The sequence below is a fragment of the Oncorhynchus clarkii genome, chromosome 3, assembly GCF_045791955.1.
Source record: "Oncorhynchus clarkii lewisi isolate Uvic-CL-2024 chromosome 3, UVic_Ocla_1.0, whole genome shotgun sequence".
Lineage (NCBI taxonomy): Eukaryota > Metazoa > Chordata > Actinopteri > Salmoniformes > Salmonidae > Oncorhynchus > Oncorhynchus clarkii.
This window is the reverse complement of record NC_092149.1, coordinates 25748476-25806593: the sequence shown is the minus strand read 5'-3', so window position 1 is coordinate 25806593 and position 58118 is coordinate 25748476. Positions and strand designations below refer to the sequence as shown.

The 58118-nt window shown below is 44.5% G+C and overlaps 3 protein-coding genes across 6 annotated transcripts; 2 read left to right on the top strand and 1 right to left on the bottom strand.

Moving 5' to 3' along the window:
* Positions 1-436: 436 nt before the first annotated feature.
* On the bottom strand, positions 437-3936 carry LOC139391790 (thioredoxin-interacting protein-like). The gene is made up of 6 exons (XM_071139341.1): positions 3427-3936; positions 2961-3036; positions 2704-2851; positions 1849-2208; positions 1424-1738; positions 437-1270 (listed from the first exon to the last, which is right to left on the bottom strand). Exons 1-6 carry the CDS (start codon positions 3680-3682, stop codon positions 1211-1213), a joined length of 1215 nt encoding a protein of 404 aa, XP_070995442.1. The 5' UTR covers positions 3683-3936; the 3' UTR covers positions 437-1210.
* Positions 3937-26198: 22262 nt separating this feature from the next.
* On the top strand, positions 26199-36682 carry LOC139391756 (mothers against decapentaplegic homolog 4-like). Of its 4 annotated transcripts, none has more exons than XM_071139316.1 (11): positions 26199-26640; positions 27712-27952; positions 30825-30999; positions 31155-31178; positions 32150-32326; positions 32471-32674; positions 32776-32877; positions 32982-33038; positions 33198-33381; positions 33559-33866; positions 33976-36682. In XM_071139316.1, the coding sequence occupies exons 2-11, from the start codon at positions 27716-27718 to the stop codon at positions 34194-34196; spliced, it is 1689 nt and encodes a 562-aa protein (XP_070995417.1). In that variant the 5' UTR covers positions 26199-26640; positions 27712-27715; the 3' UTR covers positions 34197-36682. The 4 variants fall into 4 exon arrangements, with proteins under 4 accessions (XP_070995417.1, XP_070995408.1, XP_070995400.1 ...); XM_071139307.1 differs by having other exon boundaries at positions 26479-26640; positions 32141-32326; XM_071139299.1 differs by having other exon boundaries at positions 26479-26640; positions 31155-31226.
* A 191-nt stretch (positions 36683-36873) lies between these two features.
* On the top strand, positions 36874-48123 carry LOC139391779 (synaptotagmin-11-like). Its single transcript, XM_071139328.1, has 4 exons — positions 36874-37146; positions 41592-42505; positions 44172-44292; positions 44409-48123. Exons 1-4 carry the CDS (start codon positions 37113-37115, stop codon positions 44717-44719), a joined length of 1380 nt encoding a protein of 459 aa, XP_070995429.1. The 5' UTR covers positions 36874-37112; the 3' UTR covers positions 44720-48123.
* The last annotated feature ends 9995 nt before the right edge of the window (positions 48124-58118 follow it).

The window sequence follows — 58118 nt, the reverse complement described above, 5'->3', positions numbered from 1 at the left end:
CCCTATTGTTTCAATGACAGTGTCAATATGCAGCCCCTCTGCTGAGAGGTAATTTATGAAGGGCCATTGGTAAAATGCAGTGACAGGGTGAGGGTGGTTAGTGTCCACCCTGACATTGGAAGGTTGGGGGTTTGAGTCTTACTAAAGACGGCAAAAATGTGACCTGATGCCTCCCTGCTTGGCACTCAGCATTAAGGAGATGGATTTGGCGTAAGGCCCTGTTAACAGACTAGCGGCCTCTCCAATATGTAGTTGTACATCAAGCTGCCTCATGCTACAGAAACAAGAGATAGGCTCCTGCTGTTCAGGCTTGGACAAGGGTTACTTACTGTTCAAATGCATTGACAACCTTGCTTGAATAGAACCAGAACAGACAAATATTTGTCATTCCTTGAAAGGAAGCTAATATAATAAAGGCAAAGAGAGAGGGAAACACTTCAGAATGTAATATATTTATTTTCTTTGCATAGAAAACCAACCCGTAGGTTCTCCTCATATAAAATACTTCTCCCATTTTCACATACCCAAATTCAATACATAATGTAGATCTCTCATTTAGTCATTCCCATTCGACAAGAATGGTCGTTACCATGAAGTCACTCTCTTCTACCATAAACCACTGAGTTAAAATTCATGTAAAATGACCTAGTATAATCTGGAAGACTATTATGAATACAAAAATATGTCATTTTTCATTATCTAATTACAGAGCCATTTATATTAATATAAAGTGGAATAGAATGTAACATTAAAACACTTTCTATCCCTTCATTACTTTTGCATGGTCACAGCATCGTATCTGTCTGACCTAAAATGATAGCTGTGCACACTCAATGTATGGATGTGAATTCTAACATTGTTTCATTTCTCTGAGAGAATATGGCAACTGTCAAAATGCTCGAACACACTGAAGTACAGAACTACCGTGGAATGGCAAGAGGGTTACAGACAGACATAGGAACAATCAGTTTCTGAAGACTGCAATGGCGATAGTGACCGTGGACACCAACATCTACAATCCATATTCATTCAGCCTGAATAATTTCACTTAAACTTGACTCTCAAGTCCACATCTTAGTTCTGTTTCTTGAAAGAATCTTCAGAGCTAGGGTCCCCCACTCTTTCTGCTTCACAGCAGTGCTGCTCTTTAACCAGTCACCAGTCCGTTCCCTGACACTGCTTAGACTACAACGGGGATTCATTGCAACTCTTACTCGTGGTTCAGCAGACCTGAAGAACATGGCCCTTGCTGTTTGAGATCCTCGTCGACCTGAGAGAAAGTTGGAAAGAAAGAGAAACAGTTGGAAAGAAAATAATTAAGACTACATTTGCAACGGTGCAAATTCAGTGCTATCTGCTTCACCTTTCACTAGTAACTGACTATATCTGTTAAATCTCCATCTTCTATTCTCCATCTCCTTACCTCGGAGTAGGCAGGGGGAGGAGGGTACCAAAGCTCGGGGGCGCGCATGAACAGTCCTTCCTCCTCATCTGCGTCATAGTCGACCAGCAGTGGTGTGAGGGGGGAGTCGATACGACAGTCGCGGGAGATGTTACTGTAGCTGGGGGGTTGTGACGGGAGGCGCAGTGACCCAAAGCTACTGGAGGGGGTGTTCAGGGACTCTGCCTGACTGCTCATGCTGTTGGTGCGGCTGCTAAAGCCATTGAAGGGGATGTTCCCAATGACCAGGGGCAACTCTAGGACCACCTTGTCACTGCCGGGAACGTGGACATAGATCTGATGGATAGATAGATATATATAAGTCATTCCTAGGTCACAAGTCCATTTTCAATGTCAGGTTTATGGTATTAAATCAAGCAACAAGTTGTCTCAAGTTTGTGACTCACCCTAAGGGCATAGTCCACGTGAATGATGTCGCACCCCAGGAGTGAAGGCTTGAGCCTGGGCACTCGGATGGTCTTGCCCTGCCACATGTCACACATGCCCGAGATGATATGGTTGCCCCTCACGACTGACAGCTTCTGCCCTAGGACCTTGGTCCGGCCATTGGCCTGGTAGGTGTGCTTGACCATGATGGCTGCCTTGGGCACCACGATGCGTGAGCAGGTGTTTTCAAACTTGGCATTGATGCAGATGTCCTCGCCCTCGCAGAAGCCCTTGCGGTTGATCTTGGCACTGATGTACACATGTCCATCTGGGATGAACACGCAGGTGAGCTTCTTCTCCTTCGTACCTGCAGCTGGAGCCTGGATGAGAAACAATGAGAAACATTAACATGAGTTAAACATAAATCACCAAGTATGTTGATTCCAAGTCAACCATCATGCCTAACACCAACCACCCAGACCTCAAAATCTCTCATGTATAGCTAGTTATGGCAAAGTTATACAATATGTAATATGTAACCTTTATTTAACAAGGCAAGTCAGTTAAGAACAAATTCTTATTTACAATGACGGCCTAGGAACAGTGGGTTAACTGCCTTGTTCAGGGGCAGAACGACAGAGTTCTACCTGGTCAGTTCGGGGGATTCGATCTAGCAACATTTCAGTTACTGGCCCAACGCTCTAATCACTAGGCTACCTGCGCTCTAACCACTAGGCTACCTGCCACCATGCATTAAGCCATGCATCATCATTACATGGCTCATTCAGGAGAACAAGGTGTATAATGTAATAACTATCAAGTGGCATATATTCCTTGTGGTGATAATTATGATGATGTGATGAGCTGTTATGTACCAGGAGGTCAGGGGTGTTGACGTCCAAGGGCTCCTCCACCTCAAAGTGTTTCTCGCACTGCAAGGCAGGCTGGGAAGGCCTCTCCATCACTGCCCTGACATAATACTGGACACAGCCAAACTTCCCCTTGTAAGACGACACCAGTTGCCTGTGACAAAAGCAGGAGGAATATTTATTGTGGGAGGCTGTCAATACCACATAATGCTATGCCTTTATAGGTAACAAACAACAAGGTTTTTACAGTCCTTGATGCTTACCCAGCATGTGGCAGCTCAAAGCCAAACATGTACTCATATCTGTTCCCTGGTCTGAGAGTCACCAAGCCATTGGAATCTGAGGATTAGAGAAAAATACATTATGGTCCATTCATTAAACTATGAACAGGTTCATATATTTTAGGCTATTTGTGCAATCCACTGTAGACCACAGGGCACCCACCATTGGTCCATTTATAGTGCTAATGGGCCAATAAAAATCACCACTGGTGCATTTGATCACCCATAAACATAAACGTATGCAAATAAAACATATAGCGAGTCTATAAAGCATAATTTCTTATGCTCCATCTTTGAGTACTGTACTCGCAGAATTCAGTAGCCAACTAGTGGCAGTGCATACATCCTGAATGACACAGGGTGTAGCCTGCCGACTGCAGTGAATGGCTATATTCACATTCGATACAAAGACATTTACTTGTGTTTATATTTTAGTTTATAATATTACCTCTAGTCTGTTGGTCCAGATAAACGGTATCTTCGTATTTCAGATAGTCAATGTCTTCACGGCATCTGTGCTTTCCTTTCGCGTACTCTACTTTTGCGCATCCAATTCCAAACACTCTCATAGAGGACACCTTGGTCACCTCCGACACCTCAACCACAATATTCCCGGCTACCTTGTCACCACTGGAGTAGAAAGCCTTAGTAGGATCATGGAAAACGATCTCAAATATTTTCAATTTCTTTGTAATGATGACCATTTTAATATTCGTTTAGTGTGCCAGTGAGTAAGAAAATATAAGTGGAAAATAGCCGAACACTATTATTAGCTAGTTAAGCCTATCGAATTCCACGGATGAACAAATGTCCAACGTCTTGATTGCTATTCAAATAACTATACTGTCACAATGTTAGCTACTTATTGTCATCAACCGTACAATTGGGAGCTGACTGTAAACAGCAAGTCTCCGCTTTGGTTTTATATGGATGCCAATAGACATCCCAACCCAGTCTCGCCCGCTGCATACTCACTATCCCGTTTCGGGACTGTGCATGCTGTCGGTGAATGCACAGTCTGAACTGCTGCATGTACAGCGCTCTCATTGGTAAAAAAAATAGTGTTTGTGCCCCTCCTTGCCAATCAGCACACAGAAAGACCGCGTGGACACCTCATGGTAAAGTAACGAAGAAGAGTAGCTCTATCGCATGTATAGGCGTGGTTCAGGGGTTAGATCCATCTAGATCTTGTCCCCCAAAATGAGTCAACCAATCATTATACCCAACATACACGTGTTAACAGAAAATGTTCTCTCAATCTCTAATAATAAAATGTTGATTGAACGCAAGCATGAACAAGTTTGTTACTTCCAAAAAACACCTGTCATTTGGGTAGGTAGCCAAATGTGTCTCTGATGGTAGGCTATGCTTGCTGACTGTCAACGACACTCAAAAGGTAGCCAATAGGGTAGAGAGTCGGGTTCAAATCCCAAATCTGACAGGAAGAGCTGGTGTGATGTGAAAAGATGTTGCAACATGGTCTCAGAGCATTTTGTATTGTAGCGACCCGCACAGACAGCTGTGTGTTATGAGTTATGCTGTTTGTTTGTTGTGTTGTACTTACCAGTACCCCATATTCTGACATGCCAGTCAACCTGCTATCTGCCAGCCTGGAATGTTCCGGTGCGGGCATCCTTGTGGTTGGTGGAGCGGTGGGGGGGTTTGGAAGGGGGTGGAGCACCGCAAGTTTAAGACCATGCCTAGCCATTGTTCTCTCTCTTAAGTTTTGTCTTAAAACTTCTTCGGGATCGGTGTCAAGTTCACGGGATGGTTGAGCTAACGTAGGCTAATGCGATTAGTATGAGGTTGTAAGTAACAAGAAAATTTCCCAGGGAATCGACATATCTGATACTGACAGAAAGCTTAAATTCTTGTTTATCTAACTGCACATTCCAATGTACAGTAGCTATTACAGTGAAATAATACCATGCTATTGTTTGAGGAGAGTGCACAGTTTTGAACATGAAAAGTTATTAATAAACAAATTAGTCACATTTGGGCAGTTTTGGTACAACATTTTGAACAGATATGCAATGGTTCATTGGATCAGTCTAAAACGTTGCACGTACACTGCTGCCATCTAGTGGCCAAAATCTAAATTGCAGCTGTGCTGGAATAACACATTATGGCCTTTCTCTTGCATTTCACAGTTGGTACAAAACAAATACAAAAGAACGGTTGGTTTTTTCTTTGTATTATCTTTTACCAGATCTATTTTGTTATTTTCTCCTACATTCCTATCACATTTCCACAAACTTCAGTGTTTCCTTTCAAATGGTACCAAGAATATGCATATCCTGCTTCAGGACCTGAGTTACAGGCAGTTAGATTTGGGTATGTAATTTTGGGCGAATATTGAAAAAAAGGGATCCTGAAGAGGTTTTAACAAGAGATGATTCATTGTACTGTGATCCTTGATTTATTTGGCATGGGCTACGGCCAAACAGGAGCCTGTGTTGAGTTGGGTTAATAAACCGGGAATTTGGCCTCCCGGGTGGCGCAGTGGTTAAGGGCGCTGTACTGCAGTGCCAGCTGTGCCATCAGAGTCCCTGGGTTCGCGCCCAGGCTCTGTCGTAACCGGCCGCGACCGGGAGGTCCGTGGGGCGACGCACAATTGGCCTAGCGTCGCCCGGGTTAGGGAGGGCTTGGTCGGTCGGGGTGTCCTTGTCTCATCGCGCACCAGCGACTCCTGTGGCGGGCTGGGCGCAGTGTACGCTAGCCAAGGTGGCCAGGTGCACAGTGTTTCCTCCGGCGCATTGGTGCGGCTTGGAGGACGCATGACTTTCAACCTTCGTCTCTCCCGATCTGGGCCACAGCATTTCGGGCGAGCGGGCCTGTCTGCTCTGAGCCGCAGTCTGTCGCCGTGACTGAATGGGGGCAGCAGCAGGGACAGGACACAGACCTACAGCCAGTGCTACAGTGAGAAGAGGTGGCAGTGCCGTCACTCGTGACCAAAGGGTTGTGGTCAAAGTTTGAAAGACTGCGGCTGGCTGATGGTGTGCTACAGCGGGCATTGAAGGAGCCAGCTACGAGAGAGGAGAGGTGGCGGGTGGTGGTCCCAAAAGCACTGCGGTAGACTATGCTCCATGGCATTCATGGGGGGGTGGGGACTGGACAGTCTGGGGTCACAAAAACCTTCCACCGCCTCAGTCAGGGCTTTTACTAGAGGCAGCAGAAGAGGGGTGTGGAGGACTTTTGCCGTTCTCATGTTCGGCTCCAACAGTTCCCAATTGGGGCTCCCATGGAGAGGGTGGGAATGGATGTGGTTGGGCCATTCCCCACCACAGACAGTGGAAACCGCTGGGTGCTCACAGCCATGGACTATTAACAAAATGTCCTGAGGCCTATGCTCTGCCCGACCAGGAGGCAGAGACCGTCGTTGACGGGGAATAAAGGTGGCACTGCACCGGGACAGGTTAGCCCCATACAGAGGGGCCTCTTTTCCCCAAACCCCAGGGACCCCCACAATCCCCCTTCTGGCAATGACATTCCCCAAGCACCAGCACCCAGACAAGGCTCCAGACAGCCCACTCATCAAATCTTCCTCCCTGTGTCACTGAGTGGGTCCCCGGAGCCACGGACTGTATCCCCTGTTCCCTCATCCTTGTCCCCCATGTCCCTCCCTTCATCCCCTAAGCCCCAGAGGGGCTGCCCCCTACCATGGACTGAGCCCCCTGTTCCACATCTGGACACTCTGCTCCCATCACGGCCACGCAGGCAAAGGAGACATCCGGGTGGCTTCAGAGAGGGGGGGGGGGGGCTGTGTAGCAACCCGCAGACAGCTGTGTGTTATGAGTTATGCTGTTATTTTGTTGTGTTGTACTTACCAGTACCCAGTGTTCGCGGGGTCTGACATGCCAGTCAACCTGCTATCTGCCAGCCTGGAATGTTTCGGTGGTTGTTGGAGCGGAGGGGGGGGTTTGGCAGGGGGGTGGAGCACCACAAGTTTAAGACCATGCTTAGCCATTGTTCTCTCTCTTACGTTTTGTCTTAACAAGAGATGGTAACTGTTGTTTTATACGGTGATCCTTGATTTATTTGTTGTGGGCTACGGCCAAACAGTAACCTGTGTTGAGTTGTTTTAATAAACCCAGAATTCGTAAACTCAAGCCTCTGACTGGACATTTGTTCATTTATGATCTAGCCAGGTCATTACAGTATTATTCTGTTTATCTGAGACACTCCATTTTGTATGATATGGTATGTATCCATTTCTGGATGTCCATCATCCATTTCTTATGTTATGTTACAAATTACAATTCATATGATACTCTACGAATTTCAATTTGTACAATATGCTACATATTTGCAAAACATGTTAGGAATTGCAATTTGTTATGGCTAATGTTAGCTAGGTGGCTAACACTAACGTTTTCTAGCTCTAGGGGTAAGGGTTAGGAGTTAACCTTTTAACCTAAGGCTAGGGTTAGGGTTAGCAAAAAAGGTTTGGGTTAGGGGAAGGGTTAGCTAAAAGGGTTATGGGATAGCTAACATGCTAAGGAGTTGCAAAGTAGCAAAAAAGTTGAAAGTAGGTGCAAATTAGCTCAAATTGTCCGCAATGAGATTTCAACAAATAACCTTTAGGTTGCTAGACGTTCTTGTTATACGCCCACCCCGAACAACCACCCTCCTTTTAATTTTTTAACCATACCAAACCAAACGTATATCCTACTAATTTGAGTGTCCCGGATGTACATTTACTATGTTACGTCTAGTCTATAAGACCAGTCTGGATAATGAGGGGGATGTTGCTGGTTTAAATCTTTTAACTCGTTCATAAAGCACCTGTGGTTCCCTTTGCAAGGCATGGTCATAAAGCCTGGTTGCTATCTGGAACAGTGAAAGACTATCTTTCACGACACAATCAGAAGTTAAACATAGGCATAATCGTTTCACAGCGCTGAGGTAACAAGTAACAACCTTCAAAGGCATGGAAACACCTGTAGCGTTTGCCGGCAGAGTGTACTTGACAGAGAGTTGGCTACTTGGCACCTTTGGAACAGAGTGCAGGCTGTAATGTGCAAACCAAGAGCAAACCCATTGTGCATTTTAGAAACGGGCGAAAATGTTAGCAGTCAGAGACCTATATCTAGATTTGTTTAAGGAGAAAACACATCGCACTGAATGACGGTCTGCCTTGCCTTAGAATGTTGGTAAGCCTCTGACTACTGACATTTTCCCCTGAATCCCCTTGCAAAAAAGATTGCAGTCAGAGAGCAGTATAACTGCAGTATGCTGCAAATACTGCATCCAAAATAACACAGTTTTTAAAAACTGTAGTAATTTTGTAGTGTAACTGCAGTTAGAGTGCAGTTTAACTGTAGTTCACCTGCAGTACACTGCAGTTATTCTGCAAATACTAGGTCCAAAATACCACAGTTAAATCAAATATTGAATCAAATGTTATTTGTCACATGCGCCGAATACAACAGGGGTAGACCTTACTGTGAAATGCTTACTTACAAGCACTTAATCAACAATGCTTTAAGCATTTAAGAAGAAAAGATAGCTACGTTTTTTTTAAATTTGAAAACAAAAGTAACAAAGAATTAAACAGCAGCAGTAAAATAACAATAGCGAGGCTATATACAGGGGGTACCAGTACAGAGTCAATGCGCGGGGGCACCATTTACTCGAGGTAATTGAGGTAATATGTACATGTAGGTAGAGTTAAAGTGACCATGCATAGATAATAAACAGAGAGTAGCAGCAGCGTAAAACAGGGTCTGGGTAGCCCTTTGATTAGCTGTTCAGGAGTCTTATGGCTTGGGGTAGAAGCTGTTAAGAAGTCTTTTGGACCTTGACTTTACACTACGGTACCGGGTGGTAGCAAGGAGATTAGGGTAGCTGGAGTCTTTGACCATTTTTAGGGCCTTCCTCTGACACCGCCTGGTATAGAGGTCCTGGATGGTGGGAAGCTTGGCCCCAGTGATGTACTGGGCCGTACGCACTACCCTCTGTAGTGCCTTGCGGTCAGAGTTCAAGCATTTGCCATACCAGGCAGTGATGCAACCCGTCAGGATGGTGCAGCTCTAGAACCTTTTGAGGATCTGAGGACCCATGCCAAATCTTTTCAGTCTCCGGAGAGGGAATAGGCTTTGTTGTGCCCTCTTCATGACTGTCTTAGAGTGTTTGGACCATGATAGTTTGTTGGTGATGTGGACACCAAGGAACTTGACGTTCTTAACTTGCTCCACTGCAGCCTCGTCAATAAGAATGGGGGCGTGCTCGGTTCTCCTTTTCCTGTAGTCCACAATCATCTCCTTTGTCTTGATCACATTGAGGGAGAGGTTGTTGTCCTGTCACCACACGGCCAGGTCTCTGACCTCCTCCCTTTAGGCTGTCTAATCATTGTTGGTGATCAGGCCTAACACCGTTGTGTCATCGGCAAACTTGATGATGGTGTTGGAGGTGTGCCTGGCCATGCAGGCATGAGTGAACAGGGAGTACAGGAGGGGACTGAGCACGCACCCCTGAGGGGCCCCCGTGTTGAGGATCAGTGTGGCGGATGTGTTTTTACCTACCCTTACCACCTTGGGGCGGCCCATCAGGAAGTCCAGGATCCAGTTGCAGAGGGAGGTGTTTAGTCCCAGGGTCCTTAGCTTAGTGATGAGCTTTGAGGGCACTATGGTGTTGAACGCTGAGCTGTAGTCAATGAATAGCACTCTCACATAGGTGTTCATTTTGTCCAGGTGGGAAAGGGCAGTGTTGAGTGCAATAGAGATTGCATCATCTGTGGATCTGTTGGGGTGGTATGCAAATTGTAGTGGGTCTAGGATTTCTGGGATAATGGTGTTGATGTGAGCCATGACCAGCTTTTCAAAGCACTTCATGCCTACAGATGTAGCTACTGGTGTGTCCGTGCCTTTAGTATGGCCATCCCACTGGGCACAGACGTCAGTTCAGCGTGTAGTTTTGATTTACATCAGTTTCACGTTGATTCAATGTCATCACATGCATTTCTGGGGTTGAAATGGGGTGGAAACAACTTTAATTCAACCAGTTTTTGCCTAGTAGGATGGCTTCTGTTCAAATTCCTGCCAATTCAATCAAAACTTGCCAGTAGCTGTCTATGGCCCAGTCCTTTCTGTGGTTTTTGAGAGTAGACTAATGGAGAGTGGAGGTCTCTATGGATGTATAATGTTCTGAAACCACTTGTGTCTGCTGCATAAAATTAGTCAGACCAGGTAACTTTTGATGAGTGACTGCTGAGAGAGAGGAAATGGGCTTGTTACGTTATGGCGCCATCTAATGGTTAGAATAATTGGGGTTTGGTGTTCAGAATGAATGTTCAGAGCTCGACTTGTCAGTTAAAGCAGGCACACCATTACCACAACTGTCCGTCTGTGCACCTACTGCAGAAATTTTTAAAATTCAAATACTATTACTTCGGCTATCCGTTCTAAAAATATACCCCCTAGGGCAGGGCATCCTCATCATGAGCCTATAACCCCTTATTCATACCCACTACATTCACCCCCCTTGTACCTCCTCCCCCACGAGAGACTGCCCCACGTTGGGTGCCATTGTAACGGGCCGGATCTAAACCCTGGTCTCCCATGGGAGAAACTAACATCTTGACCATTAGACCAAGAGAAGATTGCCTTTGGGCTGAGGGTGACACTGATTTTGAAGTCGCAGGCAGGGCTACCTCATAACGAGACCATGAGCCTGACTCATGTCCACTACATAGACATTTTGTACACATAGATGTTGGTTGGTGTAATACCGGTAAAAAGCAATAAAGATTCGAACAAATTGGTTTGGTGACATCAGAGACTCTGACCATGAAGGGTATTGCCTGGGTCACATATCAGCTGGGCCAAAACATGTAATCCCCTCATGGAAGGCCCCAGTGATAATTGAACTTGCGAACCCTGATTAACAAGACCAGTGTTCATCTCCCAGGTGGCGCAGTGATATCTGTGCCACCAGAGATTCTGGGTTCGAGCCCAGGCTCTGCCACAGCCACAGCTGGTTTGGCAGGCAGGGATATCGTTGTCTCATTGTGCACTAGTGCACGCTGACCAGGTTGGTAGGTGTACTGTGTTTCCTCTGACACATTGGTGTGGCTGGCTTCTTGGTTGGATGTGCGTTGTGTCAAGAAGCAGTGCGGCTTGGTTGGGTTGTGTTTCGGAGGATGCATGGCTCTCGACCTTCGCCTCTCCGGAGTCCGTACGTGAGTTACAGCGACAAGACAGTAACTACTACTAATTGGGGAGAAAAAGGGGTAAAATAATAATTTAAAAGAAGACCAGTGTTCAAGACAAGACCTGATCCTCTTCTAGGCGCTGCCCGTCACAGTCGATGAGGTGACACAACAAAGGCGGATTAATGCAATGAAACACATTTAGTTGGGCAGTAATTAGACCTATGGGGGGTGATTTGTGCCAGAATTAAGCCTTGTGAAGCTACTGATACCTCTCACCAAGTCCACTAACATCTTCGTAGCGCCATTAAATACCGGCATGAATTAACATGCACTGTCAATGGAGACAAGTTTTTTTCTAAGGCGTCAAACTGCTGACGCGTTCCAGTCATGTTCATGTCACGTGACACATACACATTATGTAGACGTAGTGTTCACGTCACGTGACGTGGCACTGACACGTCAAGTGTCAGTTTGCTTGTAAGTTTACTATGAAAGATCTCACCATGAATTTCTTAAAAACGTCTACATGACATCTACGTGTACATCATGCTTTCACGTCGTGTACGTTAGTTTAAGTGTGTTTAGTTTATTATTAAAGATCTCACTATGATCTTTGCAACAACAACAAAAATAAATTGCCAGAGTAATCTAATCAATTTAATTTGTCCATTTAGCTAAAATAGGCATATCACTTCAATACAAATATTATTAGGCGAGTTGATTTGCAGCCAGCCACCATTACTGTGCACTGTAGATATGCATATTTCTCAAATCAAAGGGCTTCTTTGTTGGAGGTAGCCCTATTCAGAAATAAGAGGTAGCCTAGGTCTCAAGTGGCACATTCAAAACAACTCAAAACTTGTCAATCTCTGACTTCCGACATCAGCACAGTTCAGCACAGTCGTGGCCAAAAGTTGAGAATGACACAAAAATGTATTTTCAAAGTCTGCTGCCTCAGTTTGTATGATGGCAATTTGCATTTACTCCAGAATGTTATGAAGAGTGATCAGATGAATTGCAATTAATTGCAAAGTCCCTCTTTGCCATGCAAATGAACTGAATCCCCCAAAAACATTTCCACTGCATTTCAGCCCTGCCACAAAACACTCTGTCATGCTGATTGAGTTTGAATAACAGATTGGAAGCTTCAAAAGGATGTTGGTGCTTGGAATCATTGTTCTTCCTCTGTCAACCATGGTTACCTGCAAGGAAACACGTGCCGTCATCATTGCATCATTGCAAAAAAGGGCTTCACAGGCAAGGATATTGCTGCCAGTAAGATTGCACTTAAATCAACCATTTATCGGATCATCAAGAACTTCAAGGAGAGCGGTTCAATAGTTGTGAGGAGGACTTCAGGGCGCCCAAGAAAGTTCAGCAAGCGCCAGGACCGTCTCCTAAAGTTGATTCAGCCTCGGGATTGGGGAACCACCAGTACAGAGCTTGCTCAGGAATGGCAGCAGGCAGGTGTGAGTGCATCTGCATGCACAGTGAGGCCAAGACTTTTGGAGAATGGCCTGGTGTCAAGAAGGGCAGCAAAGAAGCCACTTCTCTCCAGGAAAAACATCAGGGACAGACTGATATTCTGCAAAAGGTACAGGGATTGGACTGCTGAGGACTGGGGTAAAGTCATTTTCTCTGATGAATCCCCTTTCCGATTGTTTGGGGCATCCGGAAAAAAGCTTGTCCAGAGAAGACGAGGTGAGCGCTACCATCAATCCTGTTGTCATGACAACAGTTAAGCATCCTGAGACCATTCATGTGTGGGGTTGCTTCTCAGCCATGGGAGTGGGCTCACTCACAATTTTGCCTAAGAACACAGCCATGAATAAAGAATGGTGCCAACACATCCTCCGAGAGCAACTTCTCCCAACCATCCAGGAACAGTTTGGTGACGAACAATGCCTTTTCCAGCATGATGGAACAACTTGCTATAAAGCAGAAGTGATAACTAAGTGGCTCGGGGAACAAAACATCAATATTTTGGGTCCATGGCCAGGAAACTCCCCAGACCTTAATCCCATTGAGAACTTGTGGTCAATCCTCAAGAGGCGGGTGGAGAAACAAAAACCGACAAATTCTGACAAACTCCAAGCATTGGTTATGCAAGAATGGGTCAACACTGCAAATATTGACTCTGCATCAACTTCATGTAATTGTCAATAAAAGCCTTTGACACTTATGAAATGCTTGTAATTATACGTCAGTATTCCAAAGTAACATCTGACAAAAATATCTAAAGACACTGAGGCAGCAGACTTTGTGAAAATTAATCTTTGTGTCATTCTCAAAACTATTGGCCACGACTGTACGTTCAAGACAACTGGGAACTCTGAAAAGAACGAAATGTTTGAACAGTCATCCAACTTGGAATTCCAACCTAAAAATCACTGATGAAATGATTCAACCTTGTTTTTCCCCCAGAGTTCCCAGTTTACCACAAATTTAACGATTTAACAGACACAATCACTGTCACCATGCAATCCTTAGGCTATACATTTCTGTGGAGATGTTTTATGGTTAAAAGCAGGGCTTGAATTGAGGATATAGGCCTAACCCTTATATGCTACCCCTTGTTTGCTTAGCCTTAGGAAAAACAACAGTCCAGATTATATAATGTGATCTAGGCTGTAACAATGATTAACTCCACTATTATTTCTGCATAGTCTACTAGCCTATCGTAGGTCTTGCTCAGCCTCAGCTTAACAGATAAACACCTTTCTCTTAAGGAGAATCGCATTGAATCAGGCTATTCATTTCAGTGCAATTGCATTCTTACGCATAACCTTAGCCTAAACGGAACCGAAAACACCCCATGCTGTTTTGATCACAGACCATTAAGCCTGAACATTTCAGCTGTTTGTCATTGATTTAGCCCAAAATTGCAGACATATTCGATACACATGAAGACCTATATTTAATCTGGATTTAACAAACAAAAGCTTGACTAGGATCCTGACTTTTCCCCACGTTATATTTGTTCCCAATTAGGCTAAATGTTGTCCTATTAATAAGCTTTTAATGTTTTCCTATTAATTTGCATAGGCTAACCATTGCGATGAATGTTATTTACCAACTTCCGCTTTTTATGAATAAACAGGCATCAGGGTAAAACATTTTTTATATAATTTCAATGCCACCCCCACACACATTGTTACTTGCCTTACAGATCACAAAGTCAGGTAATTTCCACTACATTCATATGCAAATACATTTGATACGTACACTGGCTGGTCTGGCTGACATGTTTTCATTTAAAACTGGCCTTCCCTTATTATTATTATTTTTTTAATTTTACCCCTTTTTCTCCCCAATTTCGTGGTATCCAATTGTTGTAGTAGCTACTATCTTGTCTCATCGCTACAACTCCCGTACGGGCTCGGGAGAGACGAAGGTTGAAAGTCATGCGTCCTCCGATACACAACCCAACCAAGCCGCACTGCTTCTTAACACAGCACGCATCCAACCCGGAAGCCAGCCGCACCAATGTGCCGGAGGAAACACCGTGCACCTGGCCACCGCACACCGCGCCCAGCCCGCCACAGGAGTCGCTGGTGCGCGATGAGACAAGGACACCCCTACCAACCAAGCCCTCCCTAACCCGGACGACGCTAGGGGCCTTCCCTTATCTTAGCCTTCCCTTATCTCTATTATGATTTAAATATTTTTTTAGTACACCCTTGTGGTTGAATATATATCTATCATAGGTCGTGGGATACACCAATGCATAATGTTGAACTAACAAATACCATCAACGGATACCTTACACCTTGTGAAACAGCTGTGAAAACCAATCTGTCAATATTTAAGGGATTTTTTTGGTACATGTGTGTCAATTGACTTTCACAGATTTTTTTTGTACATTCACATGGCAATCATAGACAAATACTGAATTATGGAGTGTGGAATAGAGAGGAGGTGCGTGCTCTGTGGGTGGGAGGTTCTGCCTGTCTCTTTTTCTCAACAGGCAGTCAGTCTTCGAAGGAGGACTCAAAAACAGAGACTGCAAAGTCCAGGCACTGCTGCTCTCTTTGTTCTTGTAGTATTGCATATTATGTGCCCAGTATGATAGTTTTCTTGCTCTTTCTTTCCTCCACATCTTTCTCAGCCCGTGTCTGAAGGTGGTCTTCGAAGGCGTTCTGATCTGGTTCGACAACTTCCACCACATCAGGTGGGATTTCTGTGATCTCAAAGCACGTTATACAAAAACAGCAATAGACAAACAACACTAAGTCAATCACACATTTTTTATACTACATTATATGCAATAATTGGCTATACAACTGCATTGTTTACATTAGTAAACAGCTGCGGCTCCCGTCCGTATATCAGGTGATAGAGTGAGTACTCTGGAGGCCTGGACGCTGCTGTTGTGTGCAAATATAATTACCTTCAGGTGCAAAGATAATTATCTTCAGGTTGTCTTCCCACAGTCTTCCCCAGGTTGTCTTACCAGCCTTGAGGGTCTGGTTGGTCTGCTCATCCAAACCTGGTAGGCCTATATATAACTCACAATACTATCAGTGTCATTTTCGAGAAAATAACTATACATTACTGGAGGCCTATGTGAAACAATGCTACAACCATTACATTATTAACGACTAACATGTAAGCTAACAATGACTGAAACCAACTAGCCTAGAGCTAAATAATGTTAGCATTTAGCCAAGCTAAATTTGGTTAGCATCAAGTTGCGAACTGTTATATGCTATTTTTGTACAAATATTAACACTAACATATTTTATCGTGACATAACATATTTACATATATAGTTGAAGTCGAAAGTTTACATACACTTGTTTTTCAACCACTCCACAAATTTCTTGTTAACAAACTATAGTTTTGGCAAGTCGGTTTTTATATGTACTTTGTGCATGACACAAGTCATTTTTCCAACAATTGTTTCCAGACACTTATAATTCACTGTATCACAATTCCAGTGGGTCAGAAGTTTACATACACTAAGTTGACTGTGCCTTTAAACAGCTTAGAAAATTCCAGAAAATTATGTCATGGCTTTAGAAGCTTCTGATAGGTTAATTGACATTATTTGAGTCATTTGGAGGTCTACGTGTGGATGTATTTCAAGGCCTACCTTCAAACTCAGTGCCTCTTTGCTTGACATCTGTCACGGCCGCAAAAAGAACTGGACCAAGATGCAGCGTGGTGGGCGTACATTTTCTCTTTTATTCGAAATGACGCCGACAAAACAATAAACAATACATAACAAACCGTGAAGCTTAAGGCTATGTGCAATCAAACAAAGTTAACTTCCCACAATCACAGGTGGGAAAAAGGGTACCTAAGTATGGATCCCAATCAGAGACAACGATAGACAGCTGTCCCTGATTGAGAACCATACCTGGCCAAAACATAAAAATGGAAAATCATAGAAACACAAAACATAGAATGCCCACCCCAACTCACGCCCTGACCAAACCAAAATAGAGACATAAAAAGGATCTCTAAGGTCAGGGTGTGACAGTACCCCCCCCCCCAAAAGGTGCGGACTCCGGCCGCAAAACCTAAACCTATAGGGGAGGGTCTGGGTGGGCATCTATCCGCGGTAGCGGCTCAGGTGCGGGACGCAGACACCGCTCCACCCAATTTGGTGGCACCTCTGGTGCGGGGACCCTCGCCACCGACCCCGGACTAGGGACCTTCCTAGCGGGCCCCGGACTGGGCGCCCTCGTTGGGGGCCCCGGACTGGCGGCCGTCGTCGCTGGAGGCTCCGGACTGGCGGCCGTCGTCCCTGGAGGCTCCGGACTAGAGGCCGTCGTCTCTCCGGACTGGCGGCCGTCGTCGCTGGAGGCTCCGGACTGGCGGCCGTCGTCGCTGGAGGCTCCGGACTGGCGGCCGTCGTCCCTGGAGGCTCCGGGCTGGAGAGCGTCTCTGGAGGCTCCGGGCTGGGCGCAGGCACAGGACTCACCAGGCTGGGGAGACATACAGGAAGCCTCTTCCTTGGCCGAGGCACCGGATACACTGGGCCGTGGAGGCGCACTGCCGGTCTTGAGCGCAGAGCTGGCACTACCCGTTCTGGCTGGATGCCCGCTTCCACCCAGCAAATGCGGGATTCCGAGCACACCGGCCTGTGAATGCTCAGCCTCGACACAGTGCGCATCACCCCATAGCACGGGGCCTGACCAGTCACATGCTCGCCACGGTAAGCACCGGGAGTTGGCTCAGGTCTCCAATCTGACTCAGCCACACTCCCCGTGTGCCTCCCCCAAAAAATATTTTGGGGCTGCCTCTCGGGCTTCCTTGCCAGCCGTGTTCCCTCATAATGTTGCCGCTCCGCCTTAGCTGCCTCCAGTTCTTCCCGTGGACGGCGATACTCCCCAGCCTGCCTCCAGGGTCCCTTACCATCCAGGATCTCCTCCCATGTCCAGGAGTCCTCTTTACCACGCTGCTTGGTCCTTTGGTGGTGGGAAGTTCTGTCACGGCCGCAAAAAGAACTGGACCAAGGTGCAGCGTGGTGAGCGTACATTTTCTCTTTTATTCGAAATGACGCCGACAAAACAATAAACAATACTAAACAAACCGTGAAGCTTAAGGCTATGTGCCATCAAACAAAGTTAACTTCCCACAAACACAGGTGGGAAAAAGGGTACCTAAGTATGGTTCCCAATCAGAGACAACGATAGACAGCTGTCCCTGATTGAGAACCATTCCCGGCCAAAACATAGAAATAGAAAATCATAGAAACACAAAACATAGAATTCCCACCCCAGCTCACGTCCTGACCAAACCAAAATAGAGACATAAAAAGGATCTCTAGGGTCAGGGCGTAACAACATCATGGGAAAATCAAAAGAAATCAGCCAAAACAATTGTAGACTTCCACAAGTCTGGTTCATCCTTGGGAGCAATTTCCAAAAGCCTGAAGGTACCACGTTCATCTGTACAAACAATAGTACACAAGTATAAACACCATGGGACCATGCAGCCGTCATGCCGCTCAGGAAGGAGATGCGTTCTGTCTCCTAGAGATGAACGTACTTTGGTGCGAAAAGTGCAAATCAATCCCAGAACAGCAGCAAAGGACCTTGTGAAGATGCTGGAGGAAACAGGTACAAAAGTATCTATATCTACAGTAAAACTAGCCCTATATCGACATAACCTGAAAGGCCGCTCAGCAAGGAAGAAGCCACTGCTCCAAAACCACTATAAAAAAAGCCAGACTACAGTTTGCAACTGCACATGGGGACAAAGATCATACTTTTTGGAGAAATGTTCTCTGGTCTGATGAAACAAAAATAAAACTGTTTGGCCATAATGACCATTGTTATGTTTGGAGGGAAAATGGGGAGGCAGCCTCCCGGGTGGCGCAGTGGTTAAGGGCGCTGTACTGCAGCGCCAGCTGTGCCACCAGAGACTCTGGGTTCGTGCCCAGGCTCTGTCGTAACCGTCCGCAACCGGGAGGTCCGTGGGGCGACGCACAATTGGCCTAGCGTCGTCCGGGTTAGGGAGGGTTTGGGCGCAGTGCACGCTAACCAAGGTTGCCAGGTGCACGGTGTTTCCTCCGACACATTGGTGCGGCTGGCTTCCGGGTTGGATGCCCGCTGTGTTAAGAAGCAGTGTGGCTTGGTTGGGTTGTGTATCGGAGGACCCATGACTTTCAACCTTCGTCTCTCCCGAGCACGTACAGGAGTTGTAGCAATGAGACAAGATAGTAGCTACTAACAATTGGATACCACGAAATTGGGGATAAAAAGGGGTAACATTTAAAAAAACAACAAACAAAAAAACACACAAAAAAAAGGGGGAAGCTTGCAAGTCGAAGAACCCCATCCCAACCGTAAAGCATGTGGGTGGCAGCATCATGTTGTGGGGGTGCTTTTGATGCAGGAGGGACTGGTGGACTTCACAAAATAGATGGTAGGAAAATTATGTCGATATATTGAAGAAACATCTCAAAACCAGTCAGTTAAGGCTTGGTCGCAAATGGGTCTTCCAAATGGACAATGACCCCAAGCATACTTCCAAAGTTGTGGCAAAATGGCTTAAGGACAACAAAGTCAAGGTATTGGAGTGGCCATCACAAAGCTCTGACCTCAATCCCATAGAAAATGTGTGGGGAGAACTGAAAAAGCGTGTGTGCGCAAGGAGGCCTACAAACCTGACTCAGTTACACCAGCTCTGTCAGGACAAATGGGCCAAAATTCACCCAACTTATTGTGGGAAGCTTGTGGAAGGCTACCCGGAATGTTTGACCCAAGTTAAACAATTTAAAGGCAATGCTAAACTTCTGACCCACTGGGAATGTGACGAAAGAAATAAAAGCTTAAATAAATCATTCTCTCTACTATTATTCTGACATTTCAATTTCAAATTCTTAAAATAAAGTGGTGATCCTAACTGACCTAAAACAGGGCATTTTTACTTGGATTAAATGTCAGGAATTGTGAAAAATTGAGTTTATATGTATTTGGCTAAGGTGTATGTAAACTCCCGACTTCAATTGTATCCTATAGGACCATGTGTATATTTTTATTTACAATTTAATTCATCCATTAAATAAATAATACTAGCACATCAAATTACTTTATTGTACACTAGCCTACTCCCCTATCGACACATTAAATAATATTGCCTACGTGCTTTCGACAATACGTTATCAAGTTGTGTAGTTGATCACTATGTGTTCTCTCCCAGGTGCTTGTAAGGGCACAGCTGACAGACAGGTAGGATTAAAATCAAATCAAATTGTATTGGTCACATACACATATTTAGCAGATGTGTAGCGAAATGCTTGTGTTCCTAGCTCCAACAGTGCAGTAGTATTTAACAATTCACAACAATACACACAATTCCAGTTGAGGTAGTTTATTAATGACGCTGATTCACATAGAGCAGGAACAGTACAGTGACAATTGTGTTAACCAAGAGTGTGTATGGTTCTGAAAAGGGGGAAATTAATTACAATAGTAAATGGCAGGTATAAACGTAATACAACCTCCAATTACATAAGCTATAAATAATATGGCTACAATAGGTTATCTGCTGCACAGGGCAATACAACCTAACAACATGGCTGTGACTTCACTAATGAATGATCAGAGGAGTGCAACTACACAGCCCTACCAAACAGCACCATCATCCTCACAAAACTGGATGAACTTGAATGTATATAGCTACATCCACAAGGCTCATTGCTAACAAAATACCCACATAATATATACAGTATATTAGGTAAGACCTAAGTGCAGAGAGTGTTGAAGTAACAATGTTTATTGCAACAACAGGGTCAGGCAAATGACAGGTCAAGGCAGGCAGGGGTTGATAATCCAGAGTAGTGGCGCCAAGGTACAGGACGGCAGGCAGGCCCAGGGTCAGGTCAGGCAAGGGTCAAAACAGGAGACAGGAGACAAAGGGCAGTGAGACGTGTTTAGATCTAGTCTCATGAAAAGGAGGAAGTTTGTGGGCTATACTCGGCCTTGTCTCAGGATGGTAAGTTGGTGGTTGAAGATATCCCTCTAGTGGTGTGGGGTCTGTGCTTTGGCAAAGTGGGTGGGGTTATATTCTGCCTGTTTGGCCCTGTCCGGGGGTATCATCGGATGGCGCCACAGTGTCTCCTGACCCCTCCTGTCTCAGCCTCCAGTATTTATGCTGCAGAAGTTTATGTGTCGGGGGGCTAGGGTCAGTCTGTTATATCTGGAGTACTTCTCCTGTCTTATCCGGTGTCCTGTGTGAATTTAAGTATGCTCTCTCTAATTCTCTCTTTCTTTCTCTCTCTCGGAGGACCTGAGCCCTAGGACCATGCCTCAGGACTACCTGGCATGATGACTCCTTGCTGTCCCCAGTCCACCTGGCCGTGCTGCTGCTCCAGTTTCAACTGTTCTGCCTGCGGCTATGGAACCCTGACCTGTTCACCGGACGTGCTACCTGTCCCAGACCTGCTGTTTTCAACTCTCTAGAGACAGCAGGAGCGGTAGAGATACTCTTAATGATTGGCTATGAAAACTGACATTTACTCCTGAGGTGCTGACTTGCTGCACCCTCGACAACTACTGGGATTATTATTTGACCATGCTGGTCATTTATGAACATTTGAACATATTGGCCATGTTCTGTTATAATCTCCACCCGGCACAGCCAGAAGAGGACTGTCCACCCCTCATAACCTGGTTCCTCTCTAGGTTTCTTCCTAGGTTTTGGCCTTTCTAGGGAGTTTTTCCTAACCACTGTGCTTCTACACCTGCATTGCTTGCTGTTTGGGGTTTTAGGCTGGGTTTCTGTACAGCACATTGATATATCAGCTGATGTAAGAAGGGCTATATAAATTAATTAGAAGTATATGGAGGGTACGGGGCAACAGAGGACGAACAGCACAGAGGCTATTGATTTTGAAGCAGGGGGGGAGGGTCTCGGCTTCCGGGGATGTAGTCACGGGGCTATAGCGGTGTGCCAGCGCATCCGGCTTAACCTCCTTGGGTACCGATCGGTGTTGTGGAAGCGAAGTGGCCCGGGCCTTACTGAACTCCCCCCACCGGAGGTCCTGGTACTCCGCGGGAATGGCGGAGTGGTTTGGGGCAATTTCCAAGCCCCCAAGACGATGTCCCAGGGCAGGCAGAGCTGATTTTAGGCAATGGGCGTGGCAGAACGGGCTCCAGTCCACAATGGCACCAGTAAACGAGTAGATCGAGGGATTGTGCCGCTGGAGCCAAGATAATCCAATACCACAGGAACCTGCGGGGACTCAATTACTTTCTACTTTTAAACTCGGACAAAACAGAGATGCTTGTTCTAGGTCCCAAGAAACAAAGATCTTCTGTTGAATCTGACAATTAATCTTAATGGTTGTACAGTCGTCTCAAATAAAACTGTGAAGGACCTCGGCGTTACTCTGGACCCTGATCTCTCTTTTGACGAACATATCAAGACTGTTTCAAGGACAGCTTTTTTCCATCTACGTAACATTGCAAAAATCTGAAACTTTCTGTCCAAAAATGATGCAGAAAAATGTATCCATGCTTTTGTTACTTCTAGGTTAGACTACTGCAATGCTCTACTTTCCGGCTACTCGGATAAAGCACTAAATAAACTTAGTTAGGACCATGCCTCAAGACTACCTGGCATGATGACTCCTTGCTGTCCCCAGTCCACCTGGCCGTGCTGCTGCTCCAGTTTCAACTGTTCTGCCTGTGATTATTATTATTTGACCATGCTGGTAATTTATGAACATTTGAACATCTTGGCCATGTTCTGTTATAATCTCCACCTGGCAAAGCCAGAATAGACTGGCCACCCCACATAGCCTGCTTCCTCTCTAAGTTTCTTCCTAGGTTTTGGCCTTTCTAGGGAGTTTTTCCTAGCCCCCGTGCTTCTACACCTGCATTGCTTGCTGTTTGTGGTTTTAGGCTGGGTTTCTGTACAGCACTTTGAGATTTCAGCTGATGTACGAAGGGCTATATAAATACATTTGATTTGATTTGAGTTAGCAGGAATTGGATCGTCTCGCTGTGGTTCCCCGACACTCGTAGGTTGATGGGGGTGGTATGTTGGGTGACCTGGCCTAGCACTCTAACATCCATGGGAATGGAGAGGGGTTGAGTGGGGATGCCCAGCTCGGACGCCAGGGTAACGTCCATAAGACTCATTTCGGCCCGAGTCGATGAGTATCTGGAGAGACTTCGACTGGTCGCCCCACAGCAGGGTGGCATGGAGAGGGGGGCGAGTAGGGGGAGAAGCAACATTATCCTTAAGAACCACCAGAGTACTCATTCCTACCAATGAGCTAGGTCTCTTGAAGGGACAGGTAGACACATAATTACCGGCAGTACCGCAATACAGACAGCTTTGGGTGTTAAGTCTGCGTACGCGTTCGGCTGGAGACAGCCTAGCCCTGCCGAGCTGCATCGGCTCGGGAAGGGGTAAATCAGAGGAGGCTCTTGGAGGAACTCGGGTAACCTCGGATCCTCTTAGGGACGAAGAAACCCGGGACTTCCGAAGTTCATCAGATGAAAGGTGGGATCCTTGATTACGCTATCTTTGAGCGGCCCGAGGGGAGCGAAGAAGGCTGCAGCTCGAAAACAAGGGGGCACTGGGAGAGAAAAGCCCGGCAGGTTCGTTCTGGAATCTCCATCGTAGCGCTCCAGGGGAGGTAATCGGAGTACCCAGGAAACCGGGGTGACGGCGCTGCTACCAGCCGGGTTACTGGGGGGCTGGGAGGTTACTGTCGTGGTAGGCTGCGTAGTAGGCAACCCACGGAATTGCTCCCACAAAGTGTCCAATGCTAGGTTGTGACGTTCGGCCACATCCTGGAACCCTTCCATCAGCCCACGAAGCAACTCCTCGTGTCTACCAATGAGGGCTCCTTGGGAGGAAATGGCATTGCAGACCTGGTCCAAGTCTGCTGGGTCAGTCATGGCGAGTTCGTACTATCAGGTTTCAGGTAATACCCAAGTGCAGACTGTGTTGAAGTAACAATGTTAATTGCAACAAAAGGGGCAGGCAAATGACAGGTCAAGGCTGGCAGGGGTCGATAATCCAGAGTAGTGGGGCCAAGGTACAGGACGGCAGGCCCAGGTTCAGGTCAGGCAGAGGTTGGTAATCCAGAGTAGGGGCAAAGGCATAGGACGGCAGGCAGGCTCAGCGTCAGAACAGGCAAGGGTCAAAACCAGAGGGATGAGAAAGAGAATCTGGGGAAAAGCAGGAGCTGAGACAAAATGCTGGTTGACTTGAACAAACAAGATGAACTGGCACAGATAGACAGAAAACACAGGTATAAATGCACACAGGATAAGTGGGGAAGGGGGGGTGGAGACAAGCACAAGGATAGGTGAAACAGATCAGGGCGTGACACAGTATACATCCATACAACCACAGCGCATGTTAGACTAGACACTGGTGGACATTATACAATACACTGAAATGCTAAATGTCTTGAAATGAGATAACAGAAACAACAGGGTTAGCAAGCTTACATTTGCTAGCTTGCGGTAAAAATGCGTGTGTCCACAATACATGAATAGTAAGAAATATGAACTCACATTTTTGAAGGACGCACACTGGCCTTGGCTAAAACAAAGAATGCTAACTAAAGGTAATCACAGAAGATAGCTGGAACTTATCACTTTGTTTGTGTACGTTTTCTAGTTACTTCCTTCTCCTTAGTTAGAGATTGCCTAGCATACTCTGCTCCACATCAATGGTGGGTGGAACTACAGCTTTCCTATGATGAACTAATATTTACTCTCAATAGTCTTTCGTACAACTTGTTATCAACAAAAAGTTATTATCAACACAGTAGGACAAAATGTTTCCTAATGATATCACAACTTAAATATTGCGTATTTACTCCTCAAATCAGATCAAGGACATTTTGGTAATTATTTTCATCGTCTCTAAAGAAACTACCTCTCGAAAAATCGCATCTGCCGCTTGTAAAAAAATGTATGTCTGTGTCGCTGCCGAGCTCTCAAATATCGTGCCTGTCTCTCACTCTATCCAGATATCCAGCTATCCAGATTCCTTGTTACATCCCTAAATTGAACCCTAAACTATAACCCTTAACTAACACGAAACTTAACTATTTTACATTTATACTTGATTGAGGTATGGACATCCCAAGGAACACGAATAGCACGGACTTTATGCCTATGAACTCCTCTATTTGACTGAAAGCCACTGACAAAACTCTTAGTAATTGTCTGATACTGGGACCTGGTAACAACACAGTCTGTGATTGACTAACAACATTTAAATCAGTATACAGCGAGATAAGATAACATTCCATTCCATGAGGTGTTGAGGGAAAGACAGACCTATAGATTACCATAATATTTTCATTAGCGATAACAGGAAATACACAAGCCGTAGACTACACTATAGCTCAAGGTGGCTACATCGGAATGTCGGCTAGCACGGGAAAAATTGTACATTTCTAACATTTATGGTTTAGATTTAATTAATATGAATATAAACTATGCACCTTATGACTTTCATTAACATGTAGACGTTAGTAGGGTGTTGGTATCATGTCATGTCAATCAGACGTTCAATGGTAGGCGACATTGTGGTACGGTTGTCTAGGTTCAATTCGGGCACTTATCACCCACTATAAGACCTTTGCCAACTAATCGACGATCGAAAACCACACCTCATGACACTCACTCGACCTTACTCAGCAGTTAGTGCAGTCTGCCCCAAGCAGTTTAACAGGCTGTTAGCAAAGTCAACTACTCTAGGCTTGAGTGTCTGCTGGTTTTCAGTATTTCCATTACATATAAATGTGATTCAGACCTAATACTTTTATTTTTACATCGCAATTTGATCAGAAAACACACGCGGGCGAGCGATCTCCGTAGTACTGCCAGGACTAGCCACTAGAGAGCAGCAACAGACCATAAGATGCAGAGCCATTGCTATACAGAAAACAAACACCTATAGGTGATGGGTCCATACTTACGACATATGCCTATACTGCTATCTGGCAGTTGCCCTCCAGCGGAAATGGCCGTCAATGACAAGCCCTTTGTAACCCGGAATCAGGTAGAGGATTCAGGACCACACCGCACGATTTGATGGACAGACAACACTATTGAAATTCACAAGAGTACTTGTCCCTGTACCACCTCTGGGTAGCTAAGAAAACCATATGGGTTTGTTGAGCATACAGGGTGGCGGGTAGCCTAGTGGTTAGAGGCGAGCCAGAAACTGGAAAAATGTGAAACCTTTATAAATTGTATTTTTGGAGTGGTTGGGTTAAAAGCGAAAGTCAAATTTCAGTTGCATAATTTACAGATAAAATCATGTTAATCTTAAAAATTGCGATGAGTGTTGGCGGAGTGTACCATCGAGTGTACTATCAGTCGACACTTGAAAAATGTCCATTCGTTAATGCTTACTTTGCACCTATGTTTGTCCTGTGTATCTGCGTTTTTTTATTTGGGTGCTGCAATCAGTAGTTTTAGTTAGACACATAATTTGTCCTGTGCCGCAATCCGTAGTGTTTGTTAAAAATGTAATTCTACATACGGTTGTTAGCTATCTGGAAACGGCGTCCAGAGTTTGGTCCCACAGGCACTGCGTTTTTCTTACACAAGAGAGGAGATCCACTGGAGTTGGTGGGACGAGAGGGGAGCGAGAATGGGCGGGGTAATCTCACCGGCGCCACTTTAAAAAAAAATCAGCCGCACAGACCTGTCAATCAACAAGCAACCCAGACAGACATCAGCCCCCGGTGGCTGGCTGTTAGCTGTAAGAGAGCAGCGTCATAGTTGGCGGAGAGCCCCACCGTCTGGAATGAAACGGGCGCAGCGATTGGCTCGAAATTTTGCCCGAGACAACTCACGCGTACGATGTTCTCTCTCTCCCCCTTTTGTTATTGCAAGCAAACTAGAGAAGAGTCGAGGGAGCAGCAGGATGAACGAAGGGAGCGAGAGAGGGTGATAGACTGACAACAGTCGAGACAGACAGCTCCACAGAGAGAGGGGTAAAGGGGGAAATACATTTGGAATACTGCTTCAGAGCTCCCTCTACATATTTGTCCAGTTCTCCTGTTGATTTGTAAGTAAACTACATTTTGGTATTGATTATTCCCATAGGGATTTTTTAGCTGACCAAACCAGTCAGAGTCACATGGATTGTTGACAGATTTATAGCCTACAGTTAGTGAGATAGACAGCCAAGACAGACCCCCCCATCCATCCAACTACTCTCAAATCAATGTGTCTATCCTATGTCAAAGTACTGTGTACACTGTAGCCTACAGTGGTGATTATGTGTTTTCCCCCAGTAGGCCTACATGCTTTTGTAAACATGTAAACAAATTACTTTTGACCTCCTAAATGCTCTTAGAATGTCTTGAGTGGAGCATTTATGTTTATTATAGTTTATTACAGTTTTATTATCATTATCAAAGTGGATTGTTATTTAGCCTACTTTAGGAAATCACACATTTTCTGCATTATTGTTTTTTTCAGACTAGTTGTGCAAAGCAAAACAAGCTCAACTTCATCACTAGTATGACACACATGGGGGGGATGTTTGTAAACAACGTATGTCACACTCAGTCACCTACATTTACATCATTTAGCAGACTCTCTTATCCAGAGCGACTTACAAGAGCAGTTAGGGAGGGTTAAGTGCCTTGCTCAAGGGCACATCGAAAGATGTTTCACCTGGTCGGCTTGGGGATTCAATCCAGTGACCGTTTGGTCACTGGCCCTACGCTCTTAACCGCTAGGCTACCTGCCACTCTACTTCACATGGATCATAAGAATGTCAATTTTCTTTAGGTTAATGTAATGTATTTTCAAATAAGTAGTAAATACCTATTTAAGGATAAAGTCATTTTGGCCAACTCAATTCTGTGTTTACATGGCCTGCTTTGTATCTTCTGCTCTGTAAAAGTCCCATACATTTTGTGTTGTTAATACTGGTAAAGTTGTTATTTGATTGTTATAGGGACCTTGGTTGCTGATAGCCTATGACTTGCATCTTGATCTGAAGTACCATCTCAGGTCCAGACTTCAGTGTTGTGTCAGTGATCAAACAACAATCAAATAAATCAATTGCATTTGGTTGCTTCACCATAGTGGTCTCTCACCTCCTCCTCTCCAACCCCCCTCAACCCAGGGAGATGTCAGTGAACCCCCCCAACAGCAACGATGCCTGCCTGAGCATCGTGCACAGCCTCATGTGCCACCGACAGGGCGGTGAGAACGAGGGCTTTGCCAAGCGTGCCATAGAGAGCCTGGTAAAGAAGCTGAAGGAGAAGAAGGACGAGCTGGACTCGCTCATCACCGCCATCACCACCAACGGAGTTCACCCCAGCAAGTGTGTCACCATCCAGAGGACGCTTGATGGACGCCTGCAGGTAGGCTACTGTTATGTTGGGTTGAATGAGGCCTAGGCCGGTATGGTATCACTGATTGTAGAGGGACTGTTTATGAAATCAGTGGATCTCATTAATTAATTATTCACTGATGAATTGTTATTGGTGGTATGGCACAAAGACTCTGTCAACTCAGTGACCAATAGCTGGTCGCTTTTGATGACTGACTAATACACCTTTCAGGTACTGCCAGCAACAAAGCCTATACTTTTATTTCAGCCAGTCATGATTGTGGTAATACACTACATGACCAAAAGTAGGTGGACATCTGCTTGTCAAACATCTCATTCCAAAATCATGGACATTAAAATGGAGTTGGTTCCCCCTTCGCTGCTATAACAGCCTCTACTCTTCTGGGAAGGCTTTCCCACTGGAACATTGCTATGGGGACTTGCTTCCATTCAGCCTCAAGAGCATTAGTGAGGTCAGGCACTGATGTTGGGCGATTAGGCCTGGCTCGCAGGCAGCTCATATAGTTTAGGGTGTCCACCCACTCTTTGGTGATGAAATTCACTTCCTTATGTTATAAAATATATTTTACCAAGACAAATATGATTATTCATGTTTTGAATCATTCAGTGGGGTCTTTCTCTAACATTTCATTAACAGTAACCTAATACATCCGATAATAAGCACTGAGCTTTGTTGACATAGCGGTGCATGTTTCTCGTAACAACTTTTGAGGATTTTACATTTTGAGGTCGTTGTCTTCAAAGTTATTTCTACTGGTCGCAAAAAGCAAAGTTATCATGACACAAGAATAATTAAATGTAAAAGGCTTTGAAAATAAAAAGCTTGTTAAAAGCTCAGTGCTCCGTTGACATTTCACAGAGACATGCTTGTTTGGGCAAAAATCCGGTGTTTCTATGTCAAACAGTTTTGTCATATTTCAGTCTTCTGTGATGTATATAAAGTGTAATATTGTGACGCAAAATCAAACCTGAATACATTTCAATTCTATATCTGACATGGCACAGGTGTCTTCCTTTTTTTTAAGCCCATACCATGTGTGTGCAACCTGGTGTCAGAGCATTTCATATGATTCTGTACGTAAATCCGAGACACTTCATTTAGTAAGATATGTTACGTTTCGTATGGTATATATTCATTTGTGGATGTCTATCACCCATTCTGTATGATATTTTGTGAATTACAATTCGTATTATATGTTATGAATTTGCAAAACGTATAATATGTTGTGAATTTTCTAAACTTATGAAATGTTACGAATTCTAGCTACGTGGCTGTTAGGGTTAAGTTTAGGGGAAGAGTTAGCTAAAAGGGTTAAGGTTAGGGGAAGGGTTAGCTAATGTGCTAAGTAGTTAAAAAGTAGTAAGTAGTTGAAAAGTTACTAATTAGCTAAGTTGTCCGTGATGAGATTCGAACTCAACAAGTGAATCATTCAACTCGTGAGTTACTTACACACGTCAGGGAGGAGGAACAGGAGAAAAAGGTCAAGGGGTTTAGGTCTCCCTATAGGCTAAATTCTAGAGAATGAACATACTATTGAATATGTAGAAGTGTAACCCAAAAGTTGCTTACAGAGAGAGCAAGGGAATTAGAGAGAAGGAGACAGAGGGAGTTCCCCTCCCCCAGCTCTTGTGAGGGGGAGAGAGGGAGGGAGGGAGTACTGGAGGGGTAGCGCGGGTTGTTTTGTCTGAGACACAGGAAAGGGGCAGGGTTAAGTTAAGCCTGTCTGTCTCTGGTGTGTGTGTGCGTACGTGCGTGTGTGTGTGTTTGTGGCTGGAGTTTTTCAGTGTTAAAGTTTGTGGAAGTATATTTGTAATCTCAGACATACCACAGTATTTTCTGTGTGTGTGTGTGAGATTGTGATTATGAGAGAGAGATAGAGAGAGAAAAGTGTTTATTATTGAATGCAGGTTTTGACTTACATCAACAGTTTCTACAATTGAGTTTGCCTGTGGATATACGGATGTTAGTGACACGTATTAATGTGATGTGTGAGAACTAGAAATGACAATGTACTGTATTATTCTCTGTTCAGGACTGTAGGCTGTGTGTGTGTTTGTCAGTCTGCTGGCTGGAATTGGGCTGGCACTCTGCCAGCTCTGATTCTTTGTCTGAGGAAGGTCACTTTGGTTTTCAAGAAGAAAGAATAATAAAAAAGAAAAGGTAAAAGTTTACGGAGTCCATTTTGGCTTTCTCTTTATGTTAGTGGAGAAAGGATATGTTGATCCCAAAATACTGATCTCTCTCTCTCTCTGTCTGTCACACACACACACACACACACACACACACACACACACACACACACACACACACACACACACACACACACACACACACACACACACACACACACAGCAAAAGTGAGACAAAGTCATTCCTCTCCAGCTCAGCCTGCATTTTAAATCTCCCTCTTTTGTCACACTCTTCCTCAATAACAAATACTCAGATAGTCACTATTTGTGCTATTCATCTCAGTCTGAGATGTTTTAATGTCTCCAAGGCTATTCCTCCCCACCCAGAGTGTGTGCCCGGAGAGAGTGTGTGTGTGTATGTGAGTGTGTTTAACATTGATGAAAATTTCCATTCATGACCTGTTTCCTCGACCACTCCCTGTCTACCAGCTCCCTCTTGCTCTCATTCTCATTCTCCCTCTCCCATCTTTTCTCTCCGTTTCTTTCCCTTGTTCCCCTCCACTTAGATTCCCCACAGTTACACTCCCTCCATGCTCAAATTCCAACCCCGTCAAAGCCTCCATACTGTCCCCCATTCCCTTTCTGAGACCCACCATCCTATTGTAAATAATCACCCTAATTTTCCTGGATGGATGTTGGAAAGGAATTCCTCCAGGCCCTCATTCTCCATTCTCTCTTCTCTCTCGATCCAGGTAGCTGGGAGGAAAGGGTTCCCCCATGTGATCTACGCTAGGCTCTGGCGCTGGCCAGACCTCCACAAGAATGAACTGAAGCACGTCAAGTTCTGCCAGTTCGCCTTTGACCTCAAGTATGACAACGTGTGTGTCAACCCCTACCACTACGAGAGAGTGGTATCGCCAGGCATTGGTGCGTCTGTTCACAATTTCACTTCCTCTAATGAAATAGAAGCACAAATGGGGAAGGGGAATATGAAGTTGTTAACAGGCTCTTTGGGTCACAGGCTTTTTCAGAACTACCATGCTGTTTCTAACTTTGTTTCCCTTTCTGTCCCTCTCCTCAAGTTGGTCTCAGCATTCAAAATGCAGGTGAGGAGGAAAACACTATTTTCAGCATCATCAAACATCATCAAAATGGTAATAAGCAATAGCGAGTCATTCTAACCAATCTGTTTTTATCGCATTTCCCAAAGTGCACAGGCAATACTACTGTTTTTATACAGATATACTGTAGATGTGCTCTTGGCAATCTGATGAAAAATATGGAATGCAGAGCTTCTAAACCAGCCAGATTCATACCTGTCTGAGCTAGTCTACACAACAAGTAGGACGCCTCAATCAAATTGCAACAAGGTGTCACAGGCTGCATGACAGGTCAAAAATCACTCCCAGATAGAGGCAACAATAAATACCATCCATCAATTTGATCTAAATTACATTCAATTCCGGAATTTATTCTAAATGTATCCATTCATGAATCGAAAAAAATATAATAATTATCAGGTATGAAGGTAAGACACAGATGCAGACAATGTCGAATTAACAATGGTTTAATAATTCAACAGGGGCAGGCAATAGACAGGTCAAGGCAGGCAGGGGTCAGTAAACCAGAGGTGGGGCAAAGGTACAGGTCCACAGTCAGGGGCAGGGGCAGGCAGAGTGGTCAGGCAGGCAGGAGAGAAAAAGAGAAAGAGAAAGAGAAACTGGGAAAAGCAGGAGCAGAGCCAAAAACGCTGGTTGACTTGACAAACAAGACGAACTGGCAACAGACAAACGGAGAACACAGGTATAAATACAGAGGGGATAATGGGGAAGATAGGCGACACCTGGAAGGGGGTGGAGACAATCACAAAGACAGGTGAAACAGATCAGGGTGTGACAATAATAACATGACATGACTCATGCCTCATTTCTGCCTGTCTGTCTATCTCTCTCTCTCTCTCTCTGTCTCTCTTGCTTTCTGTTTCTCTGTCTGTTTCTCTCCCTCTCATCCCTCCCTCTCTCTCCCTCCCACTCTGTCTCTCTCTTTCTCCCCCTCCCTTCATTACAAGGTCCTCCAGGTCGGCTGATCAAAGAGGAGTACATCCATGACTGTTATGAGATGGACCTCCCCTCCAGGATGCCCCCCCAGCCCGAGCACTACAACCAGCCCCTCCCCCCTCTGCAGATGCCCCCCGAGCCGCCCCGCGCCCCATCCTCCGTCAACCTCTACCCCAGCATGCCCCTCTCTCCGCCAGGTGAGATAAACTGAACCTGGTAATAAGAAGTACTTCCGTACAAGCAATTCAGCTGAGAAGAACTAGACACTTTTGCTTTCATGTCTAACTCTATCCCTTACAATTTCCACCCTTTATTCCCCTTCCCCCATCTCCCTCCTCCAGTGAGCAGCTCCATGATGGGGCCCATGTCTGGGGGCCACGGCGAGGGCCTGCTCCAGATCGCCTCTCCCCAGATCCAGGGCATTCCCCAGACGCCACCCCCCACCACCCCCACACACGGACCACCCCCCCAGCCCCCTACCCCTCACAGCCAGAGTGACTACAGCAGCAGCTCCAAACACACACAGACACAGAGCTCCTATCACAGTGAGTTACTAAAAAAACAGGTTGGCAGTGTCACAGAGATGGTGTCAATTCCATGGTGTCAGTTTCAACTGTTTTTGTCCTCTTCCTTCACAATCTTCCAGCAACCTGGACAGGCACCAGCACGGCCTCCTATACCCCTGTAGGACCCCAGCAGAATGGGCGTGGCCACCAGCAACCACCACTGCACCACCCCAACCACTTCTGTATGTCAATCACCTGTCAATCAATCTTTCTGTCAGAAATGCAGGACTGTTACTTAATGTATATGGTAGCGTTGTCCTATTTGCTAATTCATTTATCTTAAAAGGGTCTCAGCAACATCACAGCGCACCCGCCTTTCCTCAGCCAGTCTCCAACCATCCAGGTACACACCCAACGTTTACCCACTCACACACACTTACCCACACACATGGTGTTGGGCAACTCACCCCATCCACCACCAATGTACAGTACCCACATGAGGGACACATGGCAGCCATTTTGCAATGTTTCATATTATATTTCATGCTGTGTGTGTTGCCAGGTCCAGAGTTCTGGTGCTCCATCTCCTACTTTGAGATGGACATCCAGGTTGGGGAGATGTTCAAGGTCCTGGCTAACTGCCCCGTGGTGACAGTGGACGGATACGTGGACCCCTCGGGGGGCGACCGCTTCTGTCTGGGCCAGCTCAGCAACGTGCACCGCACCGACGCCAGCGAAAGAGCCAGGTCTATCAGCGTGCCCCTAATATACCCACCTTGCCTAACCGCTAGCTATTGGAGAACTTTGTTGGGGTGCAGAATACACAGGGAAAACATGTATTTATCGCCTGTATAGAAATAAATACAATCCCCAGTGTCTGTGATTTTCTCTTCACTGTGTGAACTCCTATCTCCATTTCACAGGTTGCACATTGGGAAGGGGGTGCAGTTGGAGTGTCGTGGTGAGGGGGATGTGTGGATGCGTTGCCTTAGCGACCATGCAGTGTTCGTACAGAGCTACTACCTGGACCGGGAGGCGGGGCGAGCCCCGGGAGACGCAGTTCACAAGATCTACCCTGGGGCCTACATGAAGGTGTTTGACCTGCGTCAGTGCCACAGGCAGATGCAGCAGCAGGCAGCCACGGCCCAGGCTGCAGCAGCAGCACAGGCTGCAGCGGTGGCAGGCAACATCCCAGGGCCTGGCAGTGTGGGGGGAATCGCCCCGGCAGTCAGTGAGTGCTTCTGTCCTTCTCTCTCGCTCTCTTTCTTTCTCTCTTGCACTCTCTTTCTTTTTTTCCTCTCTCGCTCTCTTAATCACTCAGTAAATCTCTCTTCTCCCAGGTCTGTCGGCGGCAGCCGGGATAGGTGTGGACGACCTGCGGCGGCTGTGTATCCTGAGGCTCAGCTTTGTGAAGGGCTGGGGGCCCGACTACCCTCGGCAGAGCATCAAGCACACCCCCTGCTGGGTGGAGGTCCACCTGCACCGTGCCCTGCAGCTGCTGGATGAGGTGCTGCACACTATGCCTCTGGCTGACCTAGGAGGACATGGACATGTCAACTAAGCAGTGTGTGTGTGGGTGTATGTGAGAGAGAGGTGGCGGTGTCTCAGTTGCTTGGTTTGGATGATAACCTTCATTAACACTATAGTACGTTTTGGATTGGATACCTTTTTCCTCAGCACCTGAAACAAAGACTGTAGACTTTGATAGAAACTTATTGAACTTCTATCGAAAAGGTATTTTAATGCTTTTATATATTTTCCTGTTTGAATCGCCTGATTTTCCTGAAGCAGTTTAGACTGCAAAATGTACTTGCTCAACAGCCAATCTTTTCACAGAGACTGGAACTTGCACTAAAGGCATCAATGCTTTTTAGTTGTGGAAACTAGCCTCGCACCGCCAATGACCTGGTAACCTGCCTGGATAAAACACTTTGGGAATTGTTCAGAAAGTCAGAATGATAGCACATGTGCTGCAGTGGATTCTCACTTAAGCAATGTTGGAATGATGCCTTGATTACAGGGCAGCAGACTCAGACAGGTATATTGCATCTGGAGAATGCTGCTGTCCTTTAACTGCCTTCAGTAGGGTCTGTTTGTTCTTCAGGGAGAAATTGAAACAATAGTCACCACAATCTCCATCAACCTTTTCTCTTATCAGTATTTTTCATTAACCTGCATCATTTGACTCAGTTATATTTATACTGAACAAAAATATAACGCAACATGTAAAGTGTTGGTCCCGTGTTTCATGAAATCCCAGAAATGTTCCATATGCACAAAAAGCTTATTTATCTCAAATTTTGTGCACAAATTTGTTTACATTAATGTTGGTGGGCATTTTAGCCTTTGTCAAGATATGCCACACCTCTTAGGTGGATGGATTATCAAGAAGCTGATTGGACAGCATGATCATTACACAGGTGAACCTTGTGCTGAGGACAATGAAAGGACACTCTAAAATGTGCAGTTGTCACACAACACAATGCCACAGATGTCTCAAGTTTTGAGGGAGTATGCAATTGTCATGATAACTGCAGGAATGTCCACCAGAGCTGTTGCCAGAGAATTAAATTCTCTGCCATAAGCAACCTCTAATGTTGTTTTCGAGAATTTGGCAGTACGTCCAACCAGCCTCACAAGCGCAGTTCGCATGTAACCACGCCAGCCCAGGATCTCCACATCCGGCTTCTTCACCTGCAGGATATTCTGGGAGTGGGGTATTTCTGTCTGTAATAAAGTCCTTTTTTTGGGGAAAAAAAACAATTCTGATTGTCTGGGTCTGGCTTCCCATTGGTTGAGCCTGGCTCCGAAGTGGGTGGGCCTATGTGCTCCCATGGCTGCTCCCCTGCCCAGTCATGTGAAATCCATAGATTAGGGCCTAATGAATTTATTTCAATTGACTGATTTCCTTATATGAACTATAACTCAGAAAAATATTTGAAATTGTTGCATGTTGCCTTTATATTTGTGTTCAGTATAGCTACCAAAAACAAGAAATGGAATATCAAGAATCTCATTGATTATATTTATTGATGGAAGGTTTTACACAGTATTTGTAACGTTTTATTCAGTCAGACCAAAGTTGTCAGAAAGTGAAAGATTTTTCACTGCTATTTTATGGCCATAAAACCTTTGCTGAATGTGCCTATCTTCATTTTGTGTCCTGCCTTTGTTCAACCAAAGCATGTATTTGTGTTGATGTATGCCAAGATATGCCTTTAATTAAAGTTATTCTAGGCCTAATTAAAGAATAGGTAATTCATTAATTAAATTGGTGCCTTAATTTTGAAGTACTGACAAGATTACAAACCCCACAGAAAAAAACGGCCTTCATTTGTTGGTTTTCTCAGTACATTCCTGCTGCAATGCGCCTCTTGTCAGCCAAAGTGATGTATCTACTGCAACTTACGATTGTGTTTTAGTAAAGTGGGAAAACAAATAGCCTCATGCTGTACATGTCGTGCAGTATGACTTCATTGGCTGTATTACATTTGTCCAGTAGGACACTAGTGAACTTTATGGGTACTACGTGCATTTGCAGTCCATCCATGTTGATGTAGGGCCTGTGACTGGTTTACTTCACCAAAAGATATGTCCAGAATATAGCGGTTTATAAAACAAATGTATTGTTTTATATGTTTATTTATGTCTAATTTGGGACATTTATAAAACACACATGAGGGTCTCTGCTTCTCTTCAAGCTCCTAATGGTTATCATGTGAGGGTTAAAGATGAGAACATATCTATAATATTAAATTATTTGTCATGTATTCTACTTGTAAATCATAATATTAGTAGCAGTCATTGTTTTTTACAGTGTACTTTCAGCTGTCTGTAGTCAGCTTGTTTCGGTCTCTAGTAGATATCAATATGATTTATTATTGAGTTAGAATTGACCAAAATATACTATTTTTGCATTAGTCTTGAACATAGCTTTATAATGGTTGTTTTAGTGGGGGGAGTATGTAAAATGATGTGCTTTGCAAATGCTGTATGTATGTTATAATTATTCCAAAGTTTGCCAAGAATTAAACAGTTTTTATAAAATCTGTATGGTCCTTAGACCTATTGTGTAATGTTGCCAAGCAACTATTTGAATGAAAGTGAGCTACCCATCCACCAGTAATTGGTCCTTTACACACATACACTGTATCATATAAGAAAAAATTACATTCTGACGCCACCCGGGGGCGGGTCTAAACCCTCCTGCGAGTCCGTGAGTACCAGTCTCGAGCCCCACGCAGCATCCGAGATATAATAGCATCATTGAGTTTGGCGTATAGAGAGCGAATAGACTATACGAAAAGAGGAAGACAATCATTATTTATTAACCTGTGAGCTCATTTACTGGAATATTTGGTTGAAGTATAATTACTCATTCTCTATGGATATAAAATAGGGACAAATCAGCTTTATATTCTTTCATTTACCCTTTTTATCTGGGCTGCCAGTAAAGCATCCTGCGTTAATTCTCAAAATGGCTGAGATTACAGAATTACGACCTGCATATGGTAAGTAGCAGACATTTTTCGGAATTATTTGGCATTTTGTTTATTGTGTCGTCAGATGTTAACGTTATATGATGTCTTGTATTTACATTAGGCAAAATGTTCAAATAATGCCCATGCGTTTTAGAAATAAGGCCATATGAGAGTGAACACACCCAAATAGCATGATTAAATTGATTGCTATCATCAAAGATTGCCAAATGTAAATTTGACATTTATTCATTACCATGGCCTATGTTAATGTAAATAGCATCGAATGTAATTTGGAAATTGAACGAAACTGATTACACAGGCATGTTCAACAGAGATAGTAACATTACTAGGCACAGACGTCAATCAATTCAACGTCTATTCCACGTTGGTTCAACTTAATTTCATTGAAATGACGTGGAAACAACGTTGATTAAACCAGTGTGTGCCCAGTGGGAGCCTATTATTACAGTATTTGCAATTACGAAATTATTTGTTTTCAATCAGTGAGTAATTTGGTCCAACAACATAATAATTGTAGGCCTATTCTATCAAAAGATATTGAGTACTGCGGCCCATTCGCAACATTGTCACTTCTCCCCGTGGTCTTCAATGTGCGCGTACGATGGGGTGGATAGGATGACGTGATGTCTATTCCTGCATAAGCATCGCCAGCCCCGTTCCTTTGTTTTTGTTAAAACAAGCATCCCGGAACTAGGAGCTTGGCCAAATGGACATATTTTCATTGTATCAGACCCCGAAATTAAGATCCCTGAACAGTAGTTTAATGCCACATTGCCATAATAAGAAGTGTAGTGCTCAGAAGGCAGGGGGTGTTGGTGACCCAAACAGTGCCAGATCCTCTCAGCAAGTAACTTGAATAGGTGATGGGGAATGGGGAGGGTTATGGATATTGTATCATCAGAAGAATAGGACAACCCAAGTGCAGAAACAAAACGGATTGTTCTAAAATATAAACCAATAAGCACTGCCAGGAATGGGCCTGTAACCTGATGGAGTTGATTAATGTCCATGCGGAAGAGGAGGCTTTTGTTAATAAATGCATTCTCATATTTCTTGGTTGATTTAAGATTAAACCATCAAGAGCATCTAAACATTGAACTGCTTGAAGAACCTCATTACAACAAGCAGTTAACCTTTCATCTCATACAGGCTCAAGATAAACAGTTGTGCAGTCTAGGCTTGAGAGATGTGTTGTTGCAAACATAATGTTGGCCCTGAGCCTGCCGGATGCAGCAGAACATGAGAGTTGGATATCTGCAATTCAGCCCAACAGACTCCAGAAACCCAGATTACAGCCAGTGATCTAATCTGGGTCACTCAACAGGATTAAATCAACTGAATCTTATGTTCACAGGCAGTATACAATAAGACATGTTGCCAATGCAGACAGATTGTCTCTCAGTGCTCCATGGTCACTCAGCACTGTTTACCAGGCTGGTGGATGATGGGGTTTATGCTGTACCAACCGGTGCCAGACAGAAAGAAAGATCCGTGGTCAGAAGTTGGATATCTTTGCATTCTTCAAACACCAGAAACAGCTTTTTCTTGCAATCTAGAGCCATAGTTATTATGACTAATTATATGTCAAAACGATGTCTATTTTTCTGCATAAGTTATCTAAGCATATCTTCTTACCTCCTTATCTAAGCATATCTCCTTACCTCCTTATCTCTTTATCTAAGCACATCTCCTTACCTGTTCAACTGTCATGTTAATTAAGGATGCACATTGATTCTTTAAGAACCGTTTTGCCTTAGAAGTTTAGTGCAACTGCCACACTGGTATATAGTATCATAACCCAATAATTAAAGCAATTTTAGTCAATTATGTATCAATTTATTGTCATTTGAGTTTTGAAAAGAACAATCAAATTGTCTGTCAATCTTTGTCTGTCTATGAACAGTGGTTAAATTCCCCAGCCCCATGACTCAGTTTATCAAACAAAGTGGCAGGGTCAGGCACTGGAAATGGCTCAAATCAAATCAAACGCTGTGTGTGCCACTCTACACCCTCTCCTCCACTGACGATACCTCACACACTAGAGTATCTAGCTTCCTGCCGAGGCATCTCTGCTCTGTGCACCTTGGAAGGAACCACTTACTAGGGGAGAATAGATAGGGGGGTACACTTTGCCTGGTCCAGTCAGTGTGCCCCCTGCGAAAAGTACCGCTGACATATCTTTTTATAAATAATTATGATAAAATTAATTTTAAAACATGACAAATCTTAGGGAGCGCATGCCTTTGTGTCCCCTATAGGCATGATGCCACTGACAGTAGCTGTGCATATTTAAACAAAAAGGATGTCTTGAACTCGGCATGCGTGCTGTTCATATTTGGAATGTCAAACTACCTATACAGTAGTGTGGTCTGATCTGTAATCTATGGTTAGATAGAATTACATAATTCCTTGCAAATCAACCTGAGCTCTTTTTCTTGATGAAGGATCTGAAATGGGTTATGCAGAAGGCTAACAGATGGAATCCACAGAAAAAAAATATCTTTAAAGTTACCCACAGAAAAAAACTGAACTGAGGAGATTGGCATTGTGTCTAGTTAATAAAAAAATGTACGGTGTATTTTTGGTTCTGTTAATCAGCACATTCAATTTATGCTTTTACTTAACACATTTTGTGGACAATTCCTGGACCCACTGAAGTGGAAGATTTGAGAGCTCACTACTGCCATCCCCCTGGGGTATGTTTCCAGGGCAACGGGCTCAGCTGGCATTAAGCTCCTTCCAAAATCTGACATCATCCTCCTGGTATCCCTACCCAGAATGCCAATGAACAACAACAGGAAGGAAGGGCACAGTATTTTGTTGAAAGACAGACAGTTGAAGGAGGGAGAGGAGAGAGACAAAGACAGATGAAAATGGAGACGGGAGAGAGATATAGAAAAACAGACGTAATATAAATATAGTTCGATAGCTGAGGTAAAGAGGGTGAAATATAGAGTCTGTGCGTGTGTATGTGCATGCATGTGTGCCTTGTGCATGCTCATGCACATACACTGTATAGACTGACAAGTTTACCAATTGGAGTATGGTGACATGCTCAGAAGGCCAGCGCAGCTAGGGAAATGTTCCCTGTGGAGGGCTGAAGGGGGGGGGGGGGGCACAATGCGTCTCTTTTCAGGGGCTTGGCCAAACAAAGGGCCCTCTCCCGGCCCTCCCGCCCCGCTGCAGCAGGCTCTGTCCACTGAGTCCCATTACAGCTGGGATCAGCACAGTCAGGCTTACCATGTGTGCACAGCACATAGTCACAGTCCCACATTAACCCCAGCAGCAAATGAGTGGGTGGTGGCTCGCACACACAGTCACACATAGATTCATGCATACCTGCATGTGCACAGACACTTAGAACCTCACCCCTCGCACATACACATACACAGAGACACACACACACAGACAGGGTATGGGGCTATACCTCCCAGACACATTGAGGCAGACAATACACGACCTAGTCTGGCGTAATGACCAGCCCTGGAACATGGTCTGTCTGCTAGATAAAGCACACCGTCACTGGGATCAATTAAGGGAGGCAAATGACTAATGACTTAAATAAAGAGGTGGACTGTGTGTGTGGATGTGTTTAACTATAGTAAACTAACAGTAAAACATTTTTTATCAACTGGGGACATTTGGGGACATTTGTTTGTTGGTCCCCACAAGGTCAAATGCTATTTCTAGGGGGTTTAGAGTTAAGGTTAGAATTAGTGTTATGGTTTGAATTAGATTTAGGGTTAGGAGCTAGGGTTAGGGTTAGGGTTAGGGTTAATGTTAGGTTTTTGTTTTAGGGTTAGGTTTAAGGTTAAGGTTAGGTTTTAGGGTTAAGGTTAGGGTAAGGGTTCGGGTTAGGGAAAATAGGATTTTGAATAGGACTGAATTGTGTGTGTCCACAAGGTTAGTTGTACAAGTCTCTCTCTGTGTGTGTGTGTGTGTGTGTGTGTGTGTGTGTGTGTGTGTGTGTGTGTGTGTGTTGTGTGGTGTTGGGGGCTGACATTTAAGCAGCCTGGTGACACCTGGTTGAATGACGTCCATATTGCTCATGTGTTTCCCACTCACACCTTGCCTTGTGCTCTGTGACACTGTAGTGAAGTCACTCCTGCTGTATGGCACAGTCACAGTGTTGAGTCACAGTGGAGTGGAGTCACTCACCCTGGGTGGTGTAGTCACACGACTTACATTATTTAGCCTACCTGACAATAATGAGCCACTGGAGGGCAGTTACATGATTTCCTATTTGATGTTCAGTACTGCATCACTTAAAGAGTTGAATTTCTTTAATCTGAGTCAGTTCCAGTTCCTGGATGAACTAAATGCAACCGAAAGTTTGACTATCTACTTTATTTAGAGACTTCAGTATGAATATTTCTTACACCAGACATTGCAAACACATCCCAGTCTAGACTGTGCAAAGGCTTTTACTCATTCTATCTTCCCCTCTCTTTTAGACATGTCACCGGTGCTGGCTGGTTTTATCGGTGCAGCGGCTCTGGTGGTTGCCGTGGTGATCCTGGTTCTCCTGTGGTCCTTCTGCCAGCGTCGCAACCTCCGGGTGATGGGCCGGTACAAGCTCCATGGTGATCAGTACACCGACTCGGCTGAAGACCCGCCTTACAAGTTCATCCACATGCTGAAGGGCATCAGTATCTACCCAGAGTCCCTCAGCAGCAGCAAGAGGATAGTACGGGTGGCCAGACGTGCTGGGTGGCAGGGGGAGAGAGACAGAGAGAGGGGTGGTGGCCGCGGGATGGTCCTGGTGGATGCTGAGAACAACATCCTGGATGCTCCTACCCATCTCCAGATGAGCCACCTGGTGCCCCCTGCTGGCCAGCCCAGAATGGAGGCGGCACTGCCCGTCAGGGCCGACTACTGCTGCCTGGATAGCTCAGCTACCAGTAGTGAGAACAGCAGCAAGACTGTTTCACCTTTCACTCCCGCGTCCTCCGACCCAGAATCAGAGCCTGAAACCAGCCTGGGCTCCCTCAGCCTGGCTTTAGACTACAACTTCCCTAAGAAGGCCTTGGTGGTGACCATCGTTGGAGCCCATGGCCTGCCTGCAGTAGACGAACAGAGGAACAGCTCCGACCCCTACGTGAAGATGACCATCCTCCCTGAGAAGAAGCACCGGGTGAAGACCAGGGTCCTGAGGAAGACACTGGAGCCGGTGTTTGACGAGACGTTCACGTTCTATGGCGTGGCCTACAGCTCGTTGCCCGAGCTCACGCTGCACTTCCTGGTGCTCAGCTTCGACCGCTTCGCCCGAGATGATGTCATAGGAGAGGTGGTGGTCCCGCTGACAGAGTTGGAACCCAGCACGGGGCGGGTGCACATCACCCAGCAAATCAGCAAGAGGAACATGCAGGTGAGGAATGGGGGGCAACCTACACATGTTTAAAAGCATGAACAGACAATTCCAACATATTCTTAGAAGTAGGGGCCCGGCGCACACACACACACACACACACACACACACACATGGAATTGAGCGCAGTGCAGTACACAGAGGGGGTTGTCTGACAGGAAGGTCAATGTGTCTCTATTGATTCGGTCCCCATTCAAGTCTTAACTGCAGCCAAACTGAGGAGACAGAAACAACGCCTCCATGTAATCTCTCAATCTAGCCAGCCATCCATCAGGCTCCCTTCATCATCACAGCCACACGTGTGCATGTGAGTGTGTACCCAACTCGGACTCACCAAGAACTTTTGTTTTTTGTTCCTACATGTACCTGTGGCACTAGTCCTCCCTGTGTGACCATTGTGTATAACTCATCTGCTGTTCAATATATGAAGGGCTGGATATGTTTTGTATTAATGCAATGCAGGGGTTATTACTTCCTCATTGAAAGAAGACGTCTGATCGTAAAAACAGGTAGTGTTCCTCAGTACTCAGTGTGGAGGGCAAGGTATTGCAGTAGCATGGGGGAAGTCGATACACCATGCATGGGAATCAACCTCATACCTGACTAGGATAGTAAGTTGCAGGTGTATTAAAACTACACTAGAATGAGAAGAGAACTTTGGCTCACTGTAGTGGTGTCAGGGCAAATTTGTGTGGCTAAGCTTTCGGTCAAACAACCTTCATCAAAGCAATGTCATCTTCTTGCTTATTGAAATAATCCATCATAAGCATACCAATCACCAGGACACTCACCTAGGGATTCTTCTCAGCAAATCCTCATTTTATAATCATTAGATTAGAAAATGCCCTTTTAGTGATGGGTTGGAATAATATGAAATCAATTGCAAGTCAGTGAATATGAGAAAGTGCATGTGTGTGCTGGTCTGTAGCATCATACATCATGTCTACCTACTGTCATCTGTATTAATGTATACAGTACCAATATCTGATTTACATTTATATGGATATACAGTGTAAAGGCCAGGCATGACAGATTTTGTTCACAGTTTATCTGATTCATTGTTTAATTTCCTTGCTCTTACTATGCAGAACACCTAGATTATACAAACCGCTATACTGTATACGTTGTGCTGTTTCTCACATAAACACTAAAATAATCACACTAGTCTGTTTCCACATGCAGATATGTATGGTATATTTACGCAATAAGGCCTGAGTGGGTGTGGTATATGGCCAATATACCACGGCTAAGGGCTGTTCTTAGGCAAGACGCAATGTGCCTGGATGCAGCCCTTAGCCGAGGTATAATGGCCGTATACCACAAACCACAAATACCACAAACTTATTGCTATAATAAACTGGTTAACAACGTAATTAGAGCAGTAAAAATAAATGTTTTGTCATACAGCCAATCAGCATTCAGGGCTTGAACCACCCAGTTTATAATTGTGCATGTAGAACAAGGTTGGCAAATAGATCATTCCAAAGACTGCTGAGTTTTATTGTCTTGGCAGTTGGTGCCCAATTACTCTTTTAATCTATGACTGTACGATTATGGCTGTTTCATTGTTGTATTGTGTCTTAAAGGCTGAGTAGGTGGGTTTGATGATTGTTCCTTTTGAATGAATCAATAGTTAAATCCTCTATGTGTCTGTCTCTTCCTGCAGTGCGAGAGCCGTGGGGAGCTGTTGGTGTCTCTGTCCTACCAGCCTGTCTCTCACCGCCTCAGTGTGGTGGTGCTGAAGGCCAAACACCTGCCCAAGATGGACATCTCTGGCCTGTCTGGAAGTGAGTTCAACCACTGTGTATGTCAGTGTGTGCCTGTGGACAATTTAAAAAAGCGGAGCTTGTGTAATGTCCCCTTTACATATGACAATATTCCAAAATGTCCTTCTCTCCCTTAGACCCATATGTGAAGGTCAATGTGTTCTACGGACGCAAGCGCATCGCCAAGAAAAAGACGCACGTGAAGAAGTGCACGTTAAACCCCGTCTTCAACGAGTCCTTCATCTACGACGTGCCCCCCGAGCTGCTCCCTGAGATCTCCGTGGAGTTTGTGGTGGTCGACTTTGACCGTACCACTAAGAACGAGGTGGTGGGGCGCCTGCCCCTCGGCCTGCACAGCCCCTGTCCCTCTGGCGCCGCCCACTGGCGGGAAGTCTGCGAAAACCCCCGTCGGCAGATCTCAAAGTGGCACAACCTCAGTGAATACTAGCTCCTCACACCACCTAATGCATATAGTTCTACCTGTGTATAGGGGTGTTGGAGTAGGGGAAGAGAGGGACTTCTTGCCGAGAGAGTGGCTTTTCCCCATGCCATACATTCTCTTGTGAATAATACCAACAAAAAATGAACAACATTCCTGGTGGGACTTGTACAGTGGACTTTACAGTGGTTAAGGTTCAACTACAGGATCGAACTAAAGTAACAAACATGCATACAGATAAACATACACATATATAACCCACACCACTACAGAATTATAGAGACACTCAGTCTCAGCATTTGGGTACGAGTAATGAAAATAAAAAAGTTTGTTAACCAAAATCTGACCAGGATCACACATTCAAGGCTGTTATGAATTATTGTCTGGCCATGTTGTATGAAATTTAGGCGACGGGAGGATACATGCAAATGCTTAAAAAAGAAAGAATTGTCAGACTTCAAAATCCTCCCCTTGCCAATATTGTACTTCATTCATCGCATGTCTGAATTAAACAGAAATATCGTCAAATCAAATGTAGGAAGGAAACAGAAGTATTGCTTATATTGATAGTGAGAATTTTTTTCTCTCTCTAAAGGTAGCAACGAATAGGACAGCTAGAAAATTCTACCCATGAAATGTTTTGGGGCCTAACTGTTGTCGTTCAGTGGCATTACCATATTTGATGACAAGCTTTGTATCTAACATGAAAACCATCAAGGTTTCAAACCAATTGATTCTTTGTTGTTAAGACAAATGTGATTTCACTGCAAATATATTTATTTTGGGTTCATTTTTAGAACAAATTCGGTCTGAAAATATGAATGTAATAAACAACCAAAACATTATTACATGGATACATGTAGCGTTTCGCTACACTCGCATTAACATCTGCTAACCATGTGTATGTCACAAATAACATTTGATTTGATTTGATTTAACATGTGATCACAAGAAATATGACATCTTCTCATACTGTGGCATTGAAAAAGCATTCACCACAGTATAAGCAAATTACTGAAACATCACTGCAGCAGGTTAGTCTTAGTACTGTAATAACCAGGTAATAACACATGCTAGTTAGCAGCTTGTAGTGCCAGATGTTTTTTGAAAGTCACTGATATTATTGTGAATAATGGTTTTGACATGAAGAGTTGTAAAGGGTCATGTTTTGCTGTGTGGTTTCCAAAAGGTTTATACAGAATATTCCATATATATTTTGGCCTTTGCTGCCATGCTCATCTTTTAGGACTCGATTCAATCCGAATCACCGTAGTTCTGCGCTATAGCGTGCTTGAAATGTAAACGTAATTTTTTATTGAGCTGTCATATGCGTTTACCGTGAATGCAGTCTTCGCGAACTTGGGAACATTGGCTTTACATTGCCTTTACATTTCAATAGCGCTGAACTTGAGCGATACGGATTAAATCGAGCCCTTTGTGTATTTTTGTCTCTTTCATTTGGCTAATTTCAAGATTATATTGTATAAAAGAACAGTACTTTATATCTTGAAGGCAACACTTTTCTATAGTGAATAGCCTCACAGGTTGAAGCTCCTGTATGTTGTTGGTGATACTCTGTGTGTGCGTGTGTGTGTGTGTGTGTGTGTGTGTGTGTGTGTGCGTGCGTGCGTGCGTGCGTGCGTGCGTGCGTGCGTGTGTGTGTGTGTGTGTGTGTGTGTGGAGACTGCAGAGCCCAGGTGCACTGTTTAGAATAATATAAGTGGTGATGGGGTTCAGAGCAGGACATGGCAGTGGGGTGGCTACTGCTAGCTTCTGGCTTGGCTAGGCTTTATGACCAGAAGGACGAGACACAGGTGGGCAAACCCCCACACCTCTACTGTCACCAATCTCTCCATCCTCTCTTCCTCCTCTTTTTCTCCCGCTCTCTCACTCTCTCTGACCCTCCTTCGCACTTTCTTTCTAGCTCTCTCTTTACAGTCCCTTATTTCCTCAATCTCCTTCGTTCTCCCGTCTCCTCTCTCTAACTCTTTCTTTGCACCTTCTTTATTTGGATCACTAATATCTCAAATTCCTTTTAATGCTTCATTCCTCATAATGAGAGAAGTCACAGTATTTGACATATTAGTGAACCCATCATAACACCTATCACACCCTGTGAAGATTTGGCTGTATGACTGATGCTCTGTCATCATTGTACACCGTAGGTCAGGGGTGTCAAACTCATTCCATGGAGGGCCTAGTGTCTGTAGGTTTTTTGGTTTTTCCTTTCAATGAAGCCCTAGACAACAAGTAGTGGGGAGTTCCTTACTAATTAGGGACCATAATTCATCAATCAAGTACAAGGGAGGACTTGCAGACATTCGGCCCTCCGTGGAATGAGTTTGACACCTGTGCTGTAGGCCTACTCAGTGGAGACATGGGGAGTCTAGCTGCAATGGCTTTACATCACACTGTGTAACATTTACTGCAGTGCAGTCTGGCAAATTGACTGTGTGAAACTCTGGGAGAACAGTAATCTTAGTGAAGCCAAGGTGAAAATACTTAAGACTGCAGGTTTGTGTCTTGACAAATCAAGGGAAAAGCATAAAATTGTGTTGCAATACATATGAGCTGCCTTGTTTGCTTTGGCAGCAAACTCCTGTGATCAGAACCCCCACCATTTTGACTGTCTATAGCCCCGTTTATACCTGGTGCTAACATGCGTCCTTAGTCCTGATCTTGTCTACATTCTGATTGTGCCCACATTTCCAGAAGTGTGTCTACACATGGTATTAAAATGAGTCTGTTATCTGTCCACTGTGTCTGCATTGTGACCAGAGTTCCTGGTCCCTTCCTTTATGCAAATAATGTCACAGCTATAATATTTGCATATGTATTTACTGTAAGACACATATTGATGTAATCAGCCACCTGTCACTGATTTTAGAGGCCGGAATAATGATGATTTAAATGTTTTTTCTGTCCAGATCTGTCTACACTTGTAAGATGTCTAGACACAAAAAGATCACAATGAGATCACAATGTGTCTTTTGATTGTCAACACCTGTCTAAAAATGTGGGCACAATCAGACTGTGGACAAGATCAGGACAAAAGACGCAAGTTAGAACAAGGTATAAAAGGGGCTTACTTCACCTCGTCTCCCCACCTTCGACCTTCAGTGTAGCTATTTCCTTTGTTGAAATATCCTTGTTGACTCATTTGGAATAAAATATGAAACGTAATGTAAACAAACTGTAGTAATGACTGATCGTGGACTGGTACAAATGATTATTTCAAGGTATCTTCTGTCCAAATACATGGAGTTAAACTATGTAATGAAATACTTGCCAGTAATGCAAACGGTGTCTAAAACGTACATTTTCCAATGTGCTGAGTATATTACGCGGATGCTAACTTGTGTGTTTTTTTTCATTAACAGTCATTCAACGTGCAAATAAAAAGTTATACTCCAGTGTTTGCAGCTCATTTTTTTAAAACAGCTTTACATCACCAGAATCTTGACACACATGCATGGAGGCATGCACGCACACAGGCTTGTAAGCGTGTACACACACTCACACACTTCTCATAACTGAGCTACATTAAGCACAATATGCAACATGAAAATATTGAAAATATCATGATAATCAACACCCTCTTCTGGTGTAATCTAGTTCTAAGTCCTGTGACTGAAGTAACACTAGTCGTCTGTGTAATTTAAGAAAGTTGTCAGTCACATACATAGATCAGTGGAATAAAAGAGTTGATCATTGGTCCGTAAAGATTTTCATTTGAACTGTTACAAACAACAAAAAACAAGCAACAATATTCATACAACTGTAATAGAGTAGCAACAAGGATAACTTTAATAATCATAGAAGTAGACATCAAGGTCAAATTTAACAACAAAAGAATCATGTAGAAACAAGATGTGAATTATTAGGTGGATTTTTAGGGGTTATAACATTTTGCATTAGCGCAAATCAAGTCTTACATTTTTAAGTGGAAATTACAAACTTAAGAAGTGTTACACCCTGATCTGTTTCACCTGTCCTTGTGCTTGTCTCCACCCCCCTCCAGGTGTCGCCCATCTTCCCCATTATCCCCTGTGTATTTATACCTGTGTTTTCTGTCTATCTGTTGCCAGTTCATCTTGTTTGTTCAAGCCTACCAGTGGTTTGTCTCAGAGACTGGTTTTCCCTAGTCCCTCTTCTTCTCGTCCTCCTGGGTTTTGACCACTACCTGTCTCTGAGCCGACCTGCCTTCCTGTACCTTGGCCTCTGCTCTGGATGATCAACCCCTAGCAGCCTTAACCTGTCATTTTCCTGCTCCTGTGGTTACAATAAACATTGTTACTTCACATAGTCTAAACTTGGGTCTTACCTTGATTCCTGATAAGAAGCCTTTTTAAAACTTGAATACACTGCTGTGCAGGAAAATGTTCTGTTACAACAGAGATTCGGTACCTAATGGCAGCAGACTCAAGGAGAATTGGATCATTATCAATTTTTTTTAACATTATCTTGTAGTAGCATTGTTTGTTAATGGAGGAGCAGCTGATCAGATTACCAATCTTGAAGAATCCATTTGCGATATCCAAACTGGTGGAGAGAGTACTGGGTAAAGTTAAGGCTGTGAGGATCACGAGAGGTGGGCTTGTTTCAATTTTTTTGTACTTCTTAGGATCAGAAGGAACGTATGTTGCGTCTCACCCGATTTGAGAAGTTTGACGTGTCGTGTGTCTCGAGGGAAGTCAATGTTGAAGAGATAAAAAATAGTGTGATTGATGCACGTCGGATGAATTGTGTGGTGAAAAAGTGAAGAGTCTCTGTTCTTTTTTTTGTTTTTTTGTTTTTTTGTCTCTTGCTACTCAAGAGCAGTTGGAGTATATCAACTACAGATTCAGAGCATTTATCCCAAGACCATTGATCACTCTAAAGCTTTTGGACATGTTTCAAGTGTTTGTAGAAGGGAGAAGCCAATATGTCCAAGTTGTGGAAAAGATAATGTGTTTAAAAGGGATAAAAATGTGACAAGTTGAAATCATGAAGCCACGTCTTTGGAATGCCCGACAAGGGTGAAAAAGAATGAGGTGGCCAAAGTCAGGGCTGTCCAGAGCATTTCATATGCAGAGGATGATAAAAGGGTTGAGGGTTCGAATGGTGCTCCTGAAGAGTCCATGGTGGTGGATAGGCCTTCACTGCAGACTGCAGGGGTTGCCTTTCACCAGTAGAACCCAGATATTTTAAAGGTTAAGAAGGTGGACTTTGGCCTTTATACACTATATATACAAAAAAGTATGTGGACACCCCTTCAAATGAGTGGATTCGGCTATTTCAGCCACACCCGTGTATAAAATCGAACACACAGTTGTTCAATTTCCATAGACAAACATTGGCAGTAGAATGGCCTTACTGAAGAGCTCAGTGACTTTCAACGTGGCACCGTCATAGGAGGCCACCTTTCCAACAAGCTTCCCCAGTCAAAGGTAAAGGCTGTTATTGTGAAGTCTAGGAGCAGTAATGTCTCAGCCGCGAAATGGTAGGCCACACAAGCTCTCAGAATGGGACCACCAAGTGTTGAAGTGTGTTACACTGACTACCAAGTTCCAAACTGCCTCTCGAAGCAACAGCACACGAACTGTTCGTCGAGAGCTTCATGAAATCGGTTTCCATGGCTGAGCATCCATACACAAGCCTAAGATCACCATTCGTAATGCCAAATGTCGGCTGGAGTGGTGTAAAGCCGGTCGCCATTGGATTCTGGAGCAGTGGAAATTCGTTTTCTGAAGTGATGAATCGTGCTTCACCATCTGGCAGTCCGGCGGAAGAATCTGGGTTTGACACCAAGCGAATACTACCTGCCCCAAGCATAGTGCCATCTGTAAAAGTTTGGTGGAGGAGGAATAATGGTCTGGGGCTGTTTTTCATGGTTCTGTCCAGACCCCTTAGTTCCAGTGAAGGGAAATCTTAATGCTACAGCATACAATGACATTATAGATGATTCTGTGCTTCCATCTTTGTGGCAACAGTTTGGGGCAGGCCATTTCCTGTTTCAGCATGACAATGACCCCGTGCACAAAGTGAAGTCCATACAGAAATGGTTTGTTGAGATTGGTGAGGAAGAACTTGACCCCTGACCTCAAGCCCATCGAACACCTTTGAGATTAAATGGAACACCGACAGTGAGTCAGGCCTAATCGCCCAACATCAGTGCCTAATGTTCTTGTGACTGAATGGAAGCAGGTCCCACAGCAATATTCCAACATCTAGTGGAAAGCCTTCCCAGAAGAGTGGAGGCTGTTATTGCAGTAAAGGGGCGACCAACTCCATATTAATGCCCATGATTTTGGAATGAGATGTTCGACGAGCAGGTGCCCACATACTTTTGGTCATGTAGTGTAGCTATGGTGATTAATGGCACTGCCAAGATGGAGAGGAGGTCCAGGAAAATTGATTTCATTGTGGATGCGAAGGAGCTGTTCTTGGGACTGAAAGATTTCTCTGTGGAGGAGTTGCATGGAGCATTGTCACAAGCCGTACAACCCTCTCAGGCCCTAGAGCCTGAGAAGGAAGACATGGAGATTTGAAGGAAGGAAGAAGTGTTTTTTTAATTTTGTTTTTTTCAATGTACAATTTTTTTGGGGGCGTGACTAAGTTAGTTTTCCATATCACGCATGGATTTTCTTTTAATCTTGTTTTTTCTCAATCCGTCCAGTTAGTGGTGGCAATACACCTTTTTGGGTTGTCGTCTACCATAAAACCCACAGAAGAAGGAGAAGGAGGAGAAGGTATGGGGTGTGATTTTCTTGTAGGCAGAGCGCATTGGAGTAGGATTCTATTGCATTGACAGGCACGACTCAGGCCTGTACTCTACACCTACCGGTGTGCCTCAACCAATCAGAGCTGCAGTAGCCATCTTTGAAAAGCTAATCAGGTAAAGAACTTTCTTATGTCTTAAAAGGATGTGTGGTATTTTTAGATGGTCTTGAATAAGCTAAGCAGCCAATTAGCACAGCGTAGCATAATTTGTCTGATTCTCTGTAATAACGGTACGGGAATAATAATGTATTTTATTTTTGAAAGTAGTTTCTTGCATCAAACACAACATTTTCAGTCGCTTTAATAGCTGAAGAACAAGTGGAAAACAGGATAATGTCAAGCACTGCATGTTTTTTTTTCAAAAGTCTCATGGAATGTAGGCATTGAACACTACACATTGGCTACGGGAAGCGTTTTTCACATGGGGACAAAGATCATTCTTTTTAGAGAAATGTCCTCTGGTCTGATGAAACAAAAATAGAACTGTTTGGCCATAATGACCACCGTTATGTTTGGAGGAAAAAGGGGGAGGCTTGCAAGCCGAAGAACACCATCCCAACCGTGAAGCGCGGGGATGGCAGCATCATGTTGTGGGGGTGCTTTGCTACAGGAGTGTCTGGTGCACTTCACAAAATAGATGGCATCATGGGGTATGAAAATGATGCGGATATATTGAAGCAACATCTCAAGACATCAGTCAGGAAGTTAAAGCTTGGTCGCAAATGGGTCTTCCAAATGGACAATGACCCCAAGCATACTTCTAAAGTTGTGGCAAAATGGCTTAAGGACAACAAAGTCAAGGTATTGGAGTGGCCATCACAGAGCCATGACCTCAATCCTATAGAAAATTGGTTGGCAGAACTGAAAAAGTGTGTGCGAGCAAGGAGGCTTACAAACTGACTCAGTTACACCAGCTCTGTCAGGAGGAATGGGCCAAAATTCACCCAACTTATTGTGGGAAGCTTGTGGCTACCCAAAATGTTTGACCCAAGTTAAACAATTTAAAGGAAATGCTACCAAATACTAATTGAGTGTATGTAAACTTCTGACCCACTGGGAATGTGATGAAAGAAATAAAAGCTGAAATAAATCATTCTCTCTACTATTATTCTGACATTTCACATTCTTAAAATAAAGTGGTGATCCTAACTGACCTAAGACAAGGAATTTTGCTAGGATTGAATGTCAGGAATTGTGAAACTGAGTTTAAATGTATTTGGCTAAGGTGTATGTAAACTTCTGACTTCAACTGTACATATGAGATGAGTAATGCAAAATATGTAAACATTATTAAGGGAATGAGATACCGTAGAATAGTATAGAAAACAGTATACACATATGAGATGAGTAATGCCAGATATGTAAACATTAAGTGACTAAGATACCATAGAATAGTATAGAGTACAGTCTATACATATGAGATGAGTAATGCAAGATATGTAAACATTATTAAGTGACTAATATACCATAGAATAGTATAAAATACAGTCTATACATATGAGATGAGTAATGCCAGATATGTAAACATTATTAAAGTGACTAGTGTTCCATTCCTTAAAGTGGCCAGTGATTTCTTGTCTATGCCCATAGGCAGCAGCCTCTAATGTGCTAGTGATGGCTGTTTAGCAGTCTGATGGCCTTGAGATAGAAGCTGTTTTTCAGTCTCTCGGTCCCAGCTTTGATGCACCTGTACTGAGCTTGCCTTCTGGATGTTGGCGGGGTGAACAGGCAGTAGCTCGGGTGATTGATGTCCTTGATGATCTTTTTGGTCTTCCTGTGACGTCAGGTGTTATAGGTGTCCTGGAGGGCGGGTAGTTTGCCCCCAGTAATGCGTTGTGCAGACTGCACCACCCTCTGGAGAGCCTTGTGGTTGCGGGCGGTGCAGTTGCCGTACCAGGCAGTGATACAGCCCGACAGGATGCTTTCAATTGTGCTTTCAATTGTTTTCATCAGTAAAGGTTTGTGAGGGTTTTAGGTGACAAGCTAAATTTATTTAGCCTTCTAAGGTTGAAGAGGCTCTGTTGTGCCTTCTTCACCACACTGTCTGTGTGGTCCATTTCAGTTTGTCAGTAATGTGTATGCCAAGGAACTTGAAGCTTTCCACCTTCTCCACTGCGGTCCCGTCGAGGTAGATAGGGGGTTGCACCCTCTGCTGTTTGCTGAAGTCCACGATCACCTCCTTTGTTTTGTTGACTTTGAGTGAGAGGTTGTTTTCCAGGCACCACACTCCCAGAGCCCTCACCTCCTCCCTGTAGGCTGTCCCGTCATCGTTGGTAATCAAGCCTACTACTGTTGTGTCATATGCAAACTTGATGATTGACTTGGAGGCGTGCTTGGCCACGCAGGAATTGGTGAACAGGGAGTACAAGAGGAGGCTGAGCACGCACCCTTGTGGGGCCCCAGTGTTGAGGATCAGCGTAGTGGAGGTGATATTTCCTACCTTCACCACCTGGGGGCGGCCCGTCAGGAAGTCCAGCGCCCAGTTGCACAGGGCGGGTTTCAGACCCAGGGCTTCAAGCTTAATGATGAGCTTGGAGGGTACTATGGGGTTGAATGCTGAGCGATTGCATAGTCTGTGGATCTATTGGGGTGGTAAGCAAATTGAAGTGGGTCTAGGGTGGCAGGTAAGGTAGAGGTGATATGATCCTTGACTAGTCTCTCAAAACACTTCATGATGACAGTGGTGAGTGCTATGGGGAGATAGTCATTATGTTCAATTACCTTTGCCTTCTTGGGTACAGGAACAATGGTGGACATCTTGAAGCATGTGGGGACAGCAGACTGGGATATGGAGAGATTGAATATGCCTGTAAACACGTCAGCCAGCTGGTCTGCGCATGCTCTGAGGATGCGGCTAGGGATGCCGTCTGGGCCGGCAGCTTTGCGAGGGTTAACACGTTTAAATGTTTTACTCACGTTGGCTATGGAGAAGGAGAGCCCACAGTCCTTGGTAGTGGGCCGCATCGGGCGGGCACAGTCTTACCCTCAAAGCGTGCGGAGAATAAACTTAATGATGGTGTTGGAGTCGTGCCTGGCCGTGCAGTCATGAGTGAACAGGGAGTACAAGAGTAGACTGTGCACGCAGCCCTGAGGGGCCCCCATGTTGAGGATCAACGTGGCGGATGTGTTGTTACCTACCCTTCCCATCTGTGTTAAGTCCCAGGGTCCTTAGCTTAGTGATGAGCTTTGAGGGCACTATGGTGTTGAACGCTGAGCTGTAGTCAATGAATAGCATTCTCACATAGGTGTTCCTTTAGTCCAGGTGTGAAAGGGCAGTGTGGAGTGCAATAGAGATTGCATCATCTCTGAATCTGTTGGGGCGGTATGCAAATTGGAGTGGGTCTAGGGTTTCTGGGATAATGGTGTTGATGTGAGCCATGACCAGCCTTTCAAAGCACTTCATGGCTACAGACGTGAGTGCTACGGGTCGGTAGTAATTTAGGCAGGTTACCTTAGTGTTCTTAGGCATAGGGACTATGGTGGTCTGCTTGAAACATGTTAGTATTATAGACTCAGATAGGGAGAGGTTGAAAATGTCAGTGAAGACACTTGCCAGTTGGTCAGCGCATGCTCGGAGAACACGTCCGGAGTACACGTCCTGGTTGGGGTATGTACGTACAGTCACTGTGGGGACGACGTCATCGATGCACTTATTGATGAAACCAGTGACTGATGAGGTGTACTCCTCAATGCCATCAGAAGAATCCCGGAACATATTCCAGTCTGTGCTAGCAAAACAGCCCTGTAGCTTAGCATCTACTTCATCTAACCACTTAGATGTTGCTGTTGCTGTTGCTTCCTGCTTTCATTTTTGCTTGTAAGCAGGAATCAGGAGGATAGAATTATGGTCAGATTTGCCATTGAGTCATCTGAGAAATTCAGCAGGGTTTCTGGGAACTTCCACTATACAGAAGCCCATTCATGTCAAGTGTATTCAACTCCTTGGAAATTGAAATTATCTAAATTTCAGATTTGGCTTAAAATAAGAGAAAGTGTATTATGTGAATAACCTTTGCCTTAAGCTAGCATCTAAACTAAGAATTAGCCTTCTACTGTGATAGGATTGTTTTATTAGAAAGAAAACATGAAAATGTTCTTGAATGTGGGAATGAAGTTCAATAAAGATGCCTCCTTTTCTCTATAATGGATGAGATCAGGGAAAATTGCAGTAACAGTGTTGAAAATAAAAAAAAATGTAAAAAGTTTTACCACAATAGGCCTTCTTTGTTCAGGTCAAGTAGCTAAGCCTAATCAAATCAAATCCATTTTTTTTGTCGCATGCACCGAATACAACAGGTAGACCTTACCCCTAAAATGCTTACTTACGAGCCCTTAACCAACAATGCAGAGTATTTAAAAAGTAAGTAAGAAAAACGTGTTAAATAAACTAAAGGAAAAATAGTAACACAATAAAAATAACAATAACAAGGCAATGTACAAGAGGTACTGGTACCGAGTCAATGTGCAGGGTTACGGTGTAGTTGAGGTAATTAAGGTAATATGTACAGTGCCTTGCGAAAGTATTTGGCCCCTGTAGTGTCTTAACACTTAGTACTTATTTATGTAATAAGAAAGACTCGGAATACAAGCAATTGAACTGGAGCTTCACATTTACTCAAACTAGTTAGTACCAGAATAACATAGAACAATACTGCGCATGACCAAGGGTGCTCCATCCTTAAAGGGGACATCAGTAATTAACAGAACATAACATTCCTTCTCTTATACAATCAGAGTTACTTTTACCAAACCACAACTGAAACATTTCACAGAACTTGTTGTAGTTATTTTGCATCTTTTAAATTGAACTTGAACAGTTCGTTTTTGTTTGTTTGTTTATAAGTCTAGTCTGTCTGGTGGACGGTGCCTTCGTTCTGGGTAGCGCCTCAGATTGTCTGGAGGCTCCTGAACATCCTCAGTGTGTGCTTGTTCCATTATAGCGTCTGCTATAGCAGCACCTTCATCAACACGTTCCCTTCTTTCAGCCTGGGGTCTCTCTACTGCCCCACCGTCCTCTACAGTTCCCTGTGTGTCACTCTCAGGAGCTCTCTGCGCCTGTTCTCTCTCGATTGTTGTGCTGTTTTCCCTGGAATGCATTTGGTTAATGTGACGCCGCCACATTATGTCTGGGCTCACTTGAACCTGGTAAGTTCTGGGTCCCGTTTGTGTGTGTACGGTCCCTCTTGTCCATTTCCCTCCTCTTCTGTAGTCTCGCACCATCACTTCCTGTCCTGTTTGGAGATGGCGCTCCCGGCCACCGGAGAGCATCTTGGCTTGTTTGTTCAGCACTTCATTACGCCTGTTTGGCTTCATGATGTCTAGCTGTGTGCGGAGAGGCCTCCCGAACATCAGTGCGGCTGGGCTTTCATTTGTCATGGCATGTGGGGTGTTTCGGTAGGAGGCCAGGAACTTGGCCAGTTTTGTTTGCAAAGTCCCTTCGTCTCGTTTTGCTGCACGGAGTCCTTGCTTTAGGGTTTGCACAAAGCGTTCTGCCAGCCCATTGGTGGCAGGGTGGTACGGAGCTGAGGTTGAGTGTTTGATTCCATTTACTGACATGAATCTTGTAAACTCGTCACTTACAAAAGCTTGCGCGTTGTCACTTACCAGCTGCAGTGGCAAACCGAAGCGTGCAAACCTTGTTCTGAGACACTCTATCATCTGAGCTGAGGTGGAGGAGTCAGTGCAAAACACCTCTGGCCATTTGGAATGGGCATCAACTATAACCAGAAACATGTGCTTTTCAAAGGGACCAGCGTAGTCCACATGAATTCTCTGCCATGGCTCTGCGGGCCATTCCCATGGGTGGACTGGGACAGGAGCAGGCATGTGAAGGGTTTCCAAACATCCACTACAGTTCTTTGACATATTTTCTATCTGTTGGTCCAGACCTGGCCACCAGAAGTGGCTCCTTGCGAGCAGCTTCATTTTGACAATTCCAACATGACCTTCATGTAGTTGCTGCAAGACTAGATGTTGGCATTTCTGGGGTATCATGACTCTCATTCCCCACATCAAACATCCTTGGTACGTTGTAATTTCGTTTCTCCGCTGGAAATACGGAGTCAGCTCCTTTCTGCCAGTAGCTGGCCATCCTGACATGGTGTAGGTGTACACTTTTGACAAGGTCACATCTTTCCTTGTCTCCTGTTTGATAACTGTGCTTGTGACAGGTAGGGCCTCGAGCTGAGCGCTATGGAACATGTCCACTGCATCCACCCTCCTTTGTCTTTCTCTTGTACACGGCAGTCTGGATAATCCATCTGCATTTGTGTGGAGGGATGACGGCTTAAACTCAATATCATACATATGACTGGCAAGGAACAGGGCATATCGCTGTAACCTGGCTGCTGTCATTGCCGGAATGCCTTTCTTTGGACTGAAAATGGAAAGCAACGGCTGGTGATCTGTAACCAGTGTGAAACGCTTGCCATATAGGTATGCGTGGAATTTCTTGACGCCCCACACTAGTGCCAGTGCTTCTTTGTCGATTTGTGAGTAGTTTTTCTCTGCATCATTCAATGTTCGTGACGCAAATGCAACTGGCCTCTCTGACCCATCTTTCAGTGTGTGTGAAAGGACTGCCCCTAATCCATAAGGGGACGCATCACAAGTCAACTTCACTGGCATTTCAGGGTCGTAATGCATC

Bases quoted from the DNA above. Each gene is read 5' to 3' on its own strand.
- LOC139391756 (XM_071139292.1), top strand. From the start codon at position 27,716: ATGTCAGTGAACCCCCCCAACAGCAACGATGCCTGCCTGAGCATCGTG. The intron at 32,878-32,981 runs GTATGTCAATCA...TTATCTTAAAAG, and splicing joins GCACCACCCCAACCACTTCT to GGTCTCAGCAACATCACAGC. The intron at 33,867-33,975 runs GTGAGTGCTTCT...CTCTTCTCCCAG, and splicing joins GGGAATCGCCCCGGCAGTCA to GTCTGTCGGCGGCAGCCGGG.
- LOC139391790 (XM_071139341.1), bottom strand. From the start codon at position 3,682: ATGGTCATCATTACAAAGAAATTGAAAATATTTGAGATCGTTTTCCAT. The intron at 2,209-2,703 runs GTACATAACAGC...TTTCTCATCCAG, and splicing joins TCAACACCCCTGACCTCCTG to GCTCCAGCTGCAGGTACGAA. The intron at 1,271-1,423 runs GTAAGGAGATGG...ACTTTCTCTCAG, and splicing joins CTCCCCCTGCCTACTCCGAG to GTCGACGAGGATCTCAAACA.
- LOC139391779 (XM_071139328.1), top strand. From the start codon at position 37,113: ATGGCTGAGATTACAGAATTACGACCTGCATATG. The intron at 37,147-41,591 runs GTAAGTAGCAGA...CCTCTCTTTTAG, and splicing joins AGAATTACGACCTGCATATG to ACATGTCACCGGTGCTGGCT. The intron at 44,293-44,408 runs GTGAGTTCAACC...TCTCTCCCTTAG, and splicing joins CATCTCTGGCCTGTCTGGAA to ACCCATATGTGAAGGTCAAT.